General features: G+C 44.9%; 1 protein-coding gene across 1 annotated transcript; it reads right to left on the bottom strand.

The window, feature by feature from the left end:
- Positions 1–28,961: 28,961 nt before the first annotated feature.
- On the bottom strand, positions 28,962–58,368 carry LOC146830675 (uncharacterized). Its single transcript, XM_085604064.1, has 2 exons — positions 57,439–58,368; positions 28,962–29,232 (listed from the first exon to the last, which is right to left on the bottom strand). Exon 1 carries the CDS (start codon positions 58,273–58,275, stop codon positions 57,511–57,513), a length of 765 nt encoding a protein of 254 aa, XP_085460190.1. The 5' UTR covers positions 58,276–58,368; the 3' UTR covers positions 28,962–29,232; positions 57,439–57,510.
- Positions 58,369–72,089: the final 13,721 nt, after the last annotated feature.

Genomic DNA, 72,089 nt, shown 5'->3' with positions numbered 1-72,089 from the left:
ATGCCAGGTACAGGGGTCATGACACATGACTTATCACTACCCACAGTGCACAATGTGACTATGCCATATATGTGTCCGGGATTTACATCAGGTTGATGTTGTAGCACCCTCAAAAGCAGCAGCCGTTGCAGCAACCAACATGTGGCTGTGTGTAGATTGTCATTGCACACTGTTCCCAACACCATGCCACATGTGTTCTCGGATGTGAGGTGCACATGTATGCAAGGGACACGGAGTAGCGTGACAAGGCCATGTCAGCAAACTCACAAGGAATGTGTGGTGAGTCATGACATGTGCACCTTCATGGCAAGGTGTGTGGGCTGGACTAGTGTAATGTCATGTGACCTGTGGCTCAAGTGTTCCGCTGCCAGTCTCTGCAATCGGCATCACACTTCTGCTGATGTGTGGGTGTATGTCACTCCTGTCTTGCGTCGGGCAGTGCACTTGCACTGGGACACAGCTATTTCCATGGCGTGGCATGGGGAGGTTCTCAATCACCGTGTGTAGCTGGGTCTTGGAAGGAGTGTCACCTTGCATCCATACGTGTCCTGGGCATGTAGCACATGCCTGACTCCCTATGTGGCATGTGTGTATTGCCAGATTTACATGTGCTCAGTAGACATGAGTTGTTCTCGTAGTGCACTCACTCTTCCTTGTCACTTCCAAATTACTGCAGAGCGCCTCCTGTTGCCCGAAGAATTCCAGACTTGGCCACCATGCAGGAGAATGACAGGATCCGGCTCTACCGCTTCACCCAACCGTTGATTCTGGAGCTGACGGCGAGACTGGCACCACACCTGCAACCGCAGCACAGGTATCCTACGGCACTGACACCCCAGCTGAAGGTAATGGCTGCCCTACATTTCCTTGCCACGGGTACCTTCCAAAATACCATAGCTCATGTTGGTGGCATGTCCCAGAGCATGTTCAGCGGTGTGCTGCATGATTTCTTGGAGGCCATGTTGATTCACCTGGATGACTTCATCAAGTTCCCAAACCCTGAACAGATGACTGAGGTCAAGCGTGGTTTCTATGCCCTGGGAGGGATGCCCCATGTCATTGGGTCCATAGATGGGACACATGTAGGTTTGGTACCACCACACGCACGGGAGGTGGCGTACCGCAATCGGAAGCACTACCACTCCATTAATGCCCTTGTGGTGTGTCTGTCCAACATGGTGATTTCACATGTCTGTGCTCGTTTCCCAGGATCAGCACACGATGCCTACATCATGAGGCGTAGCGGGATGCCTGATATGATGATGCAGCTGCGCAACGAACGAGCATGTGTTGTTGGTGGGTACAGTCTGTCTGTCCTGTATTCTGTTTGGCCGAGCAGCACTACCGCTTCGCCAGTTCTAACGATATCCATGTGCTTTCCATTTAGGGGACGCTGGCTATCCCAACATGCCTTGGCTGCTGACACCTCTCCGCAACCCCATCACGCCGGCCCAGCTCCGCTACAACACCACCCATGGCCGGACAAGGCGAGTGATAGAGAGGACGTTTGGCATGCTGAAGAGCCGATTCCGGTGCCTCCACAAGACCGGCGGCGCACTCCCATATGCCCCGGCAAAGGTTTGCAAGATCTTCATGGTCTGCTGCATGCTGCACAACATGGCAGTTGAAAGAGCTGTGCCACTCATCCTGAATCAACATGACGAGGACCATCCACCCGTGGAGGACGAAGGGCTTGGCAATGGGGCTAGTGATGTGGAGGATGTGGAGCCGCAAGAGGACATCCGGACTCGGCTCATACGCGACTTCTTTGCTTAGTGGTGAGTACCAGTGTCTGAGTGTGCACGCCTTGGTCCCCGTGTGGCATGTGTTGTGATGCGTGTCTCCACCTGCATGTATGGCACGTGAGTCAGAGGTGTGCGTGGGTGTGTCACTGGAGTGATGGTGGCAGTGATGGTAGTATTTCCCCACTCATAATTGTGACCTAGCATTTTTTCATCCATACATGTGTCGAGTCAATGCACATGCAAGTGGCTGTGCTCTTTGTGGCTGACTTCTTGTGTGTCTCTCTTCCCCAGGTACCTGCGCATGCCGTCTTCTGGTTGCATTGTTGTGGCACTGCTATTCCTCATGGACATGGCATCGTGGGCTGACTCAGCGTTACAGGCACGGACACGTTTGGAAGTCTCCATGGGGTAAGGGATGCATCTGGGGTGTATTGGGTGTGGCAGTTGTTCACGATGTGTGCACACTGGCCCGGTCGGGGTTTGGTTCCTCTGCAGACATGTGGCATCCCCATGGGACACGACATGCAGCTGGGTACACCTGAATAGATGGGCTGCCTGGTTGTCAGTTATCAGTGATGGGATAGTGGATTGTGATGAAGGCATCAATGTGTGTGACACTGCCCTCGGACACATACGGTTAACATTGTCTTGACATGGCGTGGGACTTCCACATCAGCGGATGTATGGTGTATGGCAGTCTCTCCGTGAGCAGCTGTGGGTATTTAGCTGTTAGCCGACACTTGTGTGCCAGTTCCATGGCTATCACGCATTTGTGCTGCAGAAGGGGGGTGCCAGTGTTTGAGCCACATGTTACTCCACATGATGTGTTCATGTGTACTTCAAGTTGCCTCTGCAATCCCAAAAACATGACTATTAAAGGTGTCCCTATGCCTCCAAGGTGCCTCTTCTCAGTCAATGCTGGTGTGTTGGCACGGTGCATCCTGCATGTCTGGCATGGTATTCCCAGATTGTGGCTATGTGTCAATGTGTCGAGTGGCAAGATGCAAGCTGTGTGTGTGCTGAGACTGTGTATTGGGCATGATGTCCATGACTGTGTGGGTAGTGTGACATGTGCCATCCCCATGCATCCAACGTTGTCCAGGCCCCCATTCTCTGCATCCACCGGACTCAAGCTTGCAGGACATGGTTCTGCCACCTGTCTACACGTACCTGGGTGCCCCCCAGGACACGGGCCAGGATCCCTGACCTCTGCGCATGACTGTTGCTGTACTCAATGTGTCTGTCAGCACGGTTGTTCGGCCACCCCCTCAGCTGGTTCTGACCATCACGGGTGTGTATGGTGCTCCATGTCTGTCTTGCCTAATAAACTGTGACCCATGTGTCCTGTGCCAGACTCAGGCCCCAGGGTGTGGATGGTTGAAGTGAACAGATGACTCAGGCATGTTTAGACTGTACAAGACACATGTTAGGTAATAATGCTACCAGCAGGCATCTACTCTTAATAGTGTGATTTATTATTGGGGGGGGGGGGGGGACAAAGTGAGGGGCTTTCCGGGATTAGGGAATCCAAAGTTCAGTAGGGGAGTTGGTGTCCTTGCCATTGGAAATCCTCAGAGTCCATGCCACAGTCTTTGTCAACATTGGTCAGCCAGTGACCAGCAGGGCCATGTGGCAGAGAATGTCTCTTGATGCTGTGATGCTGTTGCTCCAGTGGGCCAGGTGCCAGGCCAGGTGTCCTGGGAGATGGTGATGTAGCAGCCACCCTCACGGTCCTTTCCGTGGACAACCCGGCTTCCTGCGGGGAACCTCAGCAGCAGGCCGTGACGACGTCTGGGATGCTCCGTCGGATGTTTCCTCCTCCTCCTCATGATCCCTCCCTGTGGGTGGTGATGTTCTCCGCCTTCTGGCACAGGGAGGGTCGGCCATGGTGTCGGCCATCCGACGGAGTTCAGCGTGAATCCCCTGGGACGCCGTCACTTGCTCAGCCTGTCTGTCCTCCATCCTCCGTTGGTGTAGCTGTAGACAGGCTATTAGCTCCGCATGTTGCTGGGCCTGCTGGACCTTGATCCCCTCGAGGACGGACACAACCTGGGCCATGCCCGTGGTGTCCTGCCGGTATGAGTCCAGGATGTTACGGACATGTGAAAATACCGGATCCCCAGCCAACTGGTCAGGCTCGCGCCTCCGCCGTCCTCCACTCCCACCACCCCTGCCCACTTGCGTCTGGCCTGCACTTGTGGGCACATCGGGTCTCCAGGACCCCTGAGGGGTGGCATTGGCGTTGTCGCCTGCCTCCTCCTGGGTGCCCGGGACACCGTGTCCCTCCTGGCGAGCCTGGCTGCATTGTGGTGTTGGGGCAGGGATCCTGGGTGTCTCCTGGGATGTGGCAGGAGTGGGGGTGGTGGTTGGCACGGTTGTACCTGACGCAGGTGCTGCAGGTGGTTGGACACCAGAGGGGCCAGGTCGGTCGGGGTCGTCCGCAGAGTGGTGAGAGTGGTCGCTGCCGGTGGGATCGGTCTCCTGCAGATCCGGGTCCTGTGAGTGTTCCCCCCCAGTGTTGGGGGGTGCAGCACGACGTTGACCTGTGTGTGAGAGAGAAAATGTTAATTTTGATCCATGCAACATCCATGTTTCATCCGTTACAAAGTTGGCACATTTCCTCTTGGAATTAGGATCTGTCTTGCATTCCACTCACAGTGCACTTGTGCATGTGTGTGTCCCTTGGGCACCAATTTGGCCCCTTTAACTATGTGTGGCACAGTCTTACTTGCTGCGTCAAGTGTGACTGCAGTCAGCAGTGGAGTGTGCATGTGTGCCGAGCTATGCATTTGCGCCTTCCTTGTAGCACTGTACATGTGCACATGGAGTGGATCCACACACTTATATGATGCAGGTGGCTGTCCTTGTGCTCGTGTACAGGTTGTGACATGGCCCTGCGTTTTGCCATGATGAAGAGGGGGGGTTCTGGCACTGGCCACCCTTGTCTACATGCACGCAGTCCACCTGCTGACGAGCAGACATTCCCACACACCACAGGACTGATTTGCTCTCCCTGTGTCTCCCTCCTTCTCTGTCCCCCTCTCCCTCCCTCTCTGTCCCCCTCTCCCTCCCTCTGTGTGTCAGCCTCCTCCCTCTGTCCATCTTCCTGTGTCTCCCTCCCTCTCTGTCCCCCTCTCCCTCCCTCTCTGTCCCCCTCTCCCTCCCTCTGTGTGTCAGCCTCCTCCCTCTGTCCATCTTCCTGTGTCTCCCTCCCTCTCTGTCCCCCTCTCCCTCCCTCTCTGTCCCCCTCTCCCTCCCTCTGTGTGTCAGCCTCCTCCCTCTGTCCGTCTCCCTCCCTCTCAGTCCCCCTCTCCCTCCCTCTGTGTCCCCCTCTCCCTCCCTCCGTGTGTCACCCTCTGTCACCTTGGCCCAGCTTCCTGGGCACACACTGTTAGCAGATCTTTGAGTGGCCCTTGGCCTGTTGATGTGAGTTTGTTTCTGATCTCCAGGCACCCATTTTGTCTGCTGTGTGTCTGTGCGCTGCTGCTGTGGTGGTGTGTGCTGCCACTCTTTCACACTGTTGGCTGTTCATTAGCTGCTGGCATGTGCAAAACAGTGCCTTCACCCCCATGTGTTGATGCAAGGCGTCCGCCATTTGCTGGCAAGTCATTCCTGTGTTGGGACACAGTGTTTGTCTGGCTGTGACCTAGGCCATATGGGCAGAGGGCATTGTTGTCTGCTTTGGAGTCGCACTATGTGATTCTTGGTGCCCAGCCTCCCGACATCCGGGTTACCGTGTCATGTGTTGTTGTCTTCTGTGGCCTGTGACTTGACATTGTCCAGCTGGGTGCATGGGGCATGGTGGCAGCAGTGGCATGTGCCTGCTCATGGAGTGTGGTTGAGTAATGCGATGGCTTGTGGTGGTTGCGTGCCTGTTATTAATTTTGGTTGTGGTTGCAGTTCCCCCCATGTGAGGTGCGTTGTTTGTGTACTCACCCGGGTCTCGGAGTCCTTCTACTCCTTCAACTGCCTCCACCGGCAGTATGGCCATCACCCTTTCCTCCCAGGGATGGTACTGTACGGCTCTGCGGGAGGGCCCTCCTCCGGTGGCGTTGGCCTGGTCGTGTTCCTCCTGTCTCTTGGCTCTGACCCTCCTCCGCAGATCGTACCACCTGTTCTGGCAATCCTGCTTGGTCCTCCTGGTGTCCGCAACAGCATTCACAGCATCGACGATGGTCTGCCACATGGCTGTTTTGGCTGCCTGGCTGGTGCTTCTGACCAATGTTCCAAAGATCTGTGGCTCGACTCTGAGGATTTGATCAACAAGGACCTCCAACTCTCGGTGACTGAACTTTGGATTCTTGGTAGTGGGCATGGTGAGGGGTGTGGGTGGGGATGGTGTGGGTGTGGGGGGTGTGTGGATGTTGGGGGGGGTGTGGATGGTTGTGTGTGTGTGTGAATGTGATGAGAGGGTGTTTGTGAGGGTGGTCGTGTGAAGGTGTGCAAGTGTAAGATGTGGTGTCGCTTGTAGTCTGGTTCTGTGGTGTCTGGCAGCAGTGGGTCTGTTGCAAAGGCTCATGGTTTGTGTGTGTGGGCCCTTTTTATTGGTCCATGGGTGGGTGTGGCAGTGTTTGAATTTTGGGTGGGTGTGTTATAAGGAGTGGTGGTGTATTGGGCCTCTGTTTTTGACAGTTGCAGGTCAGTGATTGTGTTATTTTAGTGGTTGTTGGCCATGTTTAGTGGCTGTGTGCCTTTCGAATGGTGTATTGTTGAGTTGTTTTGTTTTGGCCTTGTTGTGTACGTGCGTTTTGAGCGTGTGTACGGTGTGTACATGGGCCATTTGGTTGTACGATTTGGTCCTTGTGTGTGGCTTTGTACGACTCGTACATGCGGTTGTGATGTTGGGGCATGGGGTGCGCTCCGTACTTAGGAGGTTGTGTTGGGGGTGCGCCAGGAACGTACTGGGGTGGGGGTACGACTGGAACGTACTGGGGTGTGGGTAGACGGGGCTATGACACGTCCTGGGGTGGGGGTGTGGCTCGCACGTACTGGGGTGTAGGTACACGGGGGGTACGACACGTACAGGGGGGGTGTACATGGACGGTGGTACGACACGTACTGGGGTGGGGGGGTGTACATTGACGGTGGTACGACACGTACTGGGGTGGGGGTACGACTGGAACGTACTGGGGTGTGGGTAGACGGGGCTATGACACGTCCTGGGGTGGGGGTGTGGCTCGCACGTACTGGGGTGTAGGTACACGGGGGGTAAGACACGTACAGGGGGGGGGTGTACATGGACGGTGGTACGACACGTACTGGGGTGGGGGGGTGTACATTGACGGTGGTACGACACGTACTGGGGTGGGGGTACGACTGGAACGTACTGGGGTGTGGGTGGACGGGGCTATGACACGTCCTGGGGTGGGGGTGTGGCTCGCACGTACTGGGGTGTAGGTACACGGGGGGTACGACACGTACTGGGGTGGGGGTACGACTGGAACGTACTGGGGTGTGGGTGGACGGGGCTATGACACGTCCTGGGGTGGGGGTGTGGCTCGCACGTACTGGGGTGTAGGTACACGGGGGGTACGACACGTACAGGGGGGGGGTGTACATGGACGGTGGTATGACACGTACTGGGGTGGGGGGGTGTACATTGACGGTGGTACGACACGTACTGGGGTGGGGGTACGACTGGAACGTACTGGGGTGTGGGTAGACGGGGCTATGACACGTCCTGGGGTGGGGGTGTGGCTCGCACGTACTGGGGTGTAGGTACACGGGGGGTACGACACGTACAGGGGGGGGTGTACATGGACGGTGGTACGACACGTACTGGGGTGGGGGGGTGTACATTGACGGTGGTACGACACGTACTGGGGTGGGGGTACGACTGGAACGTACTGGGGTGTGGGTGGACGGGGCTATGACACGTCCTGGGGTGGGGGTGTGGCTCGCACGTACTGGGGTGTAGGTACACGGGGGGTACGACACGTACTGGGGTGGGGGTACGACTGGAACGTACTGGGGTGTGGGTGGACGGGGCTATGACACGTCCTGGGGTGGGGGTGTGGCTCGCACGTACTGGGGTGTAGGTACACGGGGGGTACGACACGTACAGGGGGGGGTGTACATGGACGGTGGTACGACACGTACTGGGGTGGGGGGGTGTACATTGACGGTGGTACGACACGTACTGGGGTGGGGGTACGACTGGAACGTACTGGGGTGTGAGTAGACGGGGCTATGACACGTCCTGGGGTGGGGGTGTGGCTCGCACGTACTGGGGTGTAGGTACACGGGGGTACGACACGTACAGGGGGGGGTGTACATGGACGGTGGTACGACATGTACTGGGGTGGGGGGGTGTACATTGACGGTGGTACGACACGTACTGGGGTGGGGGTACGACTGGAACGTACTGGGGTGTGGGTGGACGGGGCTATGACACGTCCTGGGGTGGGGGTGTGGCTCGCACGTACTGGGGTGTAGGTACACGGGGGTACGACACGTACTGGGGTGGGGGTACGACTGGAACGTACTGGGGTGTGGGTGGACGGGGCTATGACACGTCCTGGGGTGGGGGTGTGGCTCGCACGTACTGGGGTGTAGGTACACGGGGGGTACGACACGTACAGGGGGGGGTGTACATGGACGGTGGTACGACACGTACTGGGGTGGGGGGGTGTACATTGACGGTGGTACGACACGTACTGGGGTGGGGGGGTGTACATTGACGGTGGTACGACACGTACTGGGGTGGGGGTACGACTGGAACGTACTGGGGTGTACCTAGACGGGTGGGGGTATACATATACGGGGGGTACGTGTCGGACGTACGGGGGCTGGGGGGAGTGTTGGGCGCGTATGCGGGCACATGTCTCCATGGTTGCTGTAGGAGTTCGGTGCGGACGGTGTTTTTTCCATACGGTTGTAACCTCGGACGCACGGGATGGATCGTGATTCCTAGGTCGGACTTGGTTTTTCACGTTTGTAAGGTAAATCGTCCGAGGACGTGTCGGACACATTTTCCGACCCGGGGACGTGTGGGGAATGATTCCCAGTGCGGTTCGTATGGACTTTTTACCATGCGAATCGTGATTGCCAGTTCGTACGGCACTTGTACGATTCGTACGGTAAAAAGACCCGATACGAGTCGCACGGGGGAATTTTTTACCGGATCGTGATCGGCACCACAGTGTATTGTGTTTTTTTTGGTACATCATTGAGTTGTGTTCTCATAATGGCGTCTTCAAGCATGTCTCAACCACCCCAATTTCTCTCTGATGTAGGTGATCCCATCCTACCTTGGAAGAGATGGAAGCCTTTATTTGACTCCTATTTGTTAGCTATTGGAGGAGAAAAGTTTTCAGCTGTGAGGAAGTAAGCTACGCTATTGCATAACTTGGGAGTTGAAGGCAGGCATGTTTATGATAGTTTGGATGAGATTGTTTTGGGACATGGAGAGGGTGAACCTGACAATCTTTATGACATGTCTGTTATGATGCTTGAAAAACATTTTGGATCTAAAATTAATGTAGTTTTGGAGTGTCACAAATTCTTCTCTAGGCTCCAAGGTAAGCAAGAGAAGATTGAAAGTTATGTGGCTACTCTGAAGACGTTAGCTCGTACTTGCAAGTTTGAACAACTCACTGATTCTCTTGTTAAGGACCAAATTGTTAGGTGCACCAATGACACAAAAGTTCAGCAGAAGCTTCTTGCTAAAAACCCAGATCTCAAAGAAACTTTGGCCATTGTGGAAAGCATGTAGAATACTAATATGCGGGTGCGAGAGATGAGCGTAGAAAAAAGGAGTGATATTTCGGCTGATGGTAAAGCAATTCATGAGATTAAGAAGGTTGATCCCAAGAAGGATGATCTCAAAGGACTCATGGTGAGAAAGATAAGAAGTCTTTTGATTCAGAACAATTGAGTTCTAAATATAGGTTTTCTGATTCAGAACAGACCGGATCCAGGAACAACAGGCCTGGTTTTAAGTGTTTCAGGTGTGGGAGTGAGAGACATTTGCCTAACAGCCCCAATTGTTTTGCAAGATCTGTCACTTGCAATAAATGTGGAAAAAAGCGTCATTACGCACGTGTGTGCCATAATAGCAGAAATCAGATGGTGCATTGTGTTGAGGAGAAAACATTTGTATGTAGGGTCAAAGAAGATGGAGTTGTGGACGGAGATATGCTAGACATGCCTGAGTGTGAGGTGTTATTTGGTGGTGAACTATTTCCTGTTTTGGCTGATTCGGGTTCACCTTATACTAAGGTTGGTGATGCTAATTGGGACACTGTTTTTGGTCTTGACAAAGTCGAGCTATCTCCCCTAGATATTAACTCAGTTGTTTATGGTGGTGTAAAGATTAATGTGTTGGGATTCGTAGTCAAAAGAATTCAGTTCAAAGACAGAGAGACTGTTGGGAAGGTATATGTGGCAAAGAGGGGAGATAATCTTCTTGGGTGGAGGCACCAGAGAGACGTGGGGATCACTTTGGATCCCAATTCACCTGAGAAAGTGTTGCTTCTGTCTTCTTGTTCAATATCTAATGATGTGAGTTCACAGTTCCCAAAGGTTTTCAGTGATGGTTTGGGCCTGCTCAAAAATCTTGAGCATAAAATTATTCTCAAACAGAACGCCTAGCCATTTGTTAGCAAAGTAAGGAAAGTTCCCCACATGATGATGGATCCTTTAGATCAGGAGCTTAAAAGATTGTAATCTGCGGGTGTTATTGAAGAAATTGAATGTTCTGAGTGGTTGGCCCCCATCGTTTTGGCAACCAAGGATGGAGGCAAAGGGATTCGCATGTGTGTGGACTTGCATGGTTTAAACAAACATATTTGGGTTGACAGGCAACCTTTGCCAAATATTTCAGAGATTCTTGCCCTGATCAAGAATGCTAAATGTTTTAGCGTCATGTACCTGTCTTCTGCTTACCACCAGGTTCTACTTCATCCGGACTCCAGACATTTGACATTGTTTGTGACACCTTTGGGGGCTGTCAGATTTGTTTGCATGCCCTTTGGCCTGGCATCTGCTGCAGCCTGCTTCCAGAGGGTCATGAATAAAGTCCTGGAAGGGTTACACAAGGTTCTCATTTTTCAAGATGACATTCTTGTTTATGGGAAGTACCAACAGGAGCATGACAAGCAGTTGTGGAAGGTGATACAGTGTCTCCAAGATGCAGGTTTGGTTATCAAAAAAGAAAAATGCAAGTTTTGTGTGTCTTCTGTAAATTATTTAGGACATACTATCTATGGTGAAGGGATCAGTCCTAAATTGGACCTTGCCGAAAGCATTGTAAAAGCACCTGTACCTGTTAACAAAGATCAAGTTCGATCATTTCTAGGGTTGGCAGAATTCTGTTCCAAATTTGTTCTGAATTTTGCATGTGTTTCTTCTCCTCTCAGGTTGCTACTCAAGAAGGGAGCGCAATTTTCATGGTCTGATGATTGCTCCTCTACTTTCAACTCTATTGTGCCAAGTTTTCACTTGTAGAGAAGTTGACAATATTTCTCCCAGAATCAAACGTTGCATGGAAGGATTATCTGAGTTCAATTTTGTGGTTGAGTGTGTGCCGGGACCGAAGAATGCCATTGCGGACTGTATTTCCAGGTTACCTTTGGATCAATCTGGTGTGGAGGTGGAGTATTCCCTTGTGGCATGGGTGCATAAGTCAGCTGTCAATTCTGATGAGTTGGCTTTTACTTCTTGCAGGGACAATGATTTGGAAATGGTCAAAGAATTTTCAGTTAAGGGTTGGCCTGTGGACAAGGATGTACCTGAATCCTTGAAATGCTTCCTCAATGTTAAAGATGAGCTGTGTGTTTTCGATGAGAAACTGTTGATGGGTAATCGTGTAATACCTCCTCGTGATCCTAGGTCCAAGATTATCAATTTAGCCCATAAGGAACATCTAGGGAGGAATCTGACTAAGGCCAGGGTTTGTGAGTGGTACTGGTGGCTGACCATGGATCGGCAGGTAGAGGAGGTTGTCAAAGACTGCTGGGAGTGTGCCAACGGTGACAAGAGCAAAAAGACACGCACTGCACCTCTCTCGCCTGTGGAAGTTCCCTTTGAGCCTTGGTCCAAGTTGGGTTTGGACATTACTGGGCCTTTTGAGTTGTTTGCTCATGACGAGCACTATGTGCTGCTGTTGGTGGATTACACCTCCAAGTGGATGGTTACCAAATGTGTGCCTGTCGTCAACTCCAGGACTGTTATTGAATTTCTCTCTGAGGAGTTTTCCAGAGAAGGTATTCCCAAGCACCTCATCACTGATAATGGGGTCCAATTCGTCTCCCATGAGATGAACACTTTCCTGAAAGAATTGTTCATCACTCACTTTAAGATGGCTTTGTACTCGCCGCAAGCCAATGGCCTGGCTGAAAGCATGAATAGGTTGGTCAAGTGTTACGCTCAGAGAGCTTTGCAGAGTAGATCTTCTCTTAAAAAGATGCTCAGAGAGACATGGTGGGCTCACCACAAAACTCCTAATTGTTTGACTTCAGTTTCTCCTTTTTCAATGCTGAGAGGTAGGAAACCTTATGACAAGTTGAGTCCTGCATGGTTTAAATTGGATGTGAATGATGTGGAGATGAATAAGCGAAATGAGTCTAGACGGAGACAATATCAAGAAAAATACAAAAGCTGGTTTGATCAGAAAAATTCCTCTTTGCTCAAACACTGGTGTGTGGGTGATGAGATGTTGATCAGAAATCCTGTTTTTTTTAGGAAGGTTCGCTCACGGTTTATGGGGCCCTTTATCATCAAGGAAGTCAGAAAGAAAGTTGTCGTTTTGGATTCTGGTGAGATATGGAGCATGTCTAGGTTAGTTAAATGGCAACCTGGTTCCGATGCTCAAGGACGTGGTCGGGGATTGGGCTCAAGTGGGTCAGAGTGTTCTCGATCTGCTTTTGATGATCCTGTTTCCGATGGTCCTGATTTTGGAAATTCCCGGAGATTGAGATGCAAACCGACCTGGCAAAAAGACTATCAAATGTCCTAGATTTATGTGTTTGCTGTACTCTGTTTTTTTTAATGCTCTCATTACTCTTCAAAAAAGATTTTCTGACATTTATGACTGTGATATTGTGCATTTTGTTTCTCTGCAGTTTCAATTTAGTTCACTGTAATTTTGCAATATTTTCCTTTCATTGTATGGGAGGGAGATGTGTTGTGGCCTACTTTACTTATATCTCTCCTTTCCTTTTCCTCTACATTGCTGCCTTGCTTTTCTTTCCTTTCTGTCCCTGTTGCTGGGATGTGTCACTACATTCCATGTGTCATTACATGACAACAGAATGTTCTTGTTTCTGGACTGGAGCTCTGGCAGTTGGAGCTGAGCTGCTGCCTGAGCTGGTGGTCTCTATATTTACTCCTAAATACATCTGGTTGGAACTTCCAGATCGTGTCTTGGACTTCTTTACAACATGTCAGGAAGTGTGCATATTTATTGCAAAGCATTTTCATTTCTTCAGAAGCTGTTAATGTGCTATTAGGGTAATTTGCGGCAAATACAGTATACAATTAATACTTAGGCCTACGTTTAATGATAAAGTATGTAAAAAAATTCTTGAGTTTAAAATATTATATACTGCAGACAGTTTAAGGAGAATAATTTGACATGTTTGTCCTTTGTAAATCACCAGAAAAGCAGCATCACTCTTTTTAAGGAAGCTTTTTGGATATTGTGTCCTTCATAGAAACCAGTCTGCTATACGTTGTAGCCATATTTTGTTATTTAATGATTTTCTTCAGGATTTTCACAAGAAAGGGAATGCTTGACATTGGCAAACTTTGCCTTTCCAAATTGTAAACAATTTAATTAATCAAATGATAAACTTTGACTTAGTCTATGTCACCCCTTAGGTTCTCATGACTGATTTTATCATTCTGTTCTTTGGTGCTAGTAGCACATCTACCTGTGGCGATGAGGAATTTATGATGTTGAGCCCATGAGGACAAAGGATTGAGCATCCTGATTTCATCAGTTTTGTAAGTACACACTCTTGTAAGTTGTTCAAGGAGAGTTCAATGGTAGAATCAACTATATTTTCTGGAGGTTCTAGAGGCTGAGGGGGCAGAGAGGTGAAGGAGGTCCAGTTAGGGCTCGGAACTTTGAGAGTAGAGACTAGTAGAGATTATTCCTTTTTCAGGAGGTAGCTGGGATCTTTTGCCTCAAAGTGTGTATCTTTACTGAGAAAAAAAGCTAAAAGCTCTGAGCAACCTTTCGTTGGTAATATTGGGCCATTAGGTTCTTTAGTAAGTTTGTTATTGCATGATTGCATGAGTTTTCTGGTAATTTTTGTCGGTAGGTCATGTATATTTTGGCCATCAATTAACCTTGTTTATCTTCTGTTATTCTTTCAAGGCTTTGATCAATTTTCAAGACTTTGATGAATTTTCAAGTCTTTGATCAATTTTTAAGAATTATCCTCCGGTGTATTTAATGCGGTGCACAAGCAGTATTTATGAGTCGAGATTATCTAAAAACTACTAGTTTTTGCTCTATGTAATGGAGCCACTTTTTTGATGATTTCCAATAGTGTAGAATTAGAATGGTGGTTAGTAGTATTTTAATGCCTGATATGAGTAGATAATGAAGTACTGATAATGGAATTAAAAGTGATTTATGGTGGTTCTATTCCATGCATACAGAGTTTTCCGATGTGCTTTGGGCAGTTCAATCAATCAATCAGTAGATTTGAAGAGTGCTTCTCGTCACCCGTGAGGGTCTCCAGGCACTGGCAATGGAGGTAATAATGTGAAAGGGAATTTGGAAATGGTCAGATCAGTATGTTTTAAAGGGAATAAGCACTGTGACACAATTAGTAGCAGCAATAGTGAGGTCAGGCATATTTCCATTTGTTGTGAGTGTGCATTTGACAGAGATGATTGTTTCACATAGGAAAGAAGTGAGGGTTAGTGCCACATTGCATGAGCAACTGTTCTAATGGATATTTAACTATCCTAACAGTAAATATAAATTTGCTTTTTGTAGCGACACTGCCATACAATCAATCATTTGTTCAACAAAATTATAGTTACTCCCTAGTGCATGGTAGTTAAGGTTAACTGTGAATTGATAGTTTTTGACAGAAGAATATTGATATACAAGAGCAGGATTGAGTGGTTTACATTTTTATGCATTTAGTGTATTTATATTCTACCGCACCACCAATCTTTGATGGAAACGTTCTAGCACTTTGAACCAGATTTCCATCTGAAAAGTAATACAAACTTGATGCAAAGTGTTGTATTGGGATTTACTTTTTAACGCAAATACTGATTTGTGCTAAAAAGTAGATCACAAGTAATGCAAAGTAGCTTTATTGACTACTTTACATCAAGGGGGCGCACCATGGATGGTATATTGCTGTTCACATACAATCAACCATGGATTTCAAATCCCTATCTACAGACAATGGTAGTTAGCAGTGAGGGGCGGTGTAGGTAAGAGCAGTGTTGAGTCGACAGAAGACAATGAGGGAAAGTCAAATCTAAAAAAAAAGAAAAAACACTTACTTTGCGCTTGCTGCATTGCTGACTCGGAGATGGGGCGAGCTCAAGGCAATAGTTTAAAAAACAAATAATGTAATCTTTCCTCGTCGTCATCTGTCGACTCCACTGCCCTACCACTATTACCTGTTTTATTCAATAAATCTCTTTAACTTAAAGTGAGGTTTTATTTTTCAATAGTTGGTTATGCATAGATATATATTACTGTTAGGTAACAAGTATAATATTTCATATTTTTAAGAAATGTATGATCTTAAGGATGCTTAGAGGTCAATTATATTGCTCATCTGTTACTGTAATTGGTTTTATTGTATTGTTATAATTCTCTACTTATTGCTATTCTTCTAATTTAAACAGGCAGTGGCAAAGCCAAAAGGTTTCACCTGTGCGAGATCTATTGACTTTGACAATGTTTTAGGCATGTTGCACAGCAGCATTAGCTGCTGTACAACATGGCTTAAAGTCAATTAAAAAAGCAATATAACACGGCCAGCGTTGACCGCGTCATATGACTTTTTTTTCTTTACTTTAAGCCATGTCAGCAGCGTGGGCTGCTGTGCAACATGGCTCAAAGTAAAGAACAAAAGTGCTATGTTTGAGTCCAGCGTTAATCACGTCACAGCGCTTTTTCCTAGATTCAAGTCATGTTGCATCTCAGCTCAGGCTGTTGTGCAACACGGCTTAAAGTTAAGGGAAAAAAGCGCTATGACATGAACAGCATCGATTGCATGATAACCTTTTATAATGTAACTGGAACTCGTGTAAAGCTTTTCAATACCTTTGGGTCGAGGTGGTGCTATATAAAAAAGAGTCAAAACACGAGAGAGGCGCAGGGGAGAAGGGTGGTGGCAGAAACAACAGAGGGGAGAGAGATGTCAGACCAACTGCAAACATGTGCATGCTGAGGGTAGAGCTTGTGTTGAATGCCTGGCTGCACTGGGTGCACAAATTATGCCTTCCAAGAAGGGTTTGTTAGAGTTTGCTTTGTTCTGTCTGAACTTGTTTTGACATATTAAGAAAGGAGCAATGTTTCTCCAGAGCAACTCAAGATTAATGATTGTTTGTGTGACCCGACTGATTGTGTAAATCCAACAGATTTGTTCTATATCTACCAGAGTGCATTTGTATACAGAGCTGTTTGTGTAAGTAACATGCTTGTGCAGTTACCGGTTTCCATGCAACAGAATTGCTTAAACAACTAACTGTTTACTCTAAGGAGATATTGGGGGAAATCATGAGAATGTTTAATAAATTGCAGCACGTTTTTGTAAACTGCAGCAAGATAGTGTAAATAACATGCTCATTCAATTAACATTGTTCAATGAAGACATTAACATTTTTAGCTGGAGGCAGCAAGCAACATCAAGATAGCATGAAGATGGGAAGGGTGGCGAGAAAGCATTAAAAAACATGCACTCTTAAGGAGTGATAGCAGCAAAGAGAAAATAAATACCTCCATAAATGTGCAGTCAGTGGAAGGACAGTTGTCGCATACAGGAAGCTGTACTTGGTCCAAGCTCCACGGCTGGGACACTTACGTAGACACGGTAAGAAGCCAGAGGCAAAGAGGACACGTGAACCAATAAGAAGCAAGAGAACGAGAGTGATGTTGGAGCCAACCAATGGTAAGTAAAGGTAAGTAATGGGTGGGCTCTAAGCCTGTTTTAAGCTTTTTTTAATGTACAAGAGATTTTGGAAGCACAGCTTAAATACTGTGAAGGCAAAACCTAAAAAAGGTTCTTTTTCTTGTTCTTTCTGAGTGTACTTTAGGATGGGAAACATAATGGATGAAATTAGTGCTGCTTCTCTGGGTAGACACTTGAGGCAAACATAGCCTACTTAATATGACAAAGGTCTGCTTCAAGAAGAGAGGAGATGGGAGAATTTTTAGTCTACAGGACGTTGATCGGGAATGGACTGCTCCCAGGGATTTGCAAAATGAACCTTTGTAATGAGGTAGTTGATTCTGACATTCGTTCAACTTGATCACTGCTTAGCACTATTTGTGTGTTTTGTCTTCTCTCTTAAAGCAGCATAGATCTTTTTTTCTCTGTGAGCGTATATAAATATAGACTAGAAATATATATTAAATCATTCAAATACTTCTCAGTGTCGTTAAACCTGTAATGTACATTTCTTTCATTTGGAACTTTTTTCCAGTTATGGGATGTACTGAGCAGGTGTATAATGGCAGAAGCCAAGAGACCATACTATGAAATTAGATTTGATTTATTAGGGGATAGCTTGGCATGCTATTAAGAAAGCCAGCGGGCAGGATACATTGGTGCATAGCTTACTCACAGGATCCAAATGGGAATTCAGTAATTTCACACTGTGCTTAATGCTGAAATTTCATATCAACAAAAGGACTGTAAAGCCATTAACACGGTATGATTGTTCCATATGCAATCGCTAGAACTTTCTATTTTTGCTCCAGTAGAGGAGAAGAATAACACAGACACAGGAGTTATTGCTGCTGAAATCACAAAAGGCACCTCAGCTGTGAGATCTCCACAGGATGTGATATACTGTGGCATCAAGAATTGTTAACAAATATCAGGCTAAAACCTGCTTGAACACAGCTAATACTTTATAAATTCTTCCAAACTGAGCTATTCACACAGAAAACTGCAGGTAAATACAGAAACATGCATTGTTGCAGAAACATAAATACTAAATGTCGTCAACACAGAGACTCTTTAACCTAATTTGGGAGACAACACTGAAACCGAGGAGCTGACACTAGCCCAGATCATGTGCAAATATACTTTGCGCTATTAATCAAGAACAGGGTGCAAGCTAGCTTATTCTCTATTTCAATAGCAGGGTATGCTCAGACGTTGAGTCCCTTGCTCACTTTGCCACTGGATTCAAGCAAGCCTGGCTGAAGACGACTGAAATGCAAGAAACCGGTCCTAGGAAGCTTGTTTCCGGTCCAGGGAAGGCATGGCTTGACAGTTCGTGCTGGACTGTTCCCATGAGGCACAGGGTCAAACTGATTTGCATATGGCCATGTCTGAACTGGGGTGGCAGAGTGGGCTAAAGAACAGTGATGGATCAAACCCAGATCTGTTGACTGGGTGTGAGTGTTTGATTGGTTCTGATGCTCCGTCCATCACCACCCCCTTTTGTACCGCCTTATTCTCTATTTCAAAACATTAGCTAATTGACAACGGTAAACATCCATTTGTACGCTGTCATTACACCGCGTACCATTACTACGCAAGCGTTACAACGCATGCGCTGTAATAACGCGTAGCCATTTCTAAGCATGTTATTACAACGCATGCGTTGTAATGCGAACCACATCGTTGTAAGGAAACTGAGGCGTTTCCTCACAACGATGTGCAACGATCACCGCCCATCTGACGACGCAGGCAGGAAGGAGAATAGAGGACACGAGGAGAGAGAGGTAAGAGGGTCTGTTTTTAAGGGTTTAGGGTTTAGGGTAGGGGGAGGGTTGTGCAGGGGGTAGTCTTTTAGGATTAAGGGTAGTGTTGTGTTTGAGGAGTAGTGTTTTGGGGGTTAGGGTAGTGTCGGGGGTCATGCAGAGGAGTGTTTGGGTGTAGGGACAGGACTGGGGGAGGGTTGTGCTGGGGGTAGTGTTTTAAGGTTTAGTGTAGTGTTGTGGTGTTTGTGTAGTGTAGGGTAGTGTATTAGGGTTTAGGGTAGTGTTGGGATGTCGTGTAGGGTAGTGTTGTAGTGAAGGGAGCGGACTGGGGCAAAAGTGAGGGTTGTGCAGGGGGTAGTGTTTTAGGATTTAGGGTAGTGGTGTGATGTTTGTGTAGTGGAGGGTAGTGTATTAGGCTTTAGGGTAGTGTAGGGGGGTCAAGCAGGGTAGTGTTTGAGTGTAGGGACAGGACTGGGGGTCGTGGGAGGGATGTGCAGGGGGAGTGTTTTAGGGTTTAGTGTAGTGTTGTGGTGTTTGTGTAGTGTAGGGTAGTCTTTTAGGTTTTAGGGTAGTGTTGGGGTGTCGTGCAAGGTGGTGTTGTAGTGTAGGGAGTAGACTGGGGGTCAGGGGAGGGTTGTGCAGGGGGTAGTGTTTTAGTGTTTAGGTTAGTGTTGTGGTGTTAGTGTAGTGTAGGGTAGTGTTTTAGGGTTTAGGGTAGTGTCGGAGTGTCTTGCAGGGTAGTGTTTCGGTGTAGGGACAGGACTGGGGGTCGGGAGGGTTGTGCAGGGGGTAGTGTTTTAGGTTTTAGGGTAGTGTTGTGGTGTTGTGTAGTGTAGGGAAGTGGTTTAGGGTTTGGGTAGTGTTGGGGGTCGTGAAGGGCAGTGTTTGGGAGTAGGGACAGAACTAGGGGTAGGGGCAGGGTTGTGCTGGGGGTAGTGTTTTAGGGTTTAGGGTAGTGTTGTGGTGTTAGTGTAGTGTAGGTTACTGTTTTAGTGTTCAGTGTAGTGTTCGGGGGGTTGTGATGGGTAGTGAATGAGTGTAGGGACCGGAGTGGGGGAATGTTTATGTTCGTGCAGGGGGTAGTGATTTAGGGTTAATGGTAGTGTAGTGGTGTTTCAGTAGTGTAGGGTAGTGTAGTGTTTGAGTGTTTTGGTTGGGTTTTCCTTTTTTAGATGTGTTGGGTAGTATATTTCTATGTATTATGTAAAGTACTGTTGTATTTTAAACATTTTTAAAAAGGGGTTAAATGTTTTTTTTTTAATATGACACGTTATTCCGCATACCATTTATATTACTAGGCAAGTTTTTACTTCATATACATTAACACTTTCAATGTAATGGTATGCAAAGTAAAAACTTGCGTAGTAACGGTTATTGCTAAGTAATAACCGCGTGGTAATGGCATGCGAAGTAATGGCATGCAAAATAAAGTGTCATATTCGTGTGATCCTTCGGAAGAAGGGCAGCATATGCCATTACTTCTTTGCAGCAAAATCTGCTTTTTTGTGTTCCCTCCTGATTTTTTTTTCTTTATGAAACCTAGATTGCTGGCAGTTTTTGGAATGCTGGGCAGTTAGTGATTGCCAATCAATTGCTCACTGCATGTCCCCTACTCCAGAAACATGGCAAAATCTATTATGGCAGTTTTGCTTTTAAATCCACTGTAAAAACATAGAATTACTGTTAGAAAAGGCCAATTCTAGGGTGCTTTCCCTCAGCTTTTTACTTATCTCCTTCCCAGTTTTCCGCGCTCTAGATGCTAGCCTTAAGATTTGAGCACATCTGGCAATGTTGTGCAGTGTCAAAGCTCTGTAATTGTCATATACATACTGTGGATATATGATTAGTGGATTTGAGTAAGCTGTTGGTTCCTTGTCATGGAGTAAGACCTATACCAGAAGCATGTATCTCGAATGCACCTCCGTGGGCCTTTCCCACTGGTTGTGCCATCCAAGGCGGTAGCTCATTGATGGTGCCACAGGTTTATCCTGGTGGGGCCTGTGTGCACGGGTTACTGTTACTCGGTTTGGCATTTATTAAGCTACGTCTCACGGTTCTGCATGTCTCTTGCTATATCAGAGTTCTCCCTGGCGACAGTGTGTGGTATTAGGAAGAGTTTAGGCAGGTGTGTGTATGTGTTACCTGCAAGAGTCGTAAATTACACCAGATAATGTGTTTGGTACGATGGGGCCTGCTTCTCAAATTAGATTAGCGTGAGGGGGTGTAGGGAAAAGCTGTTGAGCATTGTTTCCTACGGACAGAATAGTAACAGAATAGTGTTTGGTATTTATGAGTTCATAATGGCGAATCCTCTCCAGTAATGAGTGAGGGTTTGACATTACGGTGATGGAAATGTCACTTTGATAAAGTGGGCATTTTGATGCACTCCTGATAGAGGGCCATAAACAAGCGTCTCATGAAACTGCGGACTTCTGACTCTCAGGGGCCTTTCTGGAACAGTTGGGTGGGGTGAATTGGGATCTGCATTCCAAGGGGCAGTGTCTTGGCCCCACTAAAGATTGTGATCAAACCTCATGGGGTAGGATGGTAGACAGGACAAACTTGAGAGAGGGCCTGTGCATTTCAAAGGTGGGCTCTTGAACTAAGCAAACACAAGGATATGATGGACGGAGCGCTGAAACTTTTCTGACACTCACCCCCAGTCACAGATCTGGATTGAATCCATCATCGTTCTTTAGCTCACTTCGCCACCCCAGTTCACACAGAGCTATATGCAAATCAATATTGACCCTGTGCCTCATGGGAACAGTCCAGCCTGAACTGCCAAGCCATGTCTTCCCTGGACTGGAAACAAGCATCCTGGCACCGGTTTCGGGCTAACAGCTCTCATCAGCCAGGCTAGCTTGAATCCAGCAGCAAAGTGAGCAAGGGACCCACGTCTGGGCATACCCTGCCAACTTAGGGCGAACAAAGCAAACACAAGGAGATGATGGACGGAGCGCTGAAACTTTTCAGACACTCAACCCAAGTCACAGATCTGGGTTGAATCCATCATCGTTCTTTAGCTCACTTCGCCACCCCAGTTCAGACACAGCTATATACAAATCAGTCTTGACCCTGTGCCTCATGTGAACAGTCTAGCCCAAACTGCCTAGCCATGCCTTTCCTGGACCGAAACAAGCATCCTGGGACCAGTTTCAGGCTAACAGCCCTCATCAGCCAGGCTAGCTTGAATCCAGTGGCAAAGTGAGCAAGGGACCCATGTCTGGGCATACCCTGCCAACTTAGAGCAAACAAAGCAAAAACAAGGAGAAGATGGATGGAGCACTAAAACCTTTCAGACACTCACCACTAGTCACAGATCTGGGTTGAATCCATCATCGTTCTTTATCTCACTTCGCCACCCCAGTTCAGACACAGCTATATGCAAATCAGTCTTGACCCCGTGCCTCATGGGAACAGTCTAGCCCGAACTGCCAAGCCATGTCTTCTCTGTACCGGAAACAAGCATCCTGGGACCGGTTTCGGGCTAGCTTGAATCCAGTGGCAAAGTGAGCAAGGGACCCACGTCTGGGCATACCCTGCCAACTTAGGGTGAACAAAGCTAACACAAGGAGATGGTGGACGGAGCGCTGAAACTTTTCAGACACTTACCCACAGTCACAGATCTGGGTTGAATCCATCATCGTCCTTTAGCTCACTTCGCCACCGCAGTTCAGATAGAGCTATATGCAAATCAGTCTTGACCCTGTGCCTCATGGGAACAGTCCAGCCAGAACTGCCAAGCCATGTTTTCCCTGGACCAGAAACAAGCATCCTGGGACCAGTTTCAGGCTAACAGCCCTCAGCAGCCAGACTTGCTTGAATCCAGTGGCAAAGTGAGCAAGGGACCCACGTCTGGACAGCGTGTGGTGTTTGAAGGGTGTTGGGGGAACCTGAGCCGGGGGATGAGACTGTCTTCGCCCTCCATAATGGGAGGACGACAGTGCCTGACATTGTGGCCTCTCTCTGAGGTTGTTGGCTCCCTCCCCCTGGACCTACGTCACAGGGTGCTTTTATTTAAAAAACACTGTGACGAGACCCAAGTGGTTTTGTGTGCCTTGTGGGCATCTGGAGCTGACTAACGGGGGTCTATGGCAGGTCACACCTCCGCTTAAGGTAACACTGTGGTAAACTCATTTGATACCAGTGATCACAGAGACAGTATGGTACATTCCGCCTTGCTGGACACAGCAAAGAAATTACAAGCTGGGATGCTGTCTCTTTCATCAGAAGTATGCTGCAAATAATTAAAATGGCCAAGTTGGATTACACACCACTAGCAGGAAGACATGGCTAAACCTTTCCTGCAGCATTCGAGAAAATCAAAAAATTATTCTTCCTGAGATTATTTTCCTACAAATTGCAGAAAGTGATGTAACATCTCAGTGGGGTCAGCATAAGAATTTTACATTTATAGATTTAGGGGAGTTCACCAATCACTACTGAGTAACCACTTTAAAGCCAGAATCTCATCAAATAGATTCAGGATATTGCTGGAACAGGGGAAGAAATATGGGACCAGTGTGGAAGAAATATTGAGCAACCTGGCGAGGAGTATGGCGTTACTGACTTCAACTCCCCCTTAAATCTCTTCTTCAAAGAGTTATTCTCTAGGAATGTAGAGCTGCCCCTGGCACCTCAGTGATAATTAGGGGCCCTATGTCTCTGGACTTCCTTTCATAGAGCTGGAAAGATGAGTGACTCCCAAGGTAAAAATACGCTATAATGACCTGGAAAGTCCTGGAGCACATGCAGTAATAGAATATTTGGCTGTGATCATGATGAAAGTGTTTATGAAACCTTTCTCCTGCTAGAACCTGTAAGCTGTGGTCGAAAGAGTATTCCATGAAAGGTAAGGACGCTTGCAGCATCAGAACATTAGTTACAGAACTATTGCTACAAGTTCTAAACACCGTGTTAAGTGCTTTCAGTAGCCTTTGGAAATAGTAAGTTACTAGGTCTTTAATAGACATGATGTATTTTCCCAAAAACGTGAGTCTTTGAAAACTATTCTATTTTATGACTGCTAAAAACAAATACACTACTGGCCACTAATGTCTGTTTTTGAAGAGGAACCAAGTCATTGCTGTGCCTGAAGTCTTACACCTATTTAAATAGAAAAAAATGCAATACTACTTGAATAGATTATGATCCCTGAAACAGAAGTGTCTCATTGTTGCCATTATAATCATGAAACATTTTGTTAAATGAATTGATTTTGGAATTGTATTGCATTTTATTTTGTTTATTTATTAATGTGAAATTTGATTTTGATGCATTTTCTTTGAGGGAAGCATGTTCCCTTCAGGCAAGCTAACATGGCAAAGCCTCGGATTCCTCACAGAAACTTGCTGTAATTTCAAGAACTATATTAACTTTGTGGGGAATAATCCGCAGCTCCAATAAGGCTGAGCCCTGTCTCCCCCCAATAGTTTTTATCTAGTTTCCGACAACCTTCATCTTTTAATTGATTTATTTTCCAAGACTCATGTTCAGTGCTTGTTTTTCCTTGTATTATTTGTATCTCTGTCATTTTGAGTATTTTTCTGTGGCAACGTGCTTATTCTATATTTGGTAACTGCATCACTGAGTAAATTGAGCAATCAAAAGAGGGGAACTGCACTGAGAGAGAAAACTACAGGATCCTTCTCTTGAATCATCTGTGAAAAAATTAGAGTTGCAGTGTTCAGGATCTAGTTTCATTCTACGATTACAAAGCACGAGGAATTCTGGTAATTAAATACGAATACCAGTTCTAACCAAACAGACAACATAATGCACAAAGATCCAGTTACAAAAGGTGTTAGATCTAACTGGAATTGTCATAATAGCAGTTCAGCAGGTCTTCAATGTCTGGAACTTGCTACTGTGGAAACCATTTGATACTTGCCAGATGTTAAATTACCAGGGACACTACTTGTTAGAAAAGGGATTTCTGGTAGGCTAGGGCAAGCGCCTAAGCCAGGCAGAAACCACCACTCTAATCACGGCAAGGGAATTACACGCTGAAGATGACCCCTGCTTGCCCTCTTGTTAGCTTGGTAGAGCAGTCAGGCTTATCTTGGAGGCAATGTGTAAAGCATTTTTGCAACACAAACACACAGCAGCGACACACTAGGCACAACACATAGGAAACTCCACACAAGGTTATATAAAAAATAGCCTTTGTAGTACTCATAAAACACATTAGAACATATCACATAAATACACTGTGCCACTAGGCACTTGGTATTACTTTACAGGGATCATATACATCAAAGGGCCATTCGGGCCACTGTCATAACATCACCACTAAAAATTAGTGGAGACAACCAGTAACTACTGGTAAGGGCGAACTTAGCACCGACACGTTAGGCATACATAATTAGCAGTGCACCATAGGAAAATAAACCTGTAAAGTGCACACATTGCCACCACAGCATAAACACATTATGCACAGATATCATAGTATTACTGAGCATATGATGCAAAATATAATCAGCAGCAATGCAGGGCAACATCACCACACATCCCCAACCTCTTAGGCATAATCATAACACATTGTATGCCCCCATACCTCTGAGAGCCCACTGGCCACCAAATGGCAGTCCCAGCACCTCTGCTCTCAACCCAGACTGTTGGGTAGTTCTGTGGAGACTCCTTGCTTCACCCAGGCTCGGGGTCCTCCGTTGAGGTTCCACCCCACTATCACGCTCCCAAGAGCAAGAATGCCCCCGGAGGCGGAGAGACCTCACTTAGTCTTGTTTCTGCCAGAGAGATTGCTCCCGATGTCAAAGCAAAGTGGAGCTGCCATGTGGCATAGCTCCCACATGTCGGAAATGCGGGACTTGTTTTGGTGCTACTCACGCACTCGAGTGAATTCTTCCCAGGGCCCCCTCGGGGTCGGAGAACAACAGGCGGCCCACTTCCTCAAAGAGGCACCGCTGCTCTGACTTCCTCGCTGTGGCCTCGGAAGCCTGCAGGGCTCCAGCTACATCTAGCCTGCCGGCCACGTCCCCAACCAGGCTACAGTTGCCTGACCTCTGGTGATGGGCACGTCCTGCCCTCAGCGTCTGTTTTCGTTGCAGAACCCCGCCCACAGTCAGGCAGAGTCTCCGCCTGACTCCTGGCCTGCAGTCAATTACAGAGCGAGGTCTCCGTCGATTTGGGAGAGCTAGTGTGACTCCTTGACTGCCAGGCAATCATGTCCCACCAGCCCCCGTCAGGGCTCTAAATCCCCAGGGCACAGCAATCCTGGAGCGCTCGCCACACTGCTTCTTCTCCACTGCAGGAGAAAGGGACTGCACTCGCAAGTGCTCACAACCACTCCACTTAGAGCGCTTCAGGGCCAGGTCCAGGGCGATAAGCAAAACACACAGCGCTCTGCCTGTCTCCTACTTCCAGACACCAGCAGGGAACAAGCAGCGCTTTTTCTTCAGGAATTACAACGGCAGAGCTTGCACAGGCAGGCCAGCACACTTGGTCTCCCAGCCAGAACAGCAGACCCTTCAGCTGCCAAGCGGGGCAGTAGGTCAGTCCCCAGCAGCGGTTTATCCTGGCAGTCCAGCAGCCTGCCGGCCACAAGTCCCAAGTAAGCACAACAGTACACCTTTTATGGGATCACAGCCCCAATACTTATACCAGCTACGTCTTTGTTCTCCCCCTGGCACAGGGCTCTGTGCCCAGTCCAAACCACTTCTGGGGGGCACTTATAAACATCTTTTCAGTGCACAAACATCATCCTTTGTTAGTGTAGGCTCTGGCCCCAGACACACCACAGGGAGGTGGAGCCAGCATTGTGGAAGGCAGGCACAGTCCTATTCAGGCCCAGGTGCTACTCCTCACACCACTCCAAATGCAGTTTGGCTTATTCAGCCTAGCGCTGACTCACCTAGCCCCTCTGGAGCCACTGCGCCTCCCCAGCCCCTGTCACTCCAGAGCCAGACATGCAATACACAACAGGCAGGCACTGAGACACATAGGGGTCTGTTAGTATGTCGGCCGAATCGCCACCGCCCGCATGGCGGTGGCGATCCGCCCAACATTATCCCCCGCCCGCCTCCCATTTCCCCCCGCCATATTATGATGGCGGGGGGTACTGTGGTGGACGGGAAGACCGTCTGCCGCTTTTCCGCCTGGTTGACGAGTCGACCGGGCGGAAAAGGGTTGCATATGGTGGCGGTGTCTGCTAGACACCGCCATCCATATTACAATGGCAGCGGGAAGCAACCTTTCCGTGGTGGCAACAGACATGCGGTCTTCTCAGTTGGGGGCCCATAGCGGGCCCCCAGGGTGTTGGAAGGGTGGGGGGTGCACATGGGGGGTACCTATGATACCCCCCTGCATTTGCAGGCACAAAGTGGCAGGCACCGCGTAGTGCCTGCCACATTGTGCATGCACATGCACAAGGTGCATCCACAGCATTGTGTCGGGCAGTGCTGTGAGCACCGCCCGCCACAATGTTGTGGATGGGGGATGCAACCGCCACCATGGCGGTGGCATCCTAATTGCCGGTGCGGGACTGCCGCACAACTGGCGGCCGGTCGTCCGCCTGCCATCCTAATAGGCCCCATAGTATACAGAAATGCCCACTTCTAAAAGTGGCATTTCTAAAATAGTGATAATAAATCTGTGAACATCATTACACAGCATTTATTACCACTATGCCAAACATACTAAACTTGATCATGCTACTTCTCTAATGTCAGGAATTACCACTGAAACACATAGCAGGGAATCCCCAATGCATTCCTATGAGAGGGCAGCCTCACAGTAGTGAGAAACCAAAATGGCTGTTTGTCACTTCCAGGACATGCCACACAGCTAAGGCACATGTCCTACCTTTTACCTACAGCACACCCTGCCCATAGGGCTAGCTAGAGCCTACCTTAGGGGTGACTGGTATGTAGTAAAAGGGGAGTTACAGACGTGGAACCCACTTTATGTTCCACGTCACAGCGGCAGTAAACTGAGCACGCAGGCCCTGCAATGGCAGAGGACTGAGACAGGTTTGAAAAGCTACTTTGGTGGGTGACACAAGCAGTGGGGCAAGCCCACCAGTAGCATTTTATTTACTGGCCCTGAGTATATGAGATACCACTTTACAAGGGACTGATATGTAAATTAAATACGCCAAACAGTTGTAGACCAATCTTACCACATTTACCCTAGAGAGCACATGCACTTTACACTGGACAGCAGTGATAAAGTGCCCAGAGTCCTAAAACCACCAACACCAGGTCAGAAACCATACCAGGAGGAAGGCAAAAAGTTCAGGTATGACCCTGCAAAAAGGGGCAAGTCCAACACTACTCTGTCAGCATTTGTTTGGATGTCAGAACTACACTTTGCGACAATTAATGTAGCTATAAGGGAGGTAATTTTGTATGCAGTTTTATGATGCAATAATTCACATCCAGTAAATTTAAAATACAACGTAGACTGGAAAAGTAAATTTGTAACCAAGGATTTTGCCTAATTACATAGCCACCTTAATGAAAGACGTGAAACTTAGATGAGAACATCAGATGGTAGTTTTGTGGTACACATGTGTTAATTGTAGCAAACAAAAGTGGCCCCTGTCACTCCTAATACCTCCCAAGGTCACCCTCCTCCAGCCTCTTCAGGATCAAAGCTTGATACCACCCACTGAAGGATTAACTGAGATACACACCTAGGGAGAGTGACTACTCCACACCAGACAGATTCTGCCTCTTTAAAGTGGCAAAATATCATGGGTGTCCCTTGACAGACAGCTGCCAGAATACAAAGGATGTGCAGGAAGATATCTGTTGAGGGAAAGCATTGATCAGTTGAAGCTGGGCTTCTCTCACAGGTGTGGCTGTAGCATGAATGAAACCAATGAAGAAGGTCAACTTTGGTACGGTGATTAAAGTGACTAGCACAGACTGATCACCTAAAAGTCAGTATGCGAAAGTCGCCTTTAATGCAAATACAATATGAATGCATGCTGACTAAAGATTATTTTCCGTGTGCAGAAATAATCTATCCTTGTATCTTAGTTACACTGCAAATTGTCTGTAAATGTCCTGGTTTTCAAGTGTATAATAAGAATTAAGGGTCCCAAAAATAAGTCTAAACTATGGTGCCAGCCCCCCAAAAAAGCAGAGTAAATGGGACAAAAATAGAGGACGATTTTCTATTGGCACAGTGAAAAAATAAGGATATTGATAATTCAGGTACCTAGGTGCGGCATTCAGAACTGCTGCTTGGAAGCAAAACAAATATTTGATTTCTCCTCGAACAGAAACTAGCAGATTCATATGAAACATCTGTCAATATCAAATTGTCAAAAGGTTTGAACACACATTGTTTTTTTAATTAAAACAAAAAATGCACAACGGACAAAAATATTTTCAGCAAATGCACATTCACTTTTTATTTATTCGTCTGTTCTGTTTTTATATCATTGGCTATGCAAATTTATAAAATTACAAAAGTAAACAAGGAGCTAAAGAGGTTTCACTGGTTCGTAGACACAATACTGCCTTAATGGTCAAAGTAGAGACAGTTGAATACATATCACTCTACAGCTGAAGTTACCATGGGGACCTATTACGTATGTGAGTGAGAGGGACTTCAATTAGGGTGTTAATAGATGGGGTGCACATAGGTCCGACGTGCCTAGAAACAAAGAGAAAGAGAGGATTAGCTATTAAAGGTGAGCAGACAGGGTTTACAATTAAGTGTTGCAGTACATAACATACAAGGATCACAGGGGCTTTTGTGGAGTCAATTGAATGTAGGTGCAAATGTAGCGATGATGTAAAAATAGAATGCATTTATTTGAGTAATGTGGAAAGGAAAATAAAATATTGACTATGGGAATAACCTCGGAAGAAAGAGGTGAGACTAAATCTGAGGCAACATATTAAACATGGTGCTAAAATGAGCTGCATAGAAACAGTTGAAGCCATGTGTAGGAATTAGTTCAGCATTGCTGAAGTAAGAACATGGCCATCCATAGCAGAGACAGACAATGAGGAATTGCATCATAAACCCAGATTTATTAAGGCTTTGCTCAGCTGCAAAGTCAATCAATTTGAGGCAAAATATTACATTGTTATTTACTTTTCAGAGCAAAAGTTATTTTGTGTTGGAAACGTGCCATTTTCTTAGTGCAAACAAGTGTTTTGTGTCACAGGGGCATGACTGCTGGTTTACTTGGGCAGATTAGTGCAAGCCCCATTTCTTTTGGTGCCTACTAGGATAGCCAGATCGGACTTTGCATTTGAAGTAGGTGTTAACAAGGGGAAATGTTTGATTTCTACTAGTTACTGGTGTGCTCAAGAACATTTTCATAACATGGGATATTTCTGATTTCGTCTAGTATTTTCAAGAGTATAAATCCTAAACTAGAAAGCCACATTTACCCCTGCACCATAGTGCCGGAATTGTATGTCTCATAAGGCAGCCTAATTAGAGTGCCAGAGCACGAGATGACACCAGGCCCAACTTAGTAGGTATGTCTCTGAGCTGTTCGCCCTTCCTCCTTCTCATGCTGTAAAATCTTACCTGTCTTTGTTACCAAGTGCTCATTTAGATTTTTTTAAAGCGTGAAAAGGTGTAGCTTGTCTATTTTCCCCCAGCATGTTGCACTGCATTCCTGGAATTAAACCCTAGAAAGAGTAGGTCAGAGTAGATTTTGTTGTTACTATAAAGACATGTGTTGTGGCCTACTCTATTTATCTCTCTCCTTCCCTTTTCCTCTACATCCCTGCTTTGCTTTTTAGGTCTCGCCTAGGCAGCGCTTGCGCTGTCTCGTTGAGACATGCAGTATACACTATAGTGTATACAAGCTCCACCCACTCTCCACCAATCATTTTCATTGGTTGGTGTTTTAAATGGTGACTTCCAATTGGCTGTAGGCTTGTTAGTCCCTCCTTTGTGTCCTTCCACGGCTATTGGCCCCTTTACTGCACAGACTACTTCTTACAATGCCTTCTCACCCCCTATGATTACATTGCCAATGCTTGTTTTATTTGTTTCTCCCGTCCCCACTCTCATCTGCTTTGCCAATGCTTGTATTTCATTGCCAATGCTTGTTTTATTTGTTTCTCCCCACAATGCTCGTTTTATTTGTCTCTTGCAACTCTCATCTGAGATTTGTTTAATTATTACTGATTAATACAGCCCACTCCACGGGACCTTTTTATTTATAATTAATACAGCCCAAGCCGAGGATCGAACTCTGCTCTTCAGCTCCAACGTCGGCAGCCTTATGTGATACGCCACCTCCCTGGCTTCAAGACAAGCCCCTTAAAGGGGTTTATCTCTGTTTCCATTGCGTGCACTTTACAGTGCCCCTGGGGCACAAGCAGGGACCTACTACAGTGCTTCTCTATCAGAATGCACTTTGCGCGGTCCCCCCGGGGCACAAGCAGGCATCCACTTCAGGTCTAAGCAAGCGTGTGATGAGTGGAAGCGTGTGTGTGTGTGAGTGCGCACGCGAGGCTGCAGGAGTAGACGGATGTCGAATTTCATTATCGCAAGGGGGAAACACTCATTACAACGACTGTATTCACGTGCTGCCTTTGCAACTCGGCTTTTACATCGCGGGAGACTTAACACCGCAGGTTTTTAGATCGCGTGCACATTTACTTTGGTAACATTTACAACGCAAGCAATTGTGTCGGATTAAACATTTTGCTCACCGATGAACATTATAAATCGGCGTGTTTTCACGCTCGCGCATGCCCATCAAACAGCATTCTGCACTTTCTCTACAATACTGTGTCAATTGGCTCGGATTAAACATTCTGTTTACCGATTAACATTATAAACTGGCGTGTTTTCACTCTGGGAAACAGTTGACTTGTATTCATCTCTGTGGAGCAGGCTTCACATTTTCACAGAGATTTCGCCCGGAAAGCATTTTCAGAAGTGAGGAGACACGGATTGTCAGGTATGCAAATCGGCGTGTTTTCACTCCAAGAAAACAGTTGACTTGTATTCGTCTCTGCGGGGCAGGCTGTACATTTTCACAGATATTTTGCCCGGAAAGCATTTTCGGAAGTGAGGAGACACGGAGTGTCAAGTATGCAAATCGGTGTGTTTTCACTCCGGGAAATAGTTAACTGGTATCGTCTCTGCGGGGCAGGCTGCAGATTTGCACAGAGATTTTGCCCAGAAAGCATTTTCGGACGTGAGGAAACATGGAGTGTTAAGTATGCGTTAACATATATTTTTTTTTTGGCATTTATTCATACTTCCCTTAATCTTTTACATTATACTGGCGTGCCCTCTCTGTGAACCTAATGTTGAGAAACTATTAGTAGGCGCCTGTGTTTTTATAGATTAGCAGAAGGTCATAGTTATAATTCAGCCTTCAGCTGCTAAAACATGACAAGAAAATAAAGCTCTTGATAGGCAGCGATTTGCGCAGAAGAAGGAGGAATGTGATTTTTAAAGACAAACGTAAAGATTAGCCCTTTGTGTTGTTGGATGAATGTGATCCATGCGACGGTTTGGTTTTAACTTGTCTCGTAAATGTTGCAAAAGCGTCTTGGTATTGGTACAAATCAAATATCGCCCTCAGAAATGTGCACAATATATAGAACTTGTCAGCGTTTTTTTTTTAATTACTGGCATCAAATTTGTTTCCATGAGTTATTAACACAAAATTCGTCGGGCAGTGAAAGTTGCCTAGGATGTTTACAGAAATTTACTGGAGGGGTGTAATATTACAATTTTATGGCAAGACCGGAGGCTCCTATTATGCTTTCTTTTCTTGCTTTATTCCAATAGCAGCAAGATAAAACTACTGTACCCAGAAGGCTTGGAGAAACAACTACCAGCCAATGGGAAACAAAGAAGCAAATACTGACCAATCACATCATGGATAATAGTATAAGGTGTATCGTGACTGCAAACAGCCCTCTTTTCTTGCTGCTCGCAGTCAAGATAAGTACCTTTTTCTGTTATATACATTAATTTGAAGTACTTTTGGTATTGTTCGGTTTAAACTGTATTACTGGCCTGTGTAGCGCAACTTCGTTGCTCCCGTTTCTTCGCGCTCTCACGCGCGTATAAATCTTTCAGTTTTCGCTCCCCCCGCGCCCTGCACGCTTTGCCTGCCCCTCGCGCGCCTCTCTTACCGGTCCCCGCCTCAACTGTGGCGCAGCACTCCAGACCAGCTCCTCAGCTCGACGCGCTGTTACCGGCTCCTCTCCACGCTTTGTTTTTCATTCCCTCAGGCATATTTCACACGCCCCCTAAGGGGAGGGGTTTCTTCTTTTTCATACGCCCACTCCTTTTTTCCTCACATTAACCCTTTCTTGTCAGGTTTTGAGCAGGTTCCCAGTTTTTGCTCACAATGCAGGTTTCTAATGAGCCTCATGACAATGAAGGGGACGAGTTCAAAGAGGATTTGAGCTCTTTTATTAATTCCTCAGTGGAGACTGCTGTCGAAGCTTCTATGAAGCGGTTTTCTAAGACTATGGAGAACTCTCTCTTAAGTGTCATGACCAAAGCAATGGCCCAATCTGCGGGGGATAGCAGAAAACTTACAGTGGTACACTCCAAGGTTTCTTCTTTGGCGTCAAAAGTGGTTGGTGAGTCTTCCTCACATATGACAGAGGACGTGGTTCCTCCCAGGCCTCCTATTCAGGAGGGGTTAAAAAGTGTAGCTGGTAAACGTAAGGCTAAGTCCAACAACTCGGAGGTACCACAGAAATTGGTCATTTCAACAATTTACGACACAGATGATGATATGGGTGACGCCACTGACCTTGATGATATTTTTGATATTGTAAATCCTTCTTCCCCTCCTAAGAAATTAAAACTGGACGCTTTTGCATCGGAGCCGGTGCTGGATCCTGAGGGTACCCCTCTTTTTGACCCTGCTTCTATCAGGCATCCTAATTCTACCGAATGGTTCCCTATTGACCATGTCGGAGAGTATATAACCTCCAGACTTCGTCTCCCTTTGGACAAAACTGTCCGGGCTAAATTAAAGTCCGAGTGTCCCAAGCCCTCTCTCCCTTCTCACATAACTTCTACCCCTGCCATTGATCAACCCCTCCTCACTTTCTTCTCGAAGTTTGGCAAGGATCCGCGCAAAGGCGTGGACAAAGCTTGGTCTTCCTGCCAAGACAAACTGCTTGATTTGGTGGGCCCACTGGCCCGCATATTTGATTTAGCTGAAACAGCTCGCCTGGATGGCACGGACCTTAATCCAGAGGAGATTTCGCTGTGGGTCCAACGCGCCTTTTGTCTCCTGGGCAATACTAATGCGGCCTTGACTCATGAGCGCCGCAAAGGTCTCTTAATAAAGTTAGATCCCAAGCTTGCCAACCTTGCCCCCCTTGATCCTGGTGTCAAGGCTGATGGTCTTCTCTTTGGAGACTCGTTAGTAAAAGACTTAAATCGGTTCGTCACCACCTTTGCCTCCTTGGACAAGGCGCAGCAATCCATCAAGAAGGTCTTTCCTTCTCGGGTTTTTGGCAGGGCCGGAAGAGGCAGGAGCCGCTCTACCGGCCGTGGTTTCCAGTCCCAAGGCTCCCGTGGTGCCTTCAACTCCAACCAGCAGGATTTCAAGCCCCAATTTTACCCCCAAAGAGGTCGAGGTTACAGAGGCAGGGGCCAACGTGGCTTCCACCACAACAACAACAATTCCCAACAAGGTGAGTGCAGTTATTCCTGTGGGGGGTCGTCTAGCCCTTTTCCTGCACAGATGGCAGTCTCTCACTGCAGATCCATGGGTTCTCGACACCGTCCAAGGTTATCGTATCGAGCTTTACGCTCCTCCTTTTCAACATGTTCTTCCTTCTCCTCTAGTGTTCTCAACCGAAATGTCCCTGCTAGTCACCTCGGAAATACAGGCACTTCTCTCCAAAAGAGCTATTCTAGTTTCCCCCTTCGATCCCTCAGGCTTCCTCAGCACGCTTTTTCTCGTTCAAAAGAAGAACAAGAAAATGAGACCGGTGATCAATCTCAGATTCTTCAATCAGTTTGTGGTTTATCGTCACTTCAAAATGGAGACGATCCTTCACTTACGAGACACTTTGCGTCTAAACGATTGGATGGTCCGCATAGATCTCCAAGATGCTTATCTATCTATTCCTATTCACGAATCGCACACAAAGTTCCTCCAATTTCAATGGCAAAACGTCACTTATCGTTTTCAATCTCTGCCCTTCGGACTTTCTTCAGCACCCTGGTGCTTCACAAAGGTAATGAGACCTGTCGTAGCTTATCTACGATCTCTGGGGATCAGACTCATCATTTATCTCGACGACATTCTCCTCATGAATCTAGACAAATCGGCATTATTGAACGATCTCAACACTACACGTTCTCTTCTTCTCGAATTAGGTTTTCTCCTCAATCTAGAAAAGTCTTCTCTCATCCCGACTCAGAGCATGGAGTTTCTGGGCTTCCGTGTAGACTCCCCCCTGGCTTCCCTGTTTCTTCCTCAATCCAAGATCTCCACGATTCAAACGGAGATTTCCCAGGCTCTGCGCCGTCCACTCATTTCTCTCAGAACTCTGGCGAGAATAGTCGGCCTTTTATCGGCCTCCATTCAGGCTATCTTCCCAGGTCCCCTCCATTATCGCGCTCTTCAGCGCCTAAAGATCAGGCATCTTCGGCAAGGTCTCGCTTATTCCGATCAAATAGAATTAGATCTCGAATCTCACCTGGAACTGCAATGGTGGTTAAACCATTTGGAGGCCTAGAACGGCCGAACCATCTTCGCTTCCGCCCCAGATCTTGTATTAGAATCCGATGCAAGTCTGACGGGTTGGGGCGCCCGTTGTGGACCAATATCGACTGGCGGTACATGGTCAAAAGAGGAGTCCAAATTGCACATCAACTGTTTAGAGATGCTTGCAGGTTCCTTTGCAATCCAGAGTCTAGCAAAAGACAGAGTAAGTTGTACCATCCTTCTACGCATGGACAATGTTTCTGCGGTTCGTTATATAAACCATCTCGGTGGCACAAAATCAAAGGCTCTGGCAGATCTAGCAAAAAGCCTTTGGGAATTTTGCCTTTCCAACAGACTATCGCTCTCTGCGGAATACCTCCCAGGAGATCTCAACGCTGTGGCCGATTGGCATTCTCGCTTCCTCCGGGATTCCAGCGACTGGAAGCTTCTTCCCTCCGTGTTTCTCTCCCTCTCTCAGTTGTGGGGTCCTTTCTCAATAGACCTCTTTGCTTCCCGTCTCAATTCCCAGTTGCCTCATTTCTTCAGTTGGCGTCCGGATCCTTTGGCTCTGGCGACCGATGCCTTCCTCCAAGATTGGTCCCTTCACCTCAATTATGCCTTTCCTCCTTTTCTGTTGATCAACAGGGTCTTATCGCAGGTGCGTCGCCAGATGACATCTCTGGTAATAGTAGCTCCCTTTTGGCAGTCCCAGATTTGGTTCCCTTCTCTCCTGGAATTGGCGGTAGACTTTCCCGTCCTTCTCTCTCCTTTCCCCAATCTTCTCTCGGATCCTCAGGGCAATCCCCATCCTTTAATGGTCAACCAGTCTCTGACGTTGTCCGCCTGGAAAATTTCCAGCCTTCCCCTTCTGATTTCGTCATTTCACAGGAAGCTTCAGTCTTTATTAGTCGAGCATGGGCCCCTGGCACCTCCAAGGCTTACAAGTCCGCCTGGTCTCTTTGGTCAAGCTGGTGTCTGCAGAAATTTGTCGATCCCGTTTCAGCCTCTTTAAATTTTATGGTTAACTTCTTAGCCTCTGAGGCTAGCTCGGGTAAATCCTATCGTACCATCAACCTATATAGATCTGCCATTTCACTCAATCATACCCACATTGATGGAAAACCTGCGGGGGCGCATCCCTTGGTATGCAGACTATTAAGAGGAATTCGTTTTTCAAAACCGCCTTTGGCTAAGTATTCTAGTTTATGGGATGTCAATTTGGTTTTACAGTTGTTTTCTACCTGGCCTGATAACTCGGCTCTTTCATTAAAAATGATTTCAGCTAAACTTACTATGTTATTATGTTTAATTTCCATTAAACGCGTATCTGATGTGAAAGCCTTAGATGTTTCTTCTAGACAGTTTACTCCTACTGGTGTAATGTTTCATATTCATAAACGTACAAAGACCAATTTACAGTCTGTGTTCTATCCCTATTTTCCCTCCAATCCCAAATTGTGTGTAGGTCAATGTTTAAAAGTTTATGAAAGTAAGACCTCTGCTCTCAGGACTTCCTCCAGCTCCCAACTCCTTATTTCTTTTCGTAAACCCTTTCATCCTGTTTCTGCTGCTACCTTGGCCCGTTGGGTTCGTTGGGTCATGTCCCTGGCCGGTATTGACGTCTCCGTTTTCGGAGCTCATTCCACTAGAGGAGCCATGGCTTCTAAAGCCTTTTGGGCTGGCTCCCGTCTGGAGGATATCCTGAAGTCAGCAGATTGGTCTAATGATTCAGTGTTCCGTACATTTTATTGCAAACCTGTTCTTACTGCTTCTTCTATGGTGGTTGATATGCTTTAAACAAGCATAATAGGAGCCTCCGGTCTTGCCATAAAATGTAGATTTTCCTAATAATTTATGACGGAAAGTCTTAATTTTATTAAAGACACGGAGGCGAGTATTATCCCGCCACAACACTTCTAACTGGTGTTCTCCCTCCCCACAGGAACTCCAGCGCTGTCACCGGCATCATCCTGAGGTCCTCAGGGATTCTATCAAGATCATTCCTTCTGATACGGCACCTTCTGTCCTTGGACTGGATCTTCTCTCCGACTCTCCTCTGGTGGTCTTCGGAAAAGAACTTTTTACGTGGACTTTGACTTTTTGCATTTTGTTCTCTGTTTCTCCTTTATTTTTCCATACTCCATGATTGCTCGCATAAGAAAAGAGGGCTGTTTGCAGTCACGATACACCTTATAATATTATCCATGATGTGATTGGTCAGTATTTGCTTCTTTGTTTCCCATTGGCTGGTAGTTGTTTCTCCAAGCCTTCTGGGTACAGTAGTTTTATCTTGCTGCTATTGGAATAAAGCAAGAAAAGAAAGCATAATACTCGCCTCCGTGTCTTTAATAAAATTAAGACTTTCCGTCATAAATTATTAGGAAAATCTACATTAACGTTTGTACTACTTTAGAGACAAACAGATGTCACGTTATGTTTTCCTTTCTTGGCTGTTAATAACATTTTCTTAGCAGTTGTTCACTAATTTATGACGCATTCAAAATCAAATCCAAACTAGAGCTGTAGCCCTGGTCATTTATTCATAGAAATAATGCCAGTCCTTCTAGGAATGATGCTACCAGTTTACTCATTGAGGGGAGTACCTGTGTAACTGGCTGAGATTGTGGGAGGCAGGGGTTATTAGTGCCATTAGAAAGGGGAGAAGTTGTATTAAGCATGTGCCTGTTTGACCACAACAAACAATACCCTGATCGCTTCCCGGGAATCTTCATTTCTAACAGCAGCAGGTGAATACATTTATAGTAATACCACTGACAGTAACAGAACTAAGTAAGATCATCTCATTTTGTATTGACAGTCTGACCTAGAATGAAGATGACTTATTACAATTCATATGTATTCACATATATTTCAATTAAAATAAATGCAAGAATATTATATATGAAATGAAGTACCTCCTGGGGGCGTGGCCAAGATGGTGGGGCAATACGACACACATTTCCAATCTCTGTCAGGCTGATTTAGCAATTTACGATCATGCTGCTGCCCAAGGATCCAAACAACATCTACAAGGTCCCACTGGAGAAACCCACATCCGGCGACAAATAGTGGGTGCTGCAATGCTGCATTCTGGCACAAATTGGAGGAGAACCTGCCCAGTGCAAGGCGATCAACCCAAATTGGCGGCTTGAGGCAGCGTCCCAGGCAATGGGAAAGTCAGTCTAGGACCCATGTGTTGAAGGCTGTCTTTTCCTCCAAGGGCATCTGACAGTGAGCTGAGGCATACAGTAACCAAACGGAAACAGCTCAAGAATAGAGGAGCCGGACCCAATACACTGGGGCTCTCACTTTACAGACCACAGCTCCTGGTGGGTGGTGACACAGGACTTTGATGACATAGCAGACAAGTGCTGCCAGAACGGGCTGGGCCACAAGAGACTCATACTGGCTGAGGTATGAGCTGTGGCCTCAGGTATAAGTTGGGACAAGGAGCTGCTGGTGAGGCTCCACATTACACTGGCACAGAAATCAGATACGCCCAAAGAACTCTAAACAGCAGCGCTCCTTGCAGATGCTTGTATGGCCTGTGGGATCCAGACTGCGAGGGCGAGCACTAAATCTAGTGCAGGCACATCTCACCCCAGCCAGGAACCAGTCATGATACCATAATGCCAATCAGGACCCACCAGTCATGCTAAGGGGAGCACCAACCCATTAACTCAGAGGTGCTGCTGACTCACCTAGATACAGACTGTGGCCCAGGAGCATGGCAGACTGAATGGGCATAAGGTGGGGCTACGTGGTATCTAGTTACATGAATCAGGGGATCATTAAAAACAATTCACTCCGGATGACCCCCAGTAACCCATTAAGCTAGAATGGTGAACCAGTCCACAAATATAGGTAAAGTCAAAGCTCAAAGCACCACTGTCTGCTCCTAGCCAACAACTAGCCACAGTGCTTGATACTTGTTAGTGCTTGCTGGTGGAAGCACTACTGGCCCTCAGCTGTAGAAAATATGCTGGAGGCTAAATACTTATAAGGCCCCAAAGGCGAGACAGCATAGTTTACGAGCCAAAAAGATAAAACATTACGCGTTGTAATGGCGTGCGATATTTCTGTATGCGTCCTAATGGATTGTGCTATAGGGTAAACAACATTAGCGTTGAAACGCCATGCGGTGGAAAATCGTGCGAAGTAAAAGTCTTTGTGATGTGGAAACTGCGTGCTAAAAGCACGCGTTGTAATGGTTTGCGATGTACTATCATACATCCTCGCAAGGCAACCCAGGATGTTTTACTTTTCTGCTGTCCTGGGGTCAGACACCAGTGCGGGGAGCCCTGACGTCAGCCAGGAATGAGGGAGATAGGCAGGGAGGGGGCAGTAAGTAGGGAACCCAGTTCGAGTCTCGCATCGGCTCAGCATCTTGAAATCCTGGGCCATTTATTTAATATCACAATGCCTAAAAATACACACAAATGAATTTGTTCTTGTGTGATGCAAGCAAGTAGTGCTCATATAAATTTCCAAACCTCCAGGTCGAGTTCGCGCTACATAGCCTAGCCCTTCCTTTATTTTTTACCAATTAAATTTCTTTTCCCAGAACGAGGCTTGGAACGCACTTCTCCTCCCTTGTAACGTGTCTGCCAGCTAGCTACAAGAGCATGCACTGCGGGTCTTTTCGGTTATGCGCAATTGTAGGGCCATTTGGAGCGTTACTATTGGACAACATCTAACATTATCTTCAAAACAAGAAAGTGCCGCTGGTGTACTTTGAACAGACTGTCCGAACATAATGCAAGCAGCTTATTGCAAACCCAGAGACTGTAAGTAATGTTTTTTTCCCACAGCTGCTGTAGGCTACAATAGATGTGGATTCAGTGTGCCTAACGGTGTTATTTTTCAGTCACGTTTTAATGTATTCATTAAAAAATATGGGACTGTTGTTTAGAAACAGAGCAGGTCAGGCACTCCCCAGATCTACACTTCAAAAGTTATATTGCTCGTAATTTGCTCTGCCAATCCATGCCTGCGTCTGATGTCGCAGTGTGGCTTTTATCATTTCCATTTTCTGTCTTTTTGTGCGACAACAAGGTGTGCCTTTTTCTGGCGTTTGAGAAGATTCGCACTCATGGGGCCCGTGCCATGGAGTCGAACGGACCTAAGTACTTCAGAGATGGCATTGCTACAAATGGCCATGCTGGGATACTGAGCTGGACAGCTAGGGGCTATTTTTGGGAGCGTGGGCTTACCGGGGTGGGTGGTGCTGCATGGCAGTGGTATGAGGCACCTACGAAAAGGAAGGGGATTAAACCGAGTTAAAACTTCACAGGGGCTCCTGTTCGGTTGTTATCACATGTTATATGTATGCAAAGAATGCGTCGCGTTGGGGAAAAAGGCAGACACTTTCCCAGAGGAATACACACTTGGGCTGGTGTGTGTCATTTGCTGCAGCCCTCTGACACCGGTGTCATTGCTGTTTGTGGTTTTATTATGTCTTGCTATACACTTAAACATGACGCCGGTGTGAGACCAGATTGGCGAAATTCTGAACCCATTGTAAAAACCTTTGAAGGAAGAATCCGAAAATTACTCGATAGCGTCTCAAAAGGGACTGCGTGAGATTCTGCGCTCCTGAGAATTTCCCTGGTGCCCTTTTGGGAGTTCCAGTTAAAAGTGCATGTATTTTAAATACACTTAGGTTCGCACAGTGTAATATGCTAATAATTAACTAAAACCAGGATGCAAGCCCTTACATGTGCAGCTTGGTACAATCATAGCGAAGAGAACTCAGTAGTTTCCTTATATAAAGCAATTGTTACATGCAGTTTCTGAGGCAGTAAAGTGTTTTTCTGGCAAATTTCAGTGGTTTGAGCCAGACCATAGCTCTGTTTTAAAAAATAATTTCCAGTGAGAGCGAGAGAGAGGTTGGAAGCCGTTGATTTAAATCCACTGAGTCATCTCAACCTCTCACCCCTTTGTGGCAGATGGAAAATGTTCCACTCAGTTTGTTGCACTGTAATTAAATGTTCAGGGGGGCATTCATATCGTGGTGTGCAGTAGCAACTGCATGTTTTATGGTTGCACCTATTTACAGGTTTGTAGAGAGATGATTTGCACAGACCATAGAAACACGTAAAAGAGAAACCTGGGTTGGATACTTTGCCCACCTGTCGGGGCCGAGGTAGGGTGTTATGCAGGGCTTTAAGTAGGATAAAAAAACTGGGGGGGGGGTCTCTCAAAGGGGCGTGGTCGATGTAATTAAGGACGTGGCTTAAAAACCGGTATGCTGAAAATCTATATTTAGCTTAGTGTGGCGCCTGACTGGTATTTTTCTGCTTCTCTCATTCTATCCATATATATGATACAACAAGTGACATTACACCTCCAACAAGCCAGGGCTTTGGCTTTGCCAATGGTTGTTAGTTGCATAAGATAAATAAGCAACAACTATGGCTTCATTGTATAGCATATTGAAAACGCTTCAGTTTTGAAATGGTGAGACTGTGAAAGAACTGTAACGAGTCTCTCTGGGTCTAAGTGTTCTCGTTTATTTGGAAACGTTTTATGTGTGCGAACTAAAATTAGTTTTTGTTGGCATTTTCAAGTTAGTAAATGGAGGGTTATGTGTCAATGTGGTAAATCCATTATCCCTAATTATGCGGAAAATGCTGCATTTACAAAATTACATAATTCCAGTGGCGCTGGTTGTAACTTACTTGTTTTTGGCTTTTCTTGCCGCATAATTTAGTCAACCCTGATGCATGCTTTGTTGCTCATAATGAAGGCAAAAGTAGGATGTCCCGCCTGGAGCAGCATTCGCCCTATGCAGCTCATTAACATTACATGCCAACCCAGCTACACAGTGGCACACCAACATCCCAACTGAGTTATTTACAGTCGCTTTGCATGGGTGTTCTCATGGCGCAAAGCGACAAAAAGCATTTAGTCGATTTACTGACCATTAAAAAGGCCTAAAAATGCAGCGTTCGTTGTGTATCAGCGCACAAGTGCTTGCGCAATCCTAGTAAATCTAGGCGCATGACCTAGGAAGCTTGACCGAGCAGAACAAGAAAGGCATGGGAGAGACAGGTGATTACACTGCACCTACTCACCTGTGAACGGACAGCTTTGCAATTAGGAATGCAAACCTGTTTGCTATATGGTAGTAAGACATCACAGCTTTAGTCTTCTAACGTGACTGATGACGGACTGTGTTCTTTCATAGCACCATTTTGTTTTTTTAAGGCTTTCAATGGTCTTAAGCACATAGCTACGTGTGAGGTTATGTCAGCACTGTGGACGTCAGTGTAATAACCTAATGTTGAATTTTCAGCAGTGGCATAGCAAGGGGTCAATGGGCCCTCCTGCAAACAGTGAAAATACTCCCTCCAACCACCCGCTCTGCACAGTTTGTAGTAACACAGCCCTAGTTGGGCTTGATAGCCAACATTCCTGGTCTCCGGTGCCGCTGCACCTGCTGCACTGTTCATAGATGCACGCCAGATTCTTAGCTCAATCAAGGTAAGAATGGTGGAAGGGAAGCTAAGCCAGACATTTCGAGCACAAAAATTGGATCAAATTAGTGAGTGAGTATTAAAACCCAGCCCTGTCACTATGCTGCATAGTTAAATACATATAAGATCCTAATGGCGAGACCGATTGGCATTGCCAATGCTTGTTTTTCCTTTCTGTCCCTGTTGCTGGGATGTGTCACTACATACCATGTGTCATTTCATGACAACAGAATGTTCTTGTTTGTGGACTGGAGCTGAGCTGCTGCCTGAGCTGGTGGTCTCTATATTTACTCCTGAATAAATCTGGTTGGGACTTCCAGATCGTGTCTTGGACTTCTTTACACCGGCGAACAGTTGTGCCGGAGTGGGGACAGGAATTCATAGACCACCAGCTTCCCCATCGAACCCATTTCTATGTTGCAGCGTTTTGTTGCTATTATCTCCTTGGACTACAGAGATTAGTGTTGCAGTACATGACATGCAAGGAATACAGGTGCTTTGTGGAGTCCATGGAATCTAGATGCAAATATAGCGAGGATGTAAAGATAGAATTTATATATTTGAGTGATGTGGAAAGGAAAATGAAATACTGAATATGGGAATGACCTCGGAAGGAACAGGTGAGAATAAATCTAAGGCAAGAGATGAATCATGGTGCAAAGAACAGTTGAAGCCAAGGGTAGGAGATAGTTCAGCAATGTTGAAGTAAGAACATGACCATGGCAGACACAGACAATAAGGAATAGCCTCATAATCCCAGATTTATTAAGGCTTTGCCCCGCTGCAAAGTAATGGAAAGTCAAGTAAAGTGAGGCAAAGCATTACATTGGTATTTACGTTTCACAGCAAAAGTTATTTTGGGTTGGAAACATGCGGTTTTCTTAGTGCAAGAAAGTGCTTTGTGATGCTTTGTGTCCAAGGGGCATTACTGCTGGCTTACTTGGGCAGATTAGTTCAAGCCCCATTTCGTTTGGAGCCTTTTAGGATAGCCAGACTAGACTTTGCATCAAAAACAGAAACCTCCTTGAAGTAGGCGTTAACAAGGGGAAATGTTTGATTTCTACGAGATACTGGTGTGCTCAAGAACATTTTCATTACATAGGATATTTCTGATTTTGTCTAGTAATTTGAAGAGTATACTTCCATTATAAATCCTAAACCAGAAAGCCACACTTACCCCTGCACCATAGTGCGGGGTTTGTGAGTGTCATAAGTCGCCTAGTTAGAGAGCCAGAGCACGTGATGACAGCATGCCGATCTTAGTAGGTATGTCTCTGAGCTGTGTTTGTCCTTTCTCAATCACCAGAAAAGCATCATGAACAATTTTCAAGGAAACTTTTCGGATACTGTGTCCTTCATAGAAACCTATCTGCTATAAATTGAAGCCATATTTTTTTATGTAATAGTTTTTTTCCAGGATTTTCTCAAGAAGGGAATGCCTCATATTTCCAAATTGTAAATGATTAAATCAATCAATTGATAAACTTTGACTTTGTCTAGATAAGCCTTTAGGTTCTAAGGACTGGTTTTATGATTCTTTTTGAGGTGCTAGTAACACATCTATCTGTGGCAATGATGAATTTATGATGCTGAGCCCATGAGGACCAGGAATGAGCAGGCTGATTTCAGCAGTTTCGTTAGTACACACTCTTCTAAGTTCTTCAAGGGCAGTTCAATGGTAGAATCAACTATCTTTTCTAGATGTTCTAGACGCTGAGGGGGTGGGGAGGTGATGGAGCCCCAGTTAGTGCTCTGAAGTAGAGATTAGTAGAGATTATTCCTTTTGTGGGAGGTAGCTCGGATCTTTTGCCTTATAGTGTATTTATTTTCTAAGAAAAAAGGCTAAAAGCTCTGAGTAACCTTTCATTGGTATTGTTGGGCAATTAGGTCCTGTAGAAGTTTGTAGTTACATGATGGCATGAGTCTTCTGGTAATTATTGTCGGTAGGTCAAGTACATTCTCTAAGATTTTGGCCTTCAATTTGAATATATGAACCATGAACATCTTTTGATATTCTTTCAAGGCTTTGATAATTTTTTAAGGATTATCTTCTAGTATATTTTAAGTGGTGCACAAGCAGCATCTAAAAACTACCTATTGCATTTCCTAGTTTTTGTTTTTGTTCTTTGTAAAGGAGCCACTTATTTGATGATTTCTAATAGTGTAGAATTATAGTGATTGTTGGTAATATTTTAATGCCTGATATCAGTAGATAATGAAGTACTTATAATGGAATTGAAAGTGATTTTATGGTGGATCTATTCCATGCATACAGAGTTTTCTGGTGTGCCTCGGGCAGTTCAATAAATCAATCAATCAATCAGTAGATTTGTAGAGCACTTTTCGTCACCCGTGAGGGTATCCAGGCACTGGTAATGGTGGGAATTTGGAAATGGTCAGATCAGTAAGTTATAAAAGGAACAAGCACTGTGATGCAATTAGGAGCAGCGATAATGAGGTCAGGCATATTTCCATTTTTGTGTGTGTGCATTTGACAGAGTAGGTTGTTTCACATAGGAAAGAAGAGAAGGTTGCTGCCACATTGCCTGAGAAACTGTTCTAATGGATATTTAATTATCCTAACAGTAAATATCAATTTGCTTTTAGTAGCGGCACAGCAATACAATCAATAATTTCTTCAACAAAATTGTAGCTACTCCCTAGAGCATGGTAGTTAAGGCTAACTGTGAAGTGCTAGTTCTTGACAGAAGGATATTGATATGCAAGAGCAGGATTGAGTGGTTTACATTTCAATGCATTTAATGTATTAATATTCCACACTAGCATCAATCCTTGGAGAAAAGTTCTAATACTTTGAACCAGATTTCCATCCGAAAAGTACTGCAAATCCGATGCAAAGTGTTGTATTGAGATTTAATTTTCAAAGCAAATACTGATTTGTGTTGGAAAGTGGATCACAAGTAATGCAAAGTAGCTCTACTACTTTACATCAAGGAGGCGGGCCTTGGATGGTACATGGGAATTCACATGCAATCACCAATGGGTTTTGAAACAAATCCCTATCTACTGGAAATGGTAGTTAGGGATGAGCACCAAACATGTACAGCTCTTTGAGGCTAAGAGTAACATTTGGGGGAAAAAAGTTCTCAAAATGTTTCTAACTTTGTATTTGTGCTACACTGTACACAAACACAAACTGGAAAAAGTATTCACCTAAGTCAAAGCATAGTAATTTGTACTAAAGTGGTATCCTTAAAGTACCGAGCTTATGTTTGACGTCTGGCACACACGCTTGTACTATAGTGCAAGGATGTGTGTATTGGTGCAAGTGAGCCTTAAGTGCCCCAGTGCAGAGCGAGAGGGAAAAAGCGCATATCTTACTTGATGTGGCCATATACTGCTCTTTCTCTTTCAGGCAGTGCAACGCCGCAACCATGTCTGTTGCTCTGAGTTGCATGAAAAATTAGTACATTTGGCTTGTTGTTTCCTTATCTAATCTGATAATATCATAGACCTTAAAGGGTATCCGGCCCATAAATAGCTGCGCCTAGAGCTAATAACAAATGTCACATAAAAGATAAGGTCATATAATTATTGCACTTCCCAATGTAGATATTTTATTTGTTACTTTTTTACTGTACTCATTTAATTACTTTGTTAAGTGCCAGTTTTCAGCCCTACAGTCACTTCACAGCACTGTAGTTATTAGGTGTGAAACATGGTGAGGGTAGGCTACCCAGATAGAATGGCTTAAATATCGTCTGACAAATACACTTAATTGAGCCGAATTTGTAACTTACATTCAGGCCACAACATTTGTGTCAAACACTATTTTTGATATACTATTTTTGATATACTATTCTGGCTTACAACAAGGGTGCCTGCATGCAGGGGAGGATTGTTTATGTGCAGGAAGGTGTCCCTTCCTGCAAATAAAAAATCCTAACATGCCATTCTGTCACTTTCATGTGTGCTGCTTCATGAAGCACACATGAAAGTGACAAAATGGCATTTTTTTTAAAGTTTGTTTATGTACAGGAAGGGACACCTTCCTGTACATAAACAAACAATGGCATTTTGCTTTTTCCATGTGTGCTGCACAAGGCAGGACACATGGAAAAAAGCAACAAGCATTGGCATAGCCAATAGATCTCGCTTTTGGGACCTTATAAGTATTTAGATATGCAGCACAATATCCTTGGTGCAACAAAATTAACTGTTGCATGGTTAAACACTTATAAAGCCCCAAAGGCGAGACCTATTGGCTATGCCAATGCTTGTTTTTTTTTTAAAGGACAAGCAGTGCTACCAGGCTCCGGCTGCCACTTAGAGGTAGAGAGAAAGAGGTGTGTAGAGAGAGAGAGAGAGGTGTGTAGAGAGACAGAGGTATGTAGAGAGGTGGGTAGAGAGAGGTGTGTAGAGAGAGGTGTGTAGAGAGAGGTGGGTAGAGAGAGGGGTAGAGAGAGAGAGGTAGAGAAAGAGAGAGAGGTAGAGAGAGAGAGCTTTAGTTACGAATTCCGCTTGGATCAGTAATAAAAAGTTATTAAAAAAGAGGGTGGGTTGCATCATTTTCTAGTTGCGGCGTGCGTGCATGCGTCCTGCGCACACCTAACAAATGGTGCAGGCGACTGCCTTAAATTTTAATTTGCTTGTTTTACTTTAGCCAGTCTGCGCAGCATCTGGGATGCTCTGCTGCGTGGCTAACAACCATTGGCAAAATCAATAGGTCACAAGCAATAGGTCCCAAAAGACAGACCTATTGGTTTTGCAAGAGTTTGTTACTGTACCTTTCTGTTTAGAATTATGCCTAAAGTGGTGCAACAAAATGGTGATGCTAATCTGAACCTGTAAAGCATATGACAAAGAATATAAGTTAAGCCTCTCATTAAATGCTGCACAACATGTTTTCCTTTGGTGCAGTGAGTGGGCTTTTTTCTGTAAGGAGAAACCAAACACCCCTTCCATGCGTCTGAAAACAAGAGAAGCGACGACAAGACATGCAGCGCCTAGAGAATGTTGACATTTTCACTATAACATAAGCCCTGCTCTGCAGGGAGCTGACTAATGACTGATGTATACGGTTTCAGTGGAAGACAATAACACTCCCACCCCCTGAGGACAGAGCAGCATGCTTTCCCCAGCACAAATGGGGCTTCCAGTCACAAATGCGGCACAATTGCACAAATTATTTGTCAAGAACACTGCTTCAATAGAGAAAAAAATCACTGAACGACATTTAGCAACTAAATAGGGGATGACAAACAGCAACACAGAACCTCCTTAAAAGCATTACTGACTTCTATCTTTATAGACATCCGTCTCGGGCAGACCACTGTTAAACAACAAATGTACTATAGTGTTAAAAAAACGTTATAGAGGGGCGTGGCTTGGCGCCCGAGATGCATGGCGGCGTCCGGGTGAGGCTCCCGGTGCGACCTGGCGGCACCGCTTTACCTGATCTCCTACTGTGGGCAGAATGAAGCTTACGAACGTCGGAACACCCGCTGGTTGCCGCGCGGCCCTCTTCGTCTCCGTTTCATAGCGGAGAGTGATTAATTTCAATGAAGTGAGTCCCTGTGTGGCGGCAACGCGTTTTCGCGGCTGCCATTTTGTTTTTTCCGAACTTGTGCTGAGGAACTTTTTAAGAGGTGGGCTTTATTTTTGAGCTGCTAATTATGCCTGAAGCGTTCAAATAAATGTGCTTTCACTCTCTTTTCCATAACTTTCATCACCAGAGGCTGTTATTTTTTATTTATAGCCATTTCCAAGTTACCTGAGGAGAGGCACTCATGGCAGCCATTTTGTAGCCTATCCCTCGTCTCTATGCCTGCAGTGTAATTTTCCCTTTTTCCATTCGGCGCTTCATCTGTGCATTTGGCCATCATTTGCTTAGTATCGACCTGATACTTGTTGGATATATCGCTGCTGTGGGGTGTTTGACCAGAGTTGTTATCTTTCTGGTTAGTGCCTGCTGTGGCTTTCTCTCCTTGCCAGTGGCTCTTATTTTTAATGTTGCCACGTTCTACCCCTTTTTGAATAGATCTTGTGCTTGGATTGAACTTTATGGGTAGAATAAAAGGCACTCTCTCTAAACAACCCACGTCTAAGCATATCTTCATCAAAAACTCAAAAAGTTTCACTGCATTTTCTAAATTAGAGGATTCCTTGTTGTCTCCATCTCAAAACTTTACGACAAATATGGATCCCTCTCCCCCACCAGCACCCTCTGGAAAATCCGTCACCAAACGTCTAAAACAAAACCCTCCTTCTCCACCTAAAACAATTTCACCTGTTTCCATGGAGACGCTGTTGAGGAGATTCGGGCCCTTCGACCCTTTATGGAGGAAACGAACAACAAATTACAAATTCTCACTGATACTTGGTCTCAACTTGACACAAAAATTACAGCAGTCGAGTATAACATGTCTTCCTTTAAAGATACCGCTACCAATGTGTCTCAACTTCAATCTCAAGTATCCGTGCTCCAGCGCCAAGTTGAGGACCTTGAAAATCGAAATAGACGGAATAATCTGCGCATTTATGGTCTGGTGGAAGGGTCGGAGGGATCAGATCCTCCTGCCTTCTTTAAAACTTTCCTACCCAAGATTCTTCATATGCCAGAAGGCACCACTCTTAACATTCAACGAGCCCACAGATTAGGTCGTCCTCCTTCGACTGCTTCATCTTCACAGAGACCGAGAGGTGTTATCTTGTATTTCTTGGAATACACAGACTTACTGAAGGTTTTGTCAGCTGTTAAATCTTCTCAGCGCGTCACTTGGTCTGGCTCAACTCTGTTTTTTGCGCATGATTATGCCAAGTCTACTGCTAACAGACGTAAGGCCTTTCTTGGCATGAGAACTACTCTCCGTTCCATGGGAGCGCGCTGTGGGCTCTTTCACCCCTGCTTATTTAAGGTCACATTCAATAACAAGACGACAACCTATGAGGATCCGCTGCAACTACAGAGTTTTATAAACTTTAGCAAGACGGATGCTATGGATGCTTCTGGATCTTCGTCCTCAAATATTACTTGACATTATGTTTTTTTTTACAGATTCTTCATTTAATACTCTTTCTCTTTATCATCTATGTGTTATCTGTTATTTCTCTTGGCTTTGATAGTTCTGTAATTTTCACTCGGTAATTCATTGTATTAATCGCTCTATTTTACCTTATATTCACATTTTTTCATTATTTATTATATTAATCGTTCTATTGTTTTTGTCCTATTTCACTTCCGCAGATATCTTATCTTTTTGGTTTGTTGCCCCTCGTCCTCCGTTGGTCAATCCTGGACATGCCGTCTGGGTCATGTGGCCTCACCCCTCCCCTTTGTTTCCTTGAATCATCTTCATGTAAGTATGTTCTTTGTTCATATGTCCTTTTTGTGTCTTTCTTATTGCCTTTTATCACTGTTCCTCTCTTCCTCTTTTTCCTTTTCCTTTTTTTTCTCTTCTCTTGCACTTCCCATATTCTATTCTCTATTTTCTCTTTCCTTCCTATCTGATTACTCGCAAATTCATACTTTTTGTTCACTGCCCTTCTCCCTTATTGAGTTTATCAATACTATTGTTGTTAATTTTTTCCTCTCCTACCTTCTTGTTGGTATGTTCCTGAGTTCTCATTCACCTACTGATTTTGTTCTTATGACTGTTTATCGCATTGTATGTTCATGGTTTAATGATTTGACTCATATTCAGTTAAGTTCAGAGTTACCACATGGAATATTAAGGGATTGAATCATCCTATTAAAAGACAACGAGTATTATCCCATTTAGCTAGATTAAAAACTGATGTTGCTTTTCTCCAAGAAACCCACTTATCTGATGCTGAAGCGTCTAAATTAAAGAAATGTTGGGTTGGTAATGTGTTTTCTTCCCCAGCTTTGGGTAAGAATAATGGTGTTCTCATTCTATCTCATACTGTTATTTCTCAAGAAATTGACTCTGAAGGTCGTTGGGTTATTGTTAAGTTACTTATTGATAAAATACCGTTGGTTTTCTTTAATGTCTATGCTCTAGTTTCCGTTGACAATACTTTTTGGTTGCAAATCTCTGATAAATTACTTTCACTTGATGATGATTATATTATTCTTGGCGGTGATTGTAATCAAATCTGTGATCCCATTTTGGATAGGAATTCCCCAGTCAGATTTGTAAATAATAAAATGCACTCACAATTTACTTCTACCATTCATCAAAAATCTTTAGTCGATATCTGGAGACTGTGTCATCCTGATTTACGAGAATACAGCTTCTTCTCCCCCCCACACAAATAACAATCTTGTATTGACTACCTCTTTTTAAGTAAATCTTTAACGCAACATGTACTCCACTCTGAAATAGGGTCCATTTTAATTTCAGATCATGCCCCGGTTTCTGTTGATTTTGACCTAATTCCTTGCAGCCCGTCTGCTGGCCGTTGGCGATTTAATAATTCATTGCTCATGGATCCTAATTTTTCTAGCCAATTCAGTTCTTTCGCTTCAGAATTCTTGATCATAAATACAACTCATGATTCCTCTCCTTCTATGATTTGGGATTCCTTCAAGGCAGCTGCAAGAGGCTTCATTATCAATTTCGTCTCTCAAAAGAAAAAATGTTTTGAGAAACACTCGGCTCAATTGCTTGACCAAATTAAAAAACTAGAATATGCTTATTATCATTCTTATTCTGAAACTTATTTGAAAGAACTTATTACTGCTAAGATCACCTTTAATAAATTATCCATGGAAGCGGCTTCTTTTTATCTTCTGAAGAGTAGTGCTCGTTACTACGGGGGTCAGAATAAAATGGGGAAATTATTGGCTAATTATCTAAAAACGCGTCGGGATAGAGTTAGGATAGATTCTCTGACTAATTCTAATGGTGACACTCTTCTCAAAGATGAAGATATCTTAACTGAGTTTGTTTCCTTTTATAAAAATCTTTACACTCCCGAGACCCAACCACTTCACTCGGACCTGTCTTCTTATTTTCAATCCATTAGTCCCCCCCCTTCACAACACATTGATTTTGATTCGCTACAGATAGATATTACATTGGCAGAAATTGCCCATGCTGTGTCGGTTTTAAGACGAGGTAAGACCCCTGGCCCGACGGATTTACCATTGAATTTTATGAACATTTTACAAAGCTTTTTCTCCCACAACTTCTTCTTTTATTTACCTTCTTTATTGAGAATGGATCGTCTCAAGGCACTTTTCAAGATGCTATCATTTGATTAATTCCCAAGGAAGGCAAAGACCCTTCTTTTTGTAAAAACTATCGCCCTATATCTTTAGTTAATACAGATTACAAAATTTTTGCTAAAATTCTTGCCTTACGTATTGACCCTGTTTTGCCTGAGCTTCTTGGACCGCAGCAGTCAGGCTTTGTAAAAGGTTGTTTATCCTCTGATAATTCTAGAGTCTTTTTCAATATTCTTAGCAAGGCCTCTTCCATAGATTACCCGCTTGCAGCCATAGCTTAGACGCTGAAAAGGCCTTTGATAGGATTGGCTGGGACTTTATGTTCCATGCTCTCAAATGGATAGGGTTCCCTCCTAAATTAATTTCCTTGATTTCTCTATTGTATTCTGGTCCCAAAGCATCTATTTTTGCTAACGGTAAGGTTTCCGACTATTTTTTAGAGGTGTACGTCAGGGCTGTCCCCTATCCCCCCTATTATTCGTAGTCGCGTTGGAACCATTCCTCACTAAAATTAGGCAGGATACTCAAATTACAGGTTTCCAACTGGGCTCCCATCAAGTCAAAATGTCTGTTTACGCAGATTATATTCTTTTATATTGTTCCAATCCAGACACTTCTCTTCCCCCTTTCCTATCTCAGGTAGATGCGTTTTCGAAACTATCGGGGTACCGCCTAAATCGAGATAAGTGTGAAGTTCTGCCCCTTAATGTCTTGTGTCTCAAACACTATTTTACTCAAACTGGCTTTTCCTGGCAATCCTCAAAATTAAAATATTTAGGTTTATGGTTTTCCCCAACTATTTCAGAAACTTTAAAACAGAATTTTGATTATATCACTAAGAAACTAAATTATTCAATTACTAAATGGCACCCTCTTTTTCTCTCTTGGTGGGGTAGATTAGACTCTATTAATATGATGCTTGCTCCCATTATTTTATACTCTCTTTCAATGATTCCTGTACATATCCTGGGCTATTACTTTAAGAGAATAGATCGCATTTTATTAAAATTTCTTTGGAAGGGCAAACCCTCTTGAATAGCTTTATCCACTCTTAAAAAAGACAAATCAAATGGCGGACTTAAGTTTCCTGATTTTAAATCTTACCATTATGCGTTTTCTCTAAAACAAGCCTCTCACTGGCTTTCCTCTGACTCTCCTACTTATCCTCCGATTTGGTTGCGCATAGAAAAATTCTTCACTTCCCCCTTTGGCTTTCTAGAATCCCTTGCTTTCTCTGCTAACACCTCTTTTTTACGTCATTCTGTCATTTCTAATACACATAAACTCTTAACTCCTCTTCTGCCATCTTCCTATCCTTCGCTTATTTCACTTTCTCAGCAACCTATCTGGCACAATAAACTGTTACGCATTAAAAATCGTGCTTTCTATTGGAAATCGTGGCAATCCAAAGGGCTGGTATGGATTTCTCAACTCTTGCCTGATAATAAACCTTTATCTTTTTCAGATCTTAAATCTAACTTTGCTCTTCCTAACTCTTTCAAGAAACAATATGATCTTTTACTCCCCTCTCTCCACCAATATCTTTCGTTACTTCCACCTTTTCCTGATCTCCCTATAACATGCTCTACATTATTTCCGTTATTAAACACCTCCCCTTCTGCATCTTCCCTTTACAAATGTCTATTATCTTCTTCGGCAAGGTGCAAAACGAAGACTGAATTGGCATGGGAAAAGGACCTATCGCAATGCTGGTCTGTCTCTCTATGGGATAAATTATGGTTAAAGATTCATAAAACCTCACGAGCGGCCAACACCACTCAAACTCTTTATTTTGTATATCAACGTTTATTATATTCACCTGCAAATTTAGCTTCATTTTCTCTAACACCCCATCATCATGCTGGTCCTGTCCATGCTTAAGGGCTGATTTAAAACACGTTATTTGAATGCCCCAATATTGACAAATTTTGGCATTTAGTTTGGTCTCAAATTAACAAAATATTTAACACTAAGGTTTCCTTTTCCCTCCCAAATATTTTTCTAGGTTCTTTATCCCCTTCTTGGCCTCAATCCCCATCACATTTTCAGCTAATTGATTTATTACTCGCTATAGCCTTACATTTAATCACCTCCAATTGGAAACATGCAGATAAAGTTACTTACAGAGCCTGGTGGAACGCCCTCTGTTTCCATCATAGACTTGATACTAATTATTTACCCCTGTGTCATTAGCAATTAAAAGAGATTTGCTTTGGCTCCCTCTCACTACATATTTATCTGCTTCCGCCTCTTCAAATACTTCAATTACTACTATTGTTAGAACATCAGATGATGTCCGTAAACCACCATGATTTTGTTCTGTTGTCTTTTTATTGAGCAATCTAATGCTGTTCTACATATTATATTTACACAATTATTTAATTATATCCTTTTTAAAGTTTTAATTACATGCAATGCTCCACTTTACTGTTACATTTTGCTTTGCACTTTTTTCAAATGACATTTATATTGTTTCCAACCCCCCCCCCCCTTTATTTTCTCCCTCATTTCTTTTTCTTTAATCTAGGATGCAGTGTTGATTGTAACCAGTATATTTTTTATCCCTTATTATATATATTATGGTTACTTATGTTTTCTTAATGGTTTTTTGATTGCATATTGTAATATCTTTGTGGTTTCAATAAACTCAAACTTAAAAAAAAAAAAAAACGTTATAGAAAAAACATTAAAATCTTTTGACATATGTTTGTAATACCGTCAACCTCGAGGTGAATTTCATATTGTAATATTTGTGACAATTACAAGATGCCTTGCGGTATTTCATCGCTTCATTTAATTGTCCAGTGTCTACATGGTATTAAGCAACTAAAGAGTGCATTGAAGTCATAAGGAGACACTAGCGTCAATAAATAAATACAGAAGGAATGGCACAGAGTGGGGTAAGCATGCATTACATTTTGAGTATACAGCTTGGCACTGATTCAGAAGCCTCAGATTTCACATGGCCCAATTTGAAGCAAACTTAGCCACTGATTCTTTTTCATAAAACTCAAAAACAATGGTATATAAATCACCTTAAAAGGATAAAGTGCAAAATTAGATATTCTAGCTCCCACCTTTTCTAAACACGGGAATCCCTCTTACTTGGGCCCAAAGTTTGCTGCAATTAATATGCAAGGATACTAGAATGAGTTGTCCCTCTGTAACCAAGTTAGTGGTGGGCAAAAAAAAGATTCAAGAAACTTTCAAAGACTTACAGTTATTTCTTCATCACACACACGTTTGCGAGTATGCAAGGGACTGTTTTTGCTCCACTGGAAATGTCAGTGGAAACTGAGAACAAAATGTCTACCATTTCAATATTTCTCAGATTTGGGAAGATTTCAGCACTTTCAGTAGAAGTGATTCAAGAGGTTTTTTTTCCATATTGGACCTGATTTGAATAAGACACTGTTTACATAACTTTTTCTGTGCTTTGAAGCGTTTGTAAATGTAACCTTTTAGTGCACAAGAAAAGTTAAAAAATAAATTAACATTCAAATATTGAGCCACGTGTGTCAATAGTGAAATGAAAAAAGCCCTTTGTCAGGCCCTTGATAGAAACTGCAAGGATGGAGCTCTTTGAAATTAAAATCTCCTGCAGTTAAGTCAACTCCTCAATGTTTCCCATTCACACAAGACCAGAAATGACACTTTCACTGCGTGAAAATCAGAGGCAGCGTGGCCCCATTAGCGCTGCTTTCTTGAAACGATATACACACAAAAATATGTACGGCGAGAGAACAAAGCACAACAGCATTCCCAATAAGCCAAGCTTTTTTGCACAAATCGACCTTTGCTGCCAAACATCTGAGATATAGATGGCAGAAACCAAAACAAGAGAGACTTTTTAATGAACTGGTAAGCAGTTTTTGTTTTAGCAAAAGGCAGGGCGGGAGACTGCTTGGCTAGGATTCCCACACCCCAGCATGTATGGATTATGTCATCTCATCTTGGGTAATGAAGACTCTTAGCACCCAATCCTCTTCGCGGATCAGGTTCCATTTAAACAACGAGCAGCACATGAAAAGGAGAAAGAGAGTGCCACCTGCAGGCAAGCTGCGCATGTACAGCCACCTCGGAAAACGCGCAGAGCACACAGTAAACATTCTCAGAGACATTGACGCTGGTGAGAGGTAATGGCTGCTAGGTCCCGCTCGGGCCATTTCAAAGCACTTTTGCAAATTTCGTGCACAGTACTTAGACACCAGCTTTGTCATGTGCTCCTAAAATGTGATTGGTCACCACTCAGAAAAACCTCACTCATTTCACTTGAGTTTTTCACAATATTTGTATAGCAGCATACAACCGCCTCGAAGGCAAATTACAACAAGAAAAGCGCAAGCAAAAAGTGGATGCGAGTGGTGCGCGCGCGCGATTGGAAAAGTCATGCAACCGCCTTGAAGGCAAATTACAACAAGAAGCGCGAGCAAAAAGTGGACGCGAGTAGTGCGCGCGCGGGGAGGGAGTGGGAGAAGGGAGGGGGTAGGGGAGGGGATTTACGTGCTGTAAGGCTTAATGAGCCATTACAGAAAGCCAGATGGCAGCTGTGCACATCGCGCGCGCTTGTGCGTGTAACAGCAAGCTGGTGGCCGGCAAAAGCCTGTGGGTAGCACTTTGAATACCCACTTACTAAATGTCTCACCAGGGCAGCGCATGCGCTGGCTCAGCCGAGACATAAAAACAAGGAGAAATTATATATTTCTCCTCGTTTCACCATCTTAAGACAAGTTTTTACCTGGTCTTAATTTTGGTGCTGTCTCCTATGTACACCACCCTTGTACATAGGGAGCAGCGTCAAAATGAATGGAGGTTGCAATGGAATGCCCACCGCAACACCCACTGCCCACCACTTTCAAGCTAACCTTAGCAGGAAAGGGGGCCTTATGTACAAGGCAGCGCTAAGCCACGTTAAGTGGCTTAGCGGTGCTTTGTACATAAGGCGCAGCCCCTACACCACCACAACGTCACTATAGGTGACGTTGGGATTGCGATAGGGTCTTGTACATATGCCCCTCACTCTCTTGTGATAATTGCGGTAATTCACTCTCTTTTAACCGTAATGCTCTGCACCATTACAAACCCTTGTTTGGTGTTGCCAGAAGATGCAGTGGTAACACCAAAACGTTTCCCTTTATTTTGCACATATCACAATATTTCTCCCAGATATTTTCAGCCGGTTGCTCCACACCAGTAGAGGTAGTAAAGCCAAGTACATAACTTGAAAAGGTGCATTTATTTACACATCCAATCATTATTGGTGCTGCATAATGACCAGGCCCATATACATTCTACATCCGTTTTTCACTCTGTGGTGCACTCTCATTTAAATGTCTGCCTTTAGTGCCTGTATTATACTGTGTTAAAAAACTACAGACAGAATTAATTTAGAGTCTTTCAGAAGTAGCTGAGAAAAACTGCGTGCAGTTGATCAGTCAACTTGTAACTGCCCGTTTCTTTATATATTTCAGTTTCCAGGTTGTATATTTACAAGCAGTAGAATATTCATAGTGCGACTGAACAATATCCAGTTTAAAAAAATCCACATTTACCTTATTGGGTCATATGTCTGCACACAGTATATAATATCACTGCAAGCATGCGTGTCAAAAGCGCAAACTAAGTCACACAAGCTTCCATGAATCGAAGTATTCTTTGATTCTCTCGGGTCCCTGCCTGCAGACCTCCTCAGGGGGGTATTCCAGAGGATTCCCTTCAAAGTTACATGAACATTGACTGCGTCCCCAGTCCAGGTTTTCCAGATTGCCAAACCCCGCCGGGAGCCTCCTCAGGCGGTTGTGTCCGAGCCACACACTGCGCAGGCGCTTCAGCCTACAGAAAGATTCTGGAAGGTTCTCGAGGGAGTTGAACAGAAGCAGAAGGGTCTCCAAGCGTTTCAGGTTCTTGATGCTCTCGGGGAGCGTCTCCAGCTGGTTATCACTTGCGTCCAAGAAAGTTAACGTTTTCAGCTGACAGACTGGAGCAGGCAGGGCTGTGAGGCAGTTATTGGCAAGGTGAAGACTGCGCAATTTCTGGAGCCTGGCAAGTTCAACCGGCAGAGAGGCCAGGCAGTTGTTGCTCAGTGTGAGCCTCTGCAAATTCTCCAGGCAGCCTATCTCAGGTGGGATCGCCTTCAGGCTGTTGGAGTCCATGTAGAGGACGGTCAGGTTTCGTAAAAGACCGATTTCCCTGGGCACGAGGCCCATTTGAAACGACAGACAGCTCTGCCTCTCTGGGCTCATCTCAAGCACCTGTAGCGCCTCGAGGCCAAACACCTCCGGGGGCAGTGAGATAAGCTGCTTCCCTTCGATTTTTAGCTTCTTCTTCTTCCCAGAGATGGGGCTGTCCTCAGGTAGGTACTTCCACAGTGGGTTCATGTTGACCATCATAATTACCAAGAGCTTCACGAACTTGAAAAGTAACAGCCATCTTCCAGGACCGACATCGTGGTTTCAGACATTAAATCTGCCTCTGCACGTCTATTGCTGGTCTGTGCTTGAAATGCTAACCTATATTCAATGGCAGTGAGTTGCCTAGCAACATCTGGCAGGTAAACATCACTGCACACGGTATGTTTTCTATTTCCTTGTCATCAAACGAGGCAGGCACGTGATTTTCTTTGGAACTCGGGTCACTTACGGGCTTAATTTGTGTTTACCGTTCTTCTGTGTTGATTTGTTTTGTTCCATAATCTCATGTACTATACTCGTGTGGCTTTAAAGGCAAATAGACATTTTATGTTATGTTCCCTCCAGGAAGGAATGCTTTGCTTCGAAGTAATCTTCAAATGGCTGCTTATTGACAAACTTAACTTCAAATCATTCAGTCCCCGAGAAGCAGATTTCCATAGCACAAATTGACGACAATGGTGGGCAGGAAGCATTAAGGTTAAATGCATAATTTTCTAAATATTTGTTTTACAGACTTTGAAAAAGCGACCTCTCAATATTACTTAACAGACAGGAATACAATACATTTTCAATTGATCTAAGAGACATTAAAGAATATTATTTTTTCACTTCTATTCCTACAGACGTTTTAGTTATTTTTTTTTGTAGATTTTACCTTCTTTTCCAGGAAAATTTAAAAATATAGTTATATGTTCTTCTGGTGTGGCTTTGCTCCACTGATTAAGGTCCTGTAGTCTGAACCCTGGTCCCTATGAATTCTGTTTTACAGCATGCAAGGAGGTACTGCACCATGTAATCCTACATGACCGCTTCCTGCCCACTGACTAGACCCCCTCCCCCGTGCTGAAGCTTGCATGTTCCTTCTAGTCCAAGTTGACCTGCTCATCCCTGACCAGTGTCGGATTAGGATCACAATTAGGCCCGAGCACTTCCAAATAAAAGTGCCCACAATCCAAAATTCTTCATTTTTTTATAGTGTGAACTCGACCTCTGGCAGGAAAAGGAGAACCCCAGAGACGAATTTATGCAACCCCCTTACATGACATGGGAGGGACATAAACGACCTGAGGAGCTCCCTCGCTGGCCCTAACTACCCCCCACCACCCTAGCTTTCCAGTCCTCCTCCCTACCACAGTCCACTGCGAAGCAAGTGTTAATGGCTTCCCATCAGCAGCTCCTTGAGGCCTCTGTCGCACCTGGAGGGACAGAAGGAGCAGTCCATTGTCATGCTGCTTCTGACAATGAGCCGGCCTGGTGTGGGTCAAGCTCAGTATATGTATGCAAAGGCTGTGATAACAGCCTCTTATTTCGTGCACGTGAAGTAGAGACAGGGATGGCCATGGCTGATTGGACTGTGCAGTCCACCTAAAAAACAGCCCACCAACTGGCTTCGGCAACATGCCCATTGGACCATGTCCGATTGCCCGCCTTGCCAACCTGAGCCTGCCCCTGACTGCTCAATAAGCCACTGTGCTTCACACTTTTCAAGTCCCATGCCCGACTGTCAAATTGCCAATGGAAGTACCTTTCTATATCCCCTTCACCTTGTAAACCACATTCTCCTCAACATAAACACTCGAAATGTTATGGTCAAAATATCTAGCATTCCTCTTACTCCTCATTTGTACAGGTAGCTGCAGCCTTCCTGCTCTTCTCAGGGCAAGGCGATCATTTCCAACAATACGGGCCAAGCACCCATGTGGCAAAAAGTAAGGCATGCTACTCTGCAGGTTTCTTAATGTGGGCTGCTAGTGCTAGTTACTGTGCCGGGGCAGATGAAGCTTGGTACCCGGCTGCAGCCATTGATGTATGCACAGTCTACAGCCACTGAAGACATATAATATCTGAGTCATGGGATCTCTGATATAGATATTTTCACAGAACATTGATGCATGGTATTGACTGGGCCATTGATATATGCTGATATCAGGGTGCCCTGACATGTTGCTGTCCAGTAAAACTGAATTGCATAGCGGTCTGGGTTCATGCATGCAAGTTGCCTGTTTTTAGGACGCCTTTCTCCTACCCTCTGTATGAAATCTGGACAGGTACATTTTTGTCAAAGCATGAATGGTAGCGAGAGGGACAAACGAGATTAAAGGAGAGCTTTTCATCAAAGCCACTCCAAAATGTTGGTGAGATGCTACTCTCTATATTTGGTCCAACACCCAGGAAAATACTCACTCTTTCCTACCATGTTTCACACTTGGAAGAGAATCAACATCTTCATTAAAACCTCCAAATTGGCAGCTTCAACGAAGGCAGGTGAGGCTCTGTAATGATGACACAAAGTCCTTCCCAGTGCAAGACCCTTGCATCTCTGTTGACGGCAGCCTCGATGACACCGAACCTCAGTATCACAGCCTACAGCGCATCGTCGCCACTACGTGGATCGGCCCAGCGCATCACCTTGACTGTACCACGCATCCTCTAAATCCACTCACCCAGGATTTAGTTACTTTTGTTCAGTGGGCCCAATTGGGTCCCTGTATCCATCATGGTCGGCCTGAACTTTTGACTTTGTCCTGGTTCGTTGCAACCACATATCCCGAATAGTACTTTTTGCTTCTACCCGTTATTTTATGTAAAAACTTTGAAATTCAATATCTCAAGTTCTATTTATTGGATTTTTATCTCTTTGGTCTTGTTTTATTTATTAAATCAAGTTCTATGTTCTGAAACTGGTGTGGAATCTTTCTGTGCGGTGTTTTACTGTTTGAAGTGTTGCACAAATACTTAACACTTTGCCAGGCGCGTACCTTAGTCAAAAACATTAGGGGATGTGAGTCTGAGATTTCCCAACTACCAACATAGTGGACCCAACTGAAAAGAGTAGAAACTGACTGAGGTCACTGAATGGGGATAACAGACAAGCTTAGGGGCATTAGTTTTAAGTTATTCAGTAAAGCAAGAACATTATTGGTAGCATTAATATAGTCATAAGCCACACCACAAGTTAGGACAGAACTCATAGTGTTTACTACGTTTTTGCAAACTTCCGTATACTATAGCTAAGGTTTTTTAGGATGGGCTTAAAAAGCACAATAGGACACTTATAATTGTTTTACAAACAGCTTTTACCTGAAAATTGCATTTTATTGATTATTATCCACTGGTCTGGAACTATCAAAACACTGTTTATTAGCATTCAACTAGTCTGTTAACATTTTATTCTGGTTTAAGTGTCCTTTGGAAGCGTTCTGTGGATCAGTTTATCTTTGCCTTGATAAACCTTTGAGCCAGATAAACCCCAATTCACAAAAGAGCATTGTCCCAAAATCATAAAACGTGGAACCTGTATGAAAAATAAAGGATCATTTGTGGCTAGGAGCAAAATGAAGTGGGACCTTAAACTGAAACTTGTTGATCATTTATATTTCACTTTGAAGCTATGCTGGCTAAGTTTAGTTCATTTGCAATAAGTGATTCACAAGTGATGGGCATCAAATTATTTAAGCGCTCCTCTCTCAGTGTGGATCTAAGGCAATTCTTTACCATTTTAGTCGGCTAAAACTATGCTCATTGCTGGCAACAGTAACTGGTACAAGCAGTGCTAATTTGTAAGCCAAAGCCGGATGTTGGCAAATGTTAGATTTGCCAGCTATGAGCTGTGCTGCTTCACAGAGAGTAGATTTCCCTGATCTAGTAATGTCTCTACTCATTATTTTGACTTCTGTCTCCAAAATATCCAAATCAGATTCTTTAAAATCTTCAAATGCAAACCAGTTTTGTGAAGCTCGATTTCAGTGACTGGCAGATAAACATTGAGTATTTTAAGTTTCATTCTACACCCAAGTCACTGAGTCACAAAAGGACAAAAAGTAAAATTTTAAAAATAACACACTTTAAAAGTGGTGATTCTTTATTTTTTTTAAAGTGTCTCTTCTTTATGCAACTTACTCCGATGCCAAGACCCCCTTTAGTGCTGGTGGCGCCCAGTGCAACAATCTTTTTCAGCATGCTTCCCCCGCCGGTGACCTCCTTCTCCAAGGATTTCCTCACTACCACCATACAACATTGCCATTCATCTCTCCTTAGCCCTTCTAGCAAATGGATTTCATTTGTTTTATAGCGCTATTCAAACCAGTTTAGGGTGTCAAAGTACTTTACATCACACATAAACTATGCAGAGACAATAAATCATACTTGTCTATATCAGTCTATAGGAAATATTACATCAGACACTGAGGATTACACGGTGTAGGAATCACATGCCATCCATACTGGTAGGCAGTATATTTTAAGAGTGGTTGGTCTGAAGAAACACAAACTTAGGATTTAAAACATATCACTGTGGTTGGTTGGAGTTGGCTTTACTAATAATATTTTTATTACTATCCAAACCAACCCATTTTTAGCAACATTAGGCTAAAGAATGACTATGGAGAAAACAGCATAACGTACTAACCTATACCATGCAATTTGCACATAGCTCTTTGATGACAGTTCATAGTTCACTGTTCTAGGATTGTAATTTATGAACAGCAAGTAACAAAAGTATCTCCGTGACAAAACCAGAAACCCACTGAACTATCAACATAAATATAGTTATATCATCTGCATGGTACACGTTCCTTGCAGAAGGCCCAATAACCCTCCGCGCTAGTCAAAACTACTACTAGACAAGCAGGACATAACATTTAATCACCAGCGTACAGCGCTATCTTAACATTTCTATTGTTACCTAAGTACTGCTGGAACATACAAGGAACTCTGCAGCAGGCGCTTTTAATAAAAGCTATTTCCTAACACAGTGCCCCCCCAAATCAGCGCTTTCAAACTTGGCGCCAGCCTCCAGGTGCTTATTGCTTTAAAAGCCGGCCTTATCAAGTGCCTAGCTGTTGGTCACCCAAACCGCCATGCTCAAGTTTTAGACTTCAAATCTAATTTCCAAAGTCATGTAAGAATTCAAAATTATTATTGGTCTTTCTTACACTGCTGCTGATAACCAACAGCTGCTTCAAAGCACAGGACAGTACATATATTAAACTCATGCATCAGAGTTTACGAACAAGTCAAGTACATATATGTGGCAGGTGCACATGCTGCCGGTGGTAGACAGAAATGTAAAAATATACACACCTAAAGAGCGTTCGTCTCGCCCCCTGCCTTCTCACGAGAAAGCACAGCTCTCCCAGAACACACAAGTAGAATTCCAATTGTAGATAGAATCACTGGCATGAAGAGACAGTGTATGGTTGCCCCGTAAGCACTGGGTACTGAATGTAGTGCCACACCCTGACAAAGGTGCAAAGAGATGAGGATTAGTTAGGTCACTGTAGGGTCATCCAAGCAGCACAGTGGAGTTAGTGACAGGTAGAGAGAGATCCATTGCTCTGGCGTGATTGTGCCAATTTTATTGAGACGTGTGCTTTGAGCTCAGGCCATGCCTGTGCTCTCGCACACTTCTTCCTCCTCCTAGGCTCAGTAATCTTAATAAAATAAACACATGATTACCAGCAGCATAAAGGACTATGCTGCCTCATAACCAACAGAGCAGTTATTGGGTGGGGGGCATTCCACCCCATAAACCTCCCCTAAAGCTACACCCCTGCACATGACCGGTGCTCTTGATGGAACTATGACGATGTTCCCTGGGCGGAAACCTTATCTGTCTGTACTTACCGCGGTGCCCGAGCAACCTTGGCCGGTGCCCGGTGGAGCTGTCCTATGCAGCTATAGAGGAGTTTGGCTCTGGTTCACCCCTCAGCCATCACCTACCCAGTCGGACATCAGACACTATTTTCCTCGCCTCCTCGTTGTGTTTCCTACCTGCATTCCTTACCCCTGTTTTCCATCCCTCTCTACCTTTTCACTCCCCATAAGACATGTGTATCCGCTAATAACTCACATTATAGTGTAATCTCATGATTTTTTTTCTCCTATGTCTATACTTGGCTACGTAATTATGTAACCTCAAACTTGCTGATCTTCATGTAAAGCGCTCTGATACTTCCGGGTCTAGCCAGCGCTATATAAAACTTTGCAAATAAATAAATAAAGTTAAGCCTGACTGCTCTGTACCAAGCTACTAGAAGGTGAGCACAAGTTAATTTAGGGTTAGCCTGCCTTGCCTCTTACCCTGATTAGGATTGTGGTTGCTCCTTGAGTAGGGCTCATATTCCAGTCAACCGACAGCCTAATTTCTAATGTAATGGCTCTCATGTTTTAAGTTGTGTATTTTTTCCACAAATTGGGGCAAAACAGTTCTAGGTGTGAGGGGAGAGGCTCTTTCTGAGATGGCTGGGGAGGAGTTGTACCCTACCCTGATGGCAACTCAAATGGCCATGCCAAATGCCAAAATGAGTCTGACTCCAGGCCTGTCCTTGCCATTGTCCCCCTAATCAGTTTGGAGCCTGGACCAGGGGAAGAGGAAGAAATGACAAGAACCAGTTTTGGTGATAGGCCAGGGAATTCCTCCACATAAAGGCTGGCACCAGGCATAAAAGTCTCACCTTCATAACACTCGACCTGTGGAAGATTCAGAAGAAGGGCTGCCCTGGTGTCTGAAGAAAGAAGATTGGACATGCTTGCCTCGAGCCCATGTTCCCCAGAAGGATCTCCAGGGGTTAGTTGGCTGACCTGTATGAGCTATAGGAACACAACAATCCTCCATATGCCTCCTTGCAGGTGACCAGCTGACTAGCACACACTTGACTTGTCTGATCCCTGCTGCTGGCCTCTGCAGGAGAGAGTCCTGGTCCCCAAGACGTGCCTCACAAGTCCTGGACCCTTGGCTGGCATCAGGGTGTACTCATCTGGAAGAAGAGGTGAGGATACAGAAGTTTTGGGCTTCTGGCAAAAGCAAAGTGACCAGCAGGACCTGAATTTCCCTTCAACTGTCTGCAGTGAACACCAATGCAAAGCTCCAAGAGACCTGCACTTGGCATAGACAGTGACAGTCCGTATGGACCGCCAAAGTGAAGCTCCAGTGATGACCAGCTCTTCGTGCCAAAACAGCAACCACACGCAACTCAGACAGCAGCTCCTCACGTGGACTTGAGAAGGCAACTCTTCATCGGAATGAACCTTGTCGCCATCGGCCTCAAGTTGTGACTTAACCCCTTTCCATTATGGCCAGATAACCCTGAGTGGTGCTATGAGCTTTTTTGGCGCTATTTCCGCCTAAAACTTTAAAAACATACATCTCTTGTTCTACTGAGTGGATTATTGTCGCTTTGGTGTCATTTTATTCATTAATTTGTAATTTCTTTTTCTAAATTGACTTGTGATTTTTCTCATGTTGTATTCTCACTTAATTACTGTTTGAGTGATGCATAAATACTTGACACATTGACTTTAATGTAAGCCTGACTGTTGTTGTGCAAAGCTACCAAATGGTTAAGCACAGGTTTATTTAGTGGCTTTTGTGGTTCACCTTGACAAGGACAGAATATATAATTTCAGTGGGGCTTTCACCCCTCTCAACTAATAAACCAATTTCTTACAGAGTGGTTTTACCCTGCTTAAAAAAATAACAATCATTGTCTAGCATGCATTTCCACTTATAATTGGTTTTTCCAAAGCCATCAGTCATGTGGAATGTCATCAGTGGCCCAATGTAACATCACAGAAGCTGATGTTCAAGCTGAATTTGCACTTCAGTAGTGGCCCAGCTATAAAATTAGGGAAAGCTTCTCTGCATACTGAATATCATCAGTAGCCCATAAGTGAGCTTGTAGGGAAGTTCAGGGCAATGTGAAAGTAGTTGCTAGGGATGTCAAAGGGTCATTGTTCTAATAAAAACTAAATGTTAAAAGCAAAAAGTGACACCCTTTTCTTATCTCCAAGAGCCATACCATATCACCGAATCGGGTGCTCTGCCTGGAAAAGAGAGGCCGGGCGCATCAAAAACAATAGCAAGAAGCACATTATGCCTCATAAACCAATTCTTAATGAAAACACAATGTAAACAAGTGCAAAAAACCATCTGAGCTATTGCAAATCAGCAAAAATACAGGAAAGCCACATTTTATTTTGTTATTTTTAAAAGCATCAACTCTTGCAGAACACCAAGACAGCTAAAGTTACCTGTAGCTAAAGCTGTCTGTAGTAAGACCTAAAAACAAATATGCACCCCTCATAACTCAGCAGTGCTCCACCAGTCACTGGTCCACCATTTGTTATAAAAATTCTTGAGGAAGTAAATACTATCTAATTTTAGAATCTTTTGAAAAATATTCAACTTGCTGAATCAAACATCCTTTGAGGATCAAGCTATGATAGGGCATTGAGACTGTCCCCATGACTTCTCAGACATCATGCTAGGTGCATAGACAAAGGGATTTTGTACATGATGAGTCTAGTGCTGTGGTTCTTAACATTTTGACTGCTTTGGACGCCAGTGTAATAATTACTAAAGTATATGGGCATCCACTGAATCATTATTGGATCCGGCGACCCACAGGGAATCCTTATTGGAATCCGGGGACATCGGCCTAAGCAATTCGATGATTTAAACCGTAAAACAGTACACCCAGAATACGGAATTAACATCTGTAGGGAAATGCCTCATTTTGCATGATCACCCACAAAGTTTTGGACAGATGCTGCTAGTTTTTCTGAAACAGCACTAAGGCCAACTAATCATACCTCAGTGCCAGTTCCTTGACCTTTTGAAAGTATGTTTGAATCACTTATACCAACTTGGTATAACTTTACTTTCTTATAAATCCCTAGAATTTGGAACCAGGGTACCCAGGGTCTGAAAGTTAAAGTGTCCCACTAAGGCTGCAACACCTATTGTGCCACCCCGGATGTGACAACGTGATACTGTGCCTCCCAGCCTACATCTGCAGATTGGCAGAGCAGTTTCAACCTCATAACTGGACTTGGCGATTTAAACTAATGGCAAAGCCCAAGCCTCATTTTTAATACATATGTCACCCTTATTGAGCCCTAATGCAAGGTGTCACTGTGAAAAGGCTAGTAGCCCCATTGGCGAGTACAGGATTACACACTGACAACTCCGCTGCCCTAACTTCTGAACAGGACTACTAAAGTTAGTACGTCAAGATATCAAAATAATCATCACATTAAACAATACTTGATGCCCAAGTCAAATTTAATGTAACTTTTTGAGCAATGCAACTTTTAGAAAGATGCCACTCTGTTGCCCAAGTTTTCCAGTGGCAATTCTTAGATGCTGGCCACAAGACAGCCTTCTGCCCTCCTGGGGAGAAGTTTGAACCACTCTCAGAAGCGGGAACATAGAGGCCTGACATTGGGAGAGGTGCTACCTCAGGAAGTCACATAGGGTGTGAGCCAAAAAGGCTAGTTTCAAAGGGGAAGCTCTCTTTGAAGGTCAAATGGTGGAAGCACACAAGGGGGCTGCTCTTTTGTTCAGGTAAATGGGTTGATGTTGGGGACAGAGAGGGGAGACCAGTTGCCAAATCATTTTTTTCTGTGAGTATGTAGCCCCCAGGCAGCCACACCTCTGGGATTGACTACCAACTCCAAACACCGAGAGGTGGGTTCTGCCATCTAGGGATTGGGGAGAATGGTGTACTCTGAGATAGCTGGCTGTCACACATTGTAGGAAGTCATCATCAGGCAGGGAAAGTCCTGGCAGCCCATTGGCTGGTAAATGCTGAATTCCTCGAGGGCACTTTCTGGGCATAAATGTCATCCCTGGCACCCAGACCTCAGATCACATCTGGACTGGAGATGACCAAAGAAGGACTGCCCTGCTGTTAGCAATGGGATTTCTGGTTGGCTAGGGCTTACACCTAAGCCAGGCAGAAGCCACCACTCTAGTCAGGGCAAGAGAGTTACACGCTGAAGATATCCCCTGCTCACCCCCTTGGTAGCTTGGCACGAGCAGTCAGGCTTATCCCAGAGGCAATGTGTAAAGCATTTGCGCAACACACACATACAGCAGCAACACCCTAGGCACACTACAAAAGAAACTCCACACAAGGTTATATAAAAAATAGCCTTTGTATTATCCAACACACATTAGAATTATAATCACACATATACACTGTGTCAACTGGCACTAGGCAATATTCACAGAGGATTATATACAGGACAAGGCCAATCGGGCAGCGGTCAGAACCATCGGAATGCAGGTAGTAAATATAAAGCACAACCAGTAACTACTGGTACATTAATGACCTCAGCATTATCACATTTATTATTTATTTTATTTATTTGCAAAGTTTTATATAGCGCTGGCATTAGGCATAAAACACATTAGGCCCAAACCTCATTAGCATAAACACATTACGCAATAGGCCTCACCAACATAAACACATTATACAATAAGTGTAGCGTTCACGGACTACGGGACTGAAACTTACTTTTGCCAGCGAGACCCTCTACTGCTCCTGCTTTCTCGTCCCCCGCCGCCGCTACCACCACCTGCGGCCGCGGAGCGGGGACGCGACTACAATACCCACAACCCCCAGCGGCTGAGGACACGCCGACGCTGGGTTGGCGCCAAGGAGGCGCTTAAAAGATCACCGGGATAACGACGGAGCGGGCTCAGTGTAGCGTTCACGGACTACGGGACTGAAACTTACTTTTGCCAGCGAGACCCTCTACTGCTCCTGCTTTCTCGTCCCCCGCCGCCGCTACCACCACCTGCGGCCGCGGAGCGGGGACGCGACTACAATACCCACAACCCCCAGCGGCTGAGGACACGCCGACGCTGGGTTGGCGCCAAGGAGGCGCTTAAAAGATCACCGGGATAACGACGGAGCGGGCTCAGTGTAGCGTTCACGGACTACGGGACTGAAACTTACTTTTGCCAGCGAGACCCTCTACTGCTCCTGCTTTCTCGTCCCCCGCCGCCGCTACCACCACCTGCGGCCGCGGAGCGGGGGCGCGACTACAATACCCACAACCCCCAGCGGCTGAGGACACGCCGACGCTGGGTTGGCGCCAAGGAGGCGCTTAAAAGATCACCGGGATAACCGCGTCGCGGGACCGCGCGCGGGCAGCGCCGGGAGAAGCCCGGGACAAGGGCGGGACCGTCTGTGGCCGTCCGGGGCCGGAAGAGGCTGGGCTGGGCTACCACTCTTGACAGCCACAAGTAAGATATTTCATATATCTCCTCTCATAGTTCGCGGTGAACACCATATCTTAATCCTTGCAGCTTCAGTGTTTACAGTACGCGTATATTTATACCTCTTCACTGCCTGTGCCCATATATCAAGTATGCCTATAACACCGCCTATACAGCCACCCAAAGGCAAGACTACACTCTTGGGAGGTCCACGGAAAGGGACTCTTGACCACTTCCTAGCCAAAGCTGTTTCGAAGTTGGACAATGAAATAGCGGACACGGAACGACGTCTGTCCCATGGCTTACTTTCAGACAAACGTTCCTCTCTGGGTTCTATACAGTTGATTCCGTCTCCCCTACCTGTAACAAACAAACTGGTAAATACTTCTGCCCAACTCAGCGACCCGGGCATACCGCTACTTTTGCAGGACCTGCCACTGACAACGGACTCTCAGCGGGACTTAATTACCATTAATACAGGTGCGACGACTTCTCCACTCCTCGCCATGGAAGGGGAATCCCTGAATACGCCTCTTAAAATAAAATCAAGGCCTATTAGGAAAAAGACTTCTCCTAAACAACCCAGACTTGTGGCAACTTTGAAAAGAAAGAGGGGCGGTGCAGGAACAATAGGTAGCTGTTCCAAGGTACCGAGGTTATCCCCCGGCCCTTCAAAATGTAAAGACACTATGCCTCCTTCTGCCCGTGACCCCAATGATTGTCTATTCCAGAGACTTGAACAACTTGTAAAGTCACTTCTTTTACCTCTCTATGAGAGAACAAAACGGCTAGCCGAGCAATTAGACACTCTAACGACTGTAACCTCCTCAAACGGTTCTTTATTGAAGGATCTGGTTATTTATCAAACAACTGTTGACCAGAGGAAATATCCAGTTATGACCCCTGGCAGAGATGCAGCATTGGCTAAAGACACAAACACTCAGCCTTCAGCCATTTCAGTTGTCTCTGAAACTGTGCCTACTTCCTTAGCAGAGAAGGAAAAAGTAACCCCGCAAAAAACATTAGAAGGAATAAACACCAGAATTTCCGGGGAGCCAAACCTTCGACAGTTTTCTAACAAAGTGGATGAATATATTGACTTACCACCCGAATCTGCTCCATATGTTATTATACTTACGGGTGTGCCTAAATTAAGTCCAGGAAAGAAGGAGGGGTTTGCGGAACTTAAAAACAAAGTAATATACTGGTTAAGTAAGAACAGACCTCTGCCCTCAGATCTTAATGGTGAGATTTTATTTGTGCGAAGGCTGACCTGGCTTGGGTGTAGACCTAAAGATATAGAAGGTGACATTGTGACTATAAATTTCAAAGATCAGAAAGTAGTCACTTACATAGCGGACTGGTTCCTAGAAAGAGGAGTAGAAGGAATATCAACACGGGTTTTGAGCTATTTTTATCCCCAATCCCTCCTTACTCTTCAAGGGAACAGTACTATCCGTAGGCCGCCCAGATATATAAGATCAGTTGCAGCGCCCCACTACTTAAGATCTATTAATACTGTCCCTTTGTTCCAACATCCTAGAAACCCTAGTCGCTGGAAGGCATCTCCTTCCTTTTCACCCTTTCCAGACAGGCCTTATCCTCCCCATCATAGCTTACCACAGTATTCAACCTGGCCTATATCAGTCACAAATCGCTTTGAGGCACTTACAGATCTGGAAGATCCTGATTGACAGATTGATTCCAGCCTGGGGTCTGATTTATGTGGAGTTCCTATCTTGACTTCTAATACCCATGCTGTAACCTCATATCCTGGAACGGATATTGCTAATACTTGTAATACGGGAATTCTAAACTGTGTGGCCCCCTTTGAACAGCCACAAGCCAGTGGTGATAATCTACACCCTGCGACTACTCCCATTTGTGATCGTTCAATACCTCTCAGCTCCCCTCTCCCCCAAATCTTAAAAGTAAGATCTGAAAATAAAAATGCTCTCGTCATGAGGGAAATTGGGGATGCTGATAATATCATCTCTTGGAACGTCGCAGGCCTTTCTAATAAAATATCACACCAACCGTGGCTAGACATAGTTACCTGTTACAGCCTTATCTGCCTCCAGGAAACGTGGGCTATAGATGAACTCCACATCCCGGGTTACCAGACCTTCCACGCTCCCGCACAAATAACCTCTCAGGGGAGAAATAAAGGAGGTCTGAGCATTTATGTTTCAATAACGCAGGGCATTAAGGTACTGAGGCATACATTCACTGAGTTTTACCAGATTTTAAATGTTAGTTGGGGGCGGGAAATATCTCTAACCCTCATAAATTTTTATAATAATATCCCTAGTAGCAATCTAGAAAGCCAGATCGATAATCTCATGACGAGTGTCAATGCTTTTAAGACCCAGAGAAAGGGTGAGTCGGTGTTGATCTGGTTGGGCGATTTCAATTGTACCATCTGCCCACATGTTTTCAAAGGCATTTGCGGCCTTGGTAAACATAAGGACGACAACCCTACACATTTTGCTCATTCAAAACTGGGCGACACTCTTAATCACATGCTTTTTCATTTTAACCTGTCTTTTATTAACGAACTTTGCACCCCAAATATCCCCTTTAAACCAACCTTTCACGGGCGGGGATGCAATTCGACTATTGATTTTACTCTTCTATCTCCACCTAATGAAGGATTTGTTATCTCCTGGGAAACGCTTAATGTCTTCTTCAGTGATCACTACCCAATTGTTTTCAATCTTAAAATTAGAACGGTCCAGGAGACCCCTGTAGATATAACTAATTACCATTTCAATATAAACTTGGC

This window comes from Triturus cristatus, chromosome 5_1, assembly GCF_964204655.1.
Source record: "Triturus cristatus chromosome 5_1, aTriCri1.1, whole genome shotgun sequence".
Taxonomy (NCBI): domain Eukaryota; kingdom Metazoa; phylum Chordata; class Amphibia; order Caudata; family Salamandridae; genus Triturus; species Triturus cristatus.
Note: the sequence above shows the minus strand (reverse complement) of the source record. Positions and strands in the feature narration are given on the sequence as shown.

Bases quoted from the DNA above. Each gene is read 5' to 3' on its own strand.
- LOC146830675 (XM_085604064.1), bottom strand. From the start codon at position 58,275: ATGATGGTCAACATGAACCCACTGTGGAAGTACCTACCTGAGGACAGC.